Source organism: Cynocephalus volans, chromosome X, assembly GCF_027409185.1.
Source record: "Cynocephalus volans isolate mCynVol1 chromosome X, mCynVol1.pri, whole genome shotgun sequence".
NCBI classification, from domain to species: domain Eukaryota; kingdom Metazoa; phylum Chordata; class Mammalia; order Dermoptera; family Cynocephalidae; genus Cynocephalus; species Cynocephalus volans.
This window is the reverse complement of record NC_084478.1, coordinates 21,159,308-21,231,396: the sequence shown is the minus strand read 5'-3', so window position 1 is coordinate 21,231,396 and position 72,089 is coordinate 21,159,308. Positions and strand designations below refer to the sequence as shown.

Below are 72,089 nucleotides of genomic sequence, written 5' to 3'. Positions count from 1 at the left end.
GTATGTGTTGCTGTATTCTGTTTGCTAGTATTTTAGTGAGGATTTTTGCATCTATATTAATCAAGGATATCGGCCTGTAGTTTTCTTTTTTGGTTATATCTTTACCTGGTTTTGGTATCAGGATGATGTTTGCTTCATAGAATGAGTTTGGGAGATTTGCGTCCGTTTCAATCTTTTGGAATAGTTTGTAAAGAATCAGTGTCAATTCCTCTTTGAATGTTTGGTAAAATTCTGCTGTGAATCCATCTGGTCCTGGGCTTTTCTTTGTTGGGAGCCTTCTGATAACAGCTTCAATCTCCTTTATTGTTATTGTTCTGTTCAAATTTTCTACATCTTCCTGGTTCAGTTTTGGGAGCTTGTGTGTGTCCAGAAATTTATCCATTTCCTCCAGATTTTCAAATTTGTTGGCGTATAGTTGTTTATAGTAGTCTCGAATGATTCCTTGTATTTCAGATGAATCAGTTGTAATATCGCCTTTTTCATTTCTAATTTTTGTTATTTGAGTCTTCTCTCTTCTTTTTTTTTGTTAGCCATACTAATGGTTTGTCAATTTTATTTATCTTTTCAAAAAACCAACTTTTTGATTCGTTGATCTTTTGACTTGTTTTTTGGTTTTCAATTTCATTCAGTTCTGCTCTGATCTTAATCATTTCTTTCCGTCTGCTAACTTTAGGTTTGGATTGTTCTTGTTTTCTAGTTCTTTAAGGTGAAGTGTTAGGTTGTTCACTTGCCATCTTTCCATTCTTCTGAAGTGAGCGTTTAATGCAATAAATTTCCACCTAAGTACTGCTTTTGCAGTTTCCCACAGGTTTTGGTATGATGTATCATTGTTTTCATTAGTTTCAATAAATTTTTTGATTTCCTGCTTGATTTATTCTTGGACCCATATCTCATTAATTAGAATGCTGTTTAATTTCCATGTGTTTGTATAGTTTGCAGAGTTTCGTTTGTTATTAATTTCTAATTTCAATCCATTGTGGTCTGAGAAGATACATGGGATAAGTCCAATTTTTTTGAATTTATTGAGACTTGATTGGTGACCTAATATGTGATCTATCCTGGAGAATGATCCATGTGCTGATGAGAAGAATGAATATTCTGAGGTTGTTGGGTGGAATGTTCTGTAGATATCTGCCAATTCCAATTGGTCTAGAGTCTTGTTTAGATCTTGTGTTTCTCTACTGATTCTTTTCCTAGATGTTCTGTCTAATATTGACAGTCGGATGTTCAGGTCCCCTGCTATTATGGTATTAGTGTCTATTTCCTTCTTTAGGTCTAATAGAGTTTGTTTTATAAATCTGGCTGCTCCAACATTGGGTGCATACATATTCATGATTGTTATGTCTTCTTGATGCATCAGTCCTGTTATCATTAAGTAGTGTCCCTCATTGTCTCTTTTTATGGTTTTTAGTTTAAAGTCTATTTTGTCAGATATAAGAATAGCTACTCCAGCTCGTTTTTCTTTTCTGTTTGCATGGTAAATCTTTTTCCATCCTTTCACTCTTAGTCTGTGTGAATATTTATGGGTGACGTGTGTCTCTTCTAGGCAGCATATAGTTGGGTCCTCCTTTTTGATCCAGTCAGCCAGTCTGTGTCTTTTGATTGGGGAATTTAAGCCATTTACATTAAGAGTTGTTATTGAAAGGTGTTGATTTATTCCTAGCATTTTATTGGTTGTTTGGTTGTCTTAGGTGTCTTTTGTTCCTTGCTTTCTGATTTACTGTTTGGTTTCTGTGTTTGTTGGTTCCTTAGGTTGTAGATAGCATTTTTCTTTGCTTGTTTTCTCTTCCTGAATGCCATTTTTATTATACTAGTGGGCATTTATTTTTCTTGGGTTTTTACGGCAGTGGTAGTTATTTTTCAGGAACCAAACCCAGTACACCCTTGAGGATTTCTTGTAAGGGTGGTCCTGTGGTAGTGAACTCCCGTAGTTTTTGTTTGTCTGAGAAATATACTATTTGCCCTTCATTTCAGAAGGATAGCCTTTCAGGGTAGAGTATTCTTGGCTGGCAATCTTTGTCTTTTAGTAATTTGAAAATATCATCCCATTCCTTTCTAGCTTTTAGTGTTTGTGATGAAAAGTCTGATGTTAGCCTGATTGGGGCTCCCTTATAGGTGATTTGACGCTTCTCTCTTGCAGCTTTTAAGATTCTCTCTTTGTCTCTGAGTTTTACCAATTTGACTATGACATGTCTTGGAGAAGGCCTTTTTGGGTTGAATACGTTTGGAGATCGTTGAGCTTCCTGGATCTGAAGATCTGTGGTTTTTCCTATACCTGGGAAGTTTTCCGCCACTATTTTGTTGAATATGTTTTCAATGGAATCTCCATTTTCCTCCCCTTCTGGAATACCCATGACTCGGATATTTGAGCGCTTAAGGTTGTCTGATATCTCTCTCAGATTTTCTTCAATGTCCTTGATTCTTTTTTCTTTCTTTTTGTCTGCTTGTGTTATTTCAAACAGCCCATCTTCAAGTTCAGAGGTTCTCTCTTCAACTTCGACAAGCCTGCTGGTTAAACTCTCTGTTGTGTTTTTCATTTCGCTGAATAACTTCTTCAGTTCAGCAAGTTCTGCTACATTTTTTTTCAGGACATTGATTTCCTTGTACATATCCTCTTTCAGATCCTGTATACTTTTCCTCATTTTATCATGATGTCTAGCTGTGTTTTCTTGTATCTCATTCAGTTTCCTTAGAATTATCACTCAAAATTCCTTGTCAGTCATTTCAAGGGCTTCTTGTTCTATAAGATCTAGGGTTTGAGATTTATTAACTTTTGTTGGTGTACTTTCTTGATTTTTTGTATTTCTGGTATCTTTTTTTTGATACCTGGTAGACTTCCTCCGCCTCGCCCAGGAAGTCTACCAGGTTTCTTGTAGGCACAGACGACCGGTCGCTCTGGGTGCCTTTGTAGTACTGTGTAGATCTTTCTCGAGACTTGTTCACCTTTGTATCCCCCCGGTATAAACCGAGTCTAGCGCCCGCCTGCAGCCAGCTCTCCGGCAGGTTCAAGCGGATCTGGGAACTCTCCTACCACACTATTCCCAACCAGAAATTGGTTAGGCTTTTTTCCAAACTGGTGGCCGCAGTGATGGTATCTGCCTCCCAATAACAGGAAGTTTACCGGGGGCCGGAGTCCTGGGTTTGGTGGAGTGACAGTCGGCCCACCCGTACTTCCTTGCCCTCCCAACACTGGCCAGGGATGCTCCACGCCACCAACCTGCCAGAGAACCGTGGAGGGAGTGGGAGGGGAGGCCAGCCCACAGGCTCCGGAAAGCCGCGCCGGGCCAAGTAAGTGGGAAGGCTCAGTGACAGCCGAGCTGGGCGGAGCTGCTAGCACCTGGGAAAATGGATGCAGGCGGGAGCCAGGTGGGCGTCAGCCCCTGAAACAGGGCTGGTCCAGGGTTCACTCACAGGGTTGTGCCAGGTCCAGCGCTCACTCTCTGCCTCTGGTTTGCCGCCTTCCCCGTTCTTGGCTGCTGCCGCCTCGGGTTGTTCTGTCGCGGCACGGCTCGGGCGCTCCCAGGAATCTTCTTTAATGCCGGCCTGAAACCTCAGATTCTGAATAGGGCAGCTGGCCGCCTTCAGCACGGCCCTGGCCTCCAGGATCCTGTCTGCATCCATGGCAGCCCTGGCGCCGTGTTCCCTGTTTCGAGACTCACTGCAGCTAAGAAACAGTTCTTTTCCTGCTCCACACTTCAAAGCTGTTGCCTGTAAATGAGGCAGCCTCTCCTGCCGGGGGCAAAGTGGCAGTCAGCCCCCATGACCGGCCAGCAGCTGCGGTCCTCCCTTAAGAGATGGCAAGAAGAAGGTCCACAAGTTTCCCGGCTGCCTGAGGCCCAGTGGCTGCCTTTTCCACCTCAGCTACTCTGCGCCAACCGCTGCAGCCACTACCATCTTGAAACCTCTATAATCAAAGTTTTTTATTGAGCCCTTCTAATAGGTTTTCATTGGTATCTCATTGTCTATCTAAATTGCATGTATGTACGCAAGTCATACTTTTTTTTTTTTTTTTTGGTCACTCTCAGTAAATTGAGAAAATAGATCACCATGGGGAGGAGCCATTTGGGGTAAGGAAAGGGCACATTTGGGCTGAGAGTGGAGGTCTAGACTCTCAATTGGACCTTTCATGGTGTAGGTGAAGATGATGTTTGGCTACAGAAGAGTAGTTATTGTCTACAGGTTTTCTGTTTTGTTTGGCTGTGTCTTTCTTAGTTCTTTGTCTAGAGAGTGGGCTTTTGTTGGCTTCCATTTTTTGTTCTTGTTTTTGTTTATACCCTTTGGCATTTTGGGATTGCCTGATTCTTCAGGTCTGGATCTGGCATGTATGATGCAAAACAAAGCAAAACAAAACAAAAGGGAACTTACCATCCTATTGTTCCTTGGGTCCTGAGTTCCCTAGTAGTTTTGAATTCTCTCCACCTACAGTTTTACGTTTGTTTTATATATAATATCCAGATTTTTTAGTTGACCTTCGGGTAAAATATGGGGAGAAGACGTTGACTATATCTTCTCTGCCATAGATATCCAGCAATATGTTTTAGCTAAATTACCTTTAGAAGCAGCGGATCTTTTTTTGGGGGGGGAGCTTCATTTGTTTAATTCTCTTAATGTAATTATTTCATTCATCTTATTAATGTGACTTTAGTTTTAGACACATCCCAGGTATAGACAATGTGCTGGAATTATGTTATTGAGGAACAACCTAGTAAGAATATAGACATGTAAATGTGGGTATTATTATGGAGGATAAATTTTGTGCTAATTTATTACGCAGTAATACTAATTAAGATTTTACCTAACTTTTTGCATTAGATTCAGTGATTCAAGGATTAGCATTTGAATTATTTATTTTTCATGGTCCATGTAGAGTTAAATAGAATCACTTTTTAGAAATGTAACTTCATAATACTACAATTTCATATATTCACCCTTTCCTTTATGTTCTTCTTATATAATATTCATTTACAATAAGATTTATCATTGTGCTTTAAAGAATCAGTTGTCTTTCAAAAATATTCGAAATTTTGCCATTTTAAATTTATCCAAATGTTTTTCTTCAGGTATTCTCTCCCTTTAGCATAAAGAATTTTCCTTAGCATGACTGTTATTACTGGTCAGCCAGCTACATATTGTTTCAGATTCTGTTATGTATCTGTGCCTGATTTCCCTCTAAATTAGGAAGGATAATTTTGCTGAATATATAATATTGGTTGAAAGTTCTATCTTTTCTTTTGTCATTGGAGGGGTGCCTCCCCATTTACTTTTGTTTTCCATGAATTTTGTTGAGAAGACAGTCACCATTTAAATCATTTTTCCTGGGAATGTATTGTGTGCTTATTTCTTTTATTTATTTTTTGTTTGCTCTTATTTTATTAGTTTATATAACATTAAATGAAATAACTATAACGGATACACTTGTCCAAAGTAGATTTGGGAATGAAAAAAGGTTGGTCAGTATTCACCTTAAATCACAAAAGCAGGAGGGTATAATTATAAGAGAAACTAGCCTACCGGCCTACTAGAGTAAACAGCTAATTGTGAGAATTCTCCCTTCAAAAGCACTTTACTATTCCCCTCAAAAAAGTGCCAAGCACAGATGGATTTGAATTTTTTGGTGGATATACATTTGTTCAGTTCACTAATGTACTTTATATTTTATATAGATGTCCAATGTATAATTTATTATTAAATATTTCAAAAACATAACTAGTTATTTTACCACTGAAAATTATTCTATTTATATAAGAAAATAACCTAATCAAAAAGAGCAAAAAAAAAAATCGTAAGCAATAGTCTGCATGAAAAGCACCAAATAGAAAAAATGATTTCTTACTTAAATATGTAAGAATGCCTGCATAGATATATACCAATTAAACTAATTGAAGCACATTCACAAGCAAAATATCGAAAAAGTTTGTTGCTACAACTTATAATGTGATCATTAAGTATCCTGGACTTGATATTGTATGATAGCCAAAATATCCTGATAGTGATACTTATATTTACTACAGCAAATATTTTATGTCTAATAGAGTTATATAATATACAATACATTTTGCTTTGGCAAAATATGTTCTTTATGAAAAATTATTTATTTAAATATACTAAAATGTCACAATCAATTAAGGAACATGTGATACATAGAATATAAATGAACATAACAAGAGTTTATATATGGGTGTATATATACAATATATGTTATAAATACTCTTATGAATTAAGCACCTCTCTTCTCTCTCCCTTTCTGTCTCTCTCTCTATATATATAAAGAAGAAGATAGAGAGAAAAAAGGGAGGCTTAATTTATAGTTTGGATATTCAAGTAATTATGAAATAATAGACTTTAAAAAATAGAGTTAGTTGGGTGGGCCCAGTTAGCTCCTTTGGTTAAAGCATGGTGTTATAACACCAAAGTCATGAGTTCAAATGTGCATATTGGCCAGCTGCCAAAAAAAAATCAAACAGAATTAGTAAGTTGCATCCAAAGATTTAAGGAGAATAAATATAAATGGGCCATTAGTGTATTAAATATGTTGAATGCTTAGTGCAAAAATTTTAAGTAACAGGATACCCTTTTTATCTTGATAACAGATTACTGATAGAGTATAAAATGGTACTGGGTTTTGAAAAGTATTTTTTTGTTGTTGTTCAATTGTTAACTGACATATTAATTTTCCTTGAAGGACTCTCTGAGAAAGTTACACGCGTGCACAAAAACTACTACACATATATGGTACAAAAGGCTACTTACGCATATGCTACAAAAAGGCAAAAAAAATCACTGTATTCATCACTTTGTGTTGGTTAATTTAACTATGTAAATTTTACCTCAGTTTTGAAAAAGTAAAAAGAGCAAAACAGCCAAACTGCTATTTTAAAAATAACTTATCCTATGTCTATTCTATTAATACCGTGCAGCTTTTACACTCGTTTCGGTATTAAATGCTTACAGAATATATCTCCAAGACATGTTGCTAATAACAATAAAGCAAGTTGTAATTTACTTACAAACTTGAGTACAAAAATGTAAATATATGGTTTGTTTAAGTGCATGTGTATACTTGTGTACAAACTGCAGTGCTAATCATAACCACTTCTTTTTAAAATTTTCTTTTTTTATTTATTTCTATTTGCTATTGTACATACATGTGCAGTACAACGTTGATTTTCAATAATTGTGTAGAATGTGTGGTGGTTAGATCAGTATAGTTAGCTTATTCATTGTTACAATATGTGATAATTCTTTGTGTCTGTTGATCAATGAGAAATATTTGCAAAACGTGCATCTGACAAGGGATTAATATCCAGAATATACAAAGAGCAAAGACCACTTTACAGCAAAAAACAAATACCCAGTAAAAAAATGGGCAAAGAAACTGAATAGACAGTTCTCAGGGAAAGACATACAAATGACCAACAGGTATATGAAAAATGCTCAACATCACTATTCATCAGGGAAATGCAAATCAAAACCACTCTGAGATATCACCTTATAATCACTTCTTAAAAGGCGTCTGCATTAGCAATTTTTTGAAAATTTTACTTTCAGCATATGCCATATTTGTATGCAGTAAGAGATTTAAACAGTCACATGATGACTTCTTATTAATACCTTTTTTGAAAAACCTACACAGCTTTTATTTCAGAGTAGTACAGGATAGCTTAAGAAGGTAAGCCTATATAGAGATTTTTAACAACAGTTAAAAAGGAAAAATTTTAAGAAAAAAATAGAAAAACGATATGTGGAGAAATTAATTTAAATGAATAGTGAGCTATTGAAAAGAAGCTGAACTCTAGTTAGTTAGTGAAATCATTAAACAAGAAACTATAGGTAAAATTGTCACAAAAATTCTCTTTTATTATTTCACTTGTATTAAATTTCGAATGTATTGTAAATTATCTTAAAGATTAGAACCTCTGTTACCATAATGTCAGAAAATAATGATAATATTCAGGATTATAATAAACTCTCAAGTTTTATCTGATAAGTATATACAAAAAATATGGCATTATTATGTAGACTTTTTGTGCCATTTTTGGTAATGTGTAATAAAAGTTTTGTAAGGACTGATATTCTTAGAAAAATATGTTTGTGTTTAACTGAATGTAATCTAACAAATTCGATAAATTCTCTAAGAAATTTTAATATATGACCTACAGGTTCCTTTTAGTTTCCAAACACGATCATGCTCTTTTTTTTTTTCTTGCATTATTGCCCTGGCTAGGAACTCTATAAAATGTTGACTGAACTGGTGATAGTAGGGATCCTTTTATCACTCTTGATCTCCGGGGGAAGATTCTCAATATTTCACCACTAATCATGTTATTCTTAATTCTCCGAGTTGTTTTTTTAATAATAAGTGAGTGATAAGTTTTGTCAAATAGTTTTTCTATCTATTGTGATGTGACACATTTTTGTTCCTTTGGTTTTTTAAAGTTGTTTGATTTCTAAGTGTTAAATCTACAATAATTCAGTCTTGGATTAAACCCAGATTTCCCTGTCATATGAACAGTGCTGTAAGATACATGATATTTGATGTGTCTTGGGAATCCATTTCTCACAAAAAAGCTTTTTGTTTTTTATTTTCCTTTTTTCAGCTGCCCGATATGGGGATCCAAACCCTTGACCTCGGTTTTCTAACACTGTGCTCTAACCAACTGAGCTGACCAGCCAGCCCAGAAATAAGTTTTTTGTTGTTGTTGTTTGTTTGTTTATTTTAGCTTTTGTAAGTTAATGATAAATGTACAAATATCACAGTAATTTTTATGATTGCTGTTTTCCATCAGAGATAAGTTTATCCTTCCACATATTGTCCCTAGTAGATTGGTGTAAAGTTTATATAGGTCTCATAGAACATTTTGGGAAGTGCTTTTACTCTTTGTTTTCTGTAGAAGAACTCCTGCAAGACTGATTTTATTTCTTTCTCAATTGATTTTATGGAAATGTTTATGGCTTAGGGCACCAGGGCATGGAAATTATTTTTAGGAAGGATTTTGATTAGACAAAATTTACTTAGTTGATATCAAACTATTTATAGTTCCTAAAGTTTTTTCTTATATATTATGTGTGCTTGTCTGAATTTCATCATTTTGTGTCATTTCAAATGTATTAAAATGAATTTGCTTATAGTATTATGTTTATGTCTCCAGAATCTGTAGTTAACGATACTTTCTACATTTCTGGTATTGCTAACGGTAGCCTTCTTTTTTTTTCTTAACCAGTTGTGCCATGAGTTTACTTTTTTGAACTCTTACAAAAATGAAAACCAACTGTTGAATTAGTTTATCTTCTCTGTAATTTTGTTCAAAATTTCTTTTCTAGATCTTAATGTTACCGTTTTGTTTCTATTTTTTTTTGTTACTAAATTACTCTTTTTTTAAATTTCATCTTCTTGAGGCTGATTATCAGATCTTAAATTCTCTAGATTTCCTCTGCTGCTTTGAAATGGTGTATAAGTTCCTTTAGACATGTACTTTCGTATAATTTACATGCATTTTATAACAGATTCATGGAGATATAATTGACTTAAAATAATCCATATTTATTAAGCTAACAAGTATTGAATTTAACAAGTAAAAAGTTACTTTATTAGCAAGTATTAAATTAACAAGTATTGAAATGTGTGTATATTTGTAGAACCATATTCACGATTAAGAAAATGTAAATCTCTCTCTCACATGTCCAAGGTTTCTTCTGTATCTTTTCATTTCCCCCTTCTTATTTCTGCCTGTGTACCCACCCCTTTCCTTTGAAATAAACATTCTTGTGTCTTTGTATACATACATAATTTCATTCTTCCTGGATAAACTTCAATAAATGAAATTGTATAAAAAAAAAAAAAAAAAGAAATTGTATGATTGGTGTACCTTTAAGTTATTTTGGAAAATGTCAGTGTTTGGCAATATGCTTATACTATTGTACACCCAACCAGCAGTACATGAGACTTGTAGTTGCTGTACATCCTTGCAGCACTTGCAGTGGTCAGCACTATATTTTCCTTTATAAGTTTCATGTGTACAAAATGATGGTCAGTATTTTTAATTGTGGTTCTCTTAGTAGGTATGCAGTGGTATCTCACTGTCCCTCTAAAGTCATTGTCCTTTCTTTCCCAGGCATCCCAATAAATGGAGAAAATGGATCAAAGGCCTGATGCTAATTCTTTCCCTCTTATTCATATTTTGCATGTATGGTTCTTTTTAAATTGCAAACTGTATCACGTGTATGAAATATTATGAAAGTAATTTGAAGCCAGCGAGCATTTAATTTTGCTTCTGAGAGGCAGTTAACATGGAAGCAGTTTATCTCACAGCAGTCAGGAACTGAGAAGCTGAGTCTCAGGTTTTGTCAGGAATGATCTCTTTCGAGTTCATATCGACATTTAGGTCTTAGCCCCTCCAGGATGTCAAATGGACCTCTGGGTTGTTTTTGAGAACCTCTCTTCATTGGTGCACACTTAGGTGCAATCTGTGTCTTTTGGGATGGTAAAACTGCCGAAAGCCCTGGTCAGCTGCTTAGCTTCTCAGCTCCAGTTTACTTCTTAGCATCTCGACTTCTCAGTCATGTCCTTTGAGTTAGCAAAAGCCTTGGGAGTAAAAGGGTACCAGGTTTGGGTCTCACCACCTGGGATTCTCTTCTAATTGCGACCCTGTCTTTTGAAATATTTATTTCCTTGGCTTTAAGGTGCCTTTAAACATATGTTTTTGAAGTTTCCAGCTTTCCCAGTATTTCTCAGTAGCATGGTTGGGCTATAAAGTCTCTCTGCCATTATTAAAAGCTATGTCTCTACAAACACTTCAAGTTTTAGTACTTTGTGTAAGGTCGCTGAGGAAAGAGACACTAGACAGGTAAAGGAAGAAGAGAAGATTTTGTTAGCAAGCATCATGCAGACCTGCCTGCCTGAGCCGAGAAATGGCGTCAGCGCCGAGAGACAGCAGGGTGTCATTTTTCTAGGGATAAGATTGTCATCTGGCCTAGCCTAGGAAGACGGTCACAGTTTTCTACTCCGGATATAGCCTGCTTATGGGAGCAGACTTGGGGAGACAGAAACCTTAGGCTATCGGGGGAAGCAGTTACAGTACTACACTCCAGGGACAGCTTGCTCGGCCTGCTAGTTGAGGCAGAGAACTTGAAGAACGAAACTGTTTTATTTTAAATTGACAAATAATAATTGCATGTATTCATGGGGTACAATGTAATGTTTTGATACATGTATACGTTGTGGAATGACCAAATCAGACTCATTAACATCCATCACCTCATATACTTATTGCTTCTTTGTCGTAAGAACTTTTAAAATCTAAACATTTAAAATTTAAAAAGAGAAAAATGCTTTTATGTTAGACTGTATGATAGGGTCATAGTGAAGTGCAGAAAACCATGTAGGCGACATTAAAATCAGTGGACCTTTGAGCTTATTTTGAAAGTGAGGAATATAGTGAATAAAAAGATCCAGCTTTCAGAAATACTTTTTAAAAACACAATGCTTCATTTGTTTGTGATTACATACTGGAGAAATGAAAAAAATGATTAGTTGTGACCTGGGCCAGATTAGATCTCAATTACAACACTTAACGCAAATTCGAGAATCTGATTGTGATGATTTTGAATGTGTCTGCCTCTCATTTACAGGGAAGCACACTTGTCGATAAATGTCCACCCTTGGATAAGCATGCCATTTAAAAATCATCATAAAAATGAAAACCCTCTCCATGGTTTAAAAGATGCACTGTTGAATAATATGCTATAAAAAATTCTATATACAATCAAATTCATATATATTCATACATATTCAAATTCAGTATGTCATCATTTTTAAAAAAGTTTTCTAAATTAAAAAAAAAAAAAATAATGAAAATAAAAAGGAAAGAAAATCCAGTAGGTAGGTTATCAGATACCCAAATACTCTTAAGCAATGGAATCATATCAGCTCAGATATAATATAAAGTGTAAGTGTCACAAGCCGCCAGCCACCCTATCTTTAATTTCCAAGTAGAACATCTTCATCAACGGTCCATACAGTTCGTACTTGAACACCAGTTTCAGGAATCCGCAGTTTTCGGAACTGGCCTAATTAATCGTTTCCCAACATGTTACTCTACATTAGCCCATTTTTTAAATTAAAGTATTTACAAGACATGCTGAGTTACTGTTGGGATTTGACCTGGGTTTACATTGAATAGGATTGCGTATGCTTCAAAGTGGGAAGAATTGATTGCCTTAAAAAACCCAAATCTTCCATTAATAAATGTTGTTAACCATTCCAGTTATTCATATCTCCATGAATTCCCCTCAATAATTCCCTGTAGTTTGCTGTGTGATGATTTCGCCAAGCTTTCATTAAAATTTTACCTAAGAGTTCGAGAAATTTTGATGGAGTTGTAAATGGTAATTTTAATAAAATTAATTTAATTATTTGTTGCTGGTATTTGGAATTACAGTTACAATTTGTTTTGTAACCAGGTAATCAATAATCTTGCTATATTCACTGATTCATTCTAGTTGTGACATATAGATTGATGTTAGTGTAGAAATATACACATTCAATATGTGAATAAGGGCAGTTTCATTTCTTCTTTTCCAGTCCTTATGTATTTCTTTTTCTTGTTCTTGTATTATTGCCCTAAATACATATTGAGTGGAACTGGTGATAGTAGGAATCCTTTCCTCATTCCTGATCACAGAAGAAGATGTGAATATTTCATCACTGATTATGACACTTGCTGCAGCTTTATGGGTTTTTTACTAATCTTAAGTGGGAGATAAGTTGTGTCAATATTTTGCATCTATTGTAATAATCATAACATTATTATATATTCCTTTGTTTTATTGAAGTCATTTGATTTCAAAGTGTTAATCCAACAAGAATCAATTCTGGGATAAAACCCAAGGTTTTCATGGTGTATCAGACTTGATATGGGCCGAGCCCGTGGCGCACTTGGTAGAGTGCTGCGCTGGCAGCGCGGCGACGCTCCCGCCGCGGGTTCGGATCCTATATAGGACTGACCGGTGCACTCACTGGCTGAGTGCCGGTCACAAAAAAACGCCAAAAAAAAAAAAAAAAACACTTGATATAACTTTGGATTCAGTTTGTCAAACTAACTTTTTATTTCCATTTGGTCATTAAAGATATAACTCTATCATTTTCCTTTTATGTAGTCAGTTCAGTGTAAAGTTAAAAGATTTGGAGGCGATGCCTGCTGTTTCTATTCTCTGCATTGTCTTGTGTAAGATTAGTGTCATGTATTTCTCAACTGTAGAGGAAAATTCACCAATTCAATCACCAGAGCATGGGACTCACTTAGAGGAAGGTTTTCCATCATAAGTGTAATTATTTTACAAACTTAAGACTATGCAGACCTTCTCAGTTTTATTTTTCTTTAAGGTGGGTTTACTTGGACTTCTACATTTCAAAGAATTTCAAATTTATTGGCATGTAAATGCTTATATTTTGTCTGTTTCCAGATTCTGTACTGATATTTCTTATATAAATAATGTCTTTCTTCCATTTTTGATTAATGGATTCTTTAATCATAAGACAGTGTTCTCTACTTCTAGTTACCTTCCTTTCCGGAAAGTCTACTTTGTTTGGCATTACTCTACCAGTTCCGGTTGTCTTATGCTTAATTTTACGTGGTATGTTATCATCTGTACTGTTACTTTCAACCTTACTGTGCCTTTCCATGTAATTGCCTCTCATTTAGCATATAATTGGGACTTATTTCTTCCTAATCTGAAAAACTCTGCATTTTAATTGAAATGTTTAGACTTTTAAAAAATTCATGTTTATATTAATATTGTTTGATTTAAAGTTGGCCATTTTGCCAGTCTTTTTTATTGATTTTTTTTTATCACTTTTTATTTGTCTATTCCTCCTTCCGTGTCTACTTTTGGGATTATTGAAACTTTTTTATTTTTCAATTTAAATTCCTTCATTTTATTTTTATTTGAGGCAATTTAAAAATACACCCACCCGTTTTTTGCCACATCCTTCCTTCAAGAGTAGGGTTTATGGCCCCTTGTCTGGACTCTGGAGAAAGCTTAGTGCCTCTGGTCACCCATACAATGCGGGCAGTTGTGACATTACACAAATTCCTGGGCAGAAATTCTATCACCCGCCATTACCAACTGCCACCAGCGGAGGGCGCCGTCGTGGCCCTCGCGCCGGGTGCTCTTCACGGATTCCCGAGATTCTCAGTTCCCATCACGGGTCGCTTCCAGCAGCCAGAAGGACTTCATTTAACAACGCAAAGTACAGGGTGTCCCGCCACAGATTGTCTCAGGTTTGTTTATGTGGCCATGTCCTATTTAACTCTCAGTTTGAAAGGATAATGTTGCCTCATGTAGAATTCTGTGCTGACGGTTTTATTTTTTCTTTCAGCACTGGGAAGATTCTGCTCCGTTTTCTCCCGTTCTGCATGGATTCTCTCTCGAAGGAAGCCGTCTTTCCAATCGTCCCTCTGGGATAGGTAATGTATCTTTATTTCTCAGACGTTTTCACTTGGTATACATTTGCTCACTTCACTGATATTCTGTATATTTCATACAGATGCCTAACATATAGTTTAATAAAAAAAATTCAAAAATTCCAGCACCTATGGTGTCAATCTAAGGATTCCATTTATGTAAATGAAAAGAAAACATGTTTTGACTGACAATCACTACAAAACACAGCAAAAGCAAAGGAAAAGCTCCAATGGAGAAACATCTCATTTTTATTTAAATGGATAAATATCTACAAATTATATACAAAATAAAATAATTTAAGCACATTCCCAAGAAAAACCTAAAAGTTGTTTTTATGATTGCTCATGTGTTGCTGATATTGTCATGCATGAGAAAATATGTGGGAAGGAATGAAAACTTTTTATAAAGAATAATGAAGTGACACTTGTATTACCTATAGCAAAATATTTGCTTTGTCAAATCATATTTCGTGTATGAAATAGATTAAATATAGCACACATAGGAGTTGATTCACTAAGAGGCAAAAATACAGAACATAAGTGAAAGTGAGAAGAGTATACGCACAAGTTCAATATATAAAATTTTTGGTGTTTAAAATAATTTTGAATTATAAAGTGAAAATGTAATAATAAGAGACATCAAACAATTTACACAAAATAAGCATAAATTTTAATTAACTCTTAAAATATGCTTAATAATTAGTACAAATTAAATAAATTACAAGATGATTCTTTATCTTGATAACAGAATATCAGGGGAGTATAAAATAGTACTGGTGTTTTAGAAATTAATTTAGCATTAGCAAAGTATTTTTTTACCTACTTAAAAATAATACTGCCTTTTAGGACTAAACTAGTGATTGTTTTCTAAACAACTAACATTTGCTTTATTTTTCCTTTTAGTAGTACAGAATGTACTACAGAAACAGTTAAGAACTCAAGCTGAAATGCAGAACTAGAAAATAGAAACGAAAGAAATAAGAAAAAAAAAAAAAACAAGTTTAAGAAATAAGAAAAAAAGTGATTGTGATTCACTTTAAAGAAGCCGATGTCTAACTAGTCAGTGAGATCATTAAACAAAAGACTGTAGGAAAATTTGCACAAAGAATGATCTTTTTATTGTTGCCCTTGGATTAAATGTCAAGTGTTCTATAAATGTTTATTTTATATGTTAGTATCTCTGTTTTCATGATATCAGAAAAAATGATAGCAATCTTTAGAGTTATAGTGACTCAAATTTTATCTGATAAGCATATAGAAAAATCTTCAAAGTATAACCTTGTGCAGTGTGGTTATTCTGCTCTTTTTTATGATGTGTATGAAAAATGTTTTAAGAATTCCTATTCTCTGAAAAATGTGTCTTGTTTAACTGTACGGTATTCATCAATCTTGATAAATTCATTTATTAATTCTACTGCATTATCTAGAAGTTGCTTTTAGATTCTCTGCAGGGATAATTATGCAGTGGATAATGGCGGGGCTCATTTCATTGTTTCCAAACTTCATGCTTTTTTTCTTTCTTTTCTTGCATGATTTCCCTGACTAAATAGAACTGGTGGTAGTAGACATCCTTGTCTCTATTTTGATATGAAGGAGAAGTTTTTCAATATTTCACCACTTATTATATGTGCTGTAGTTTTCTAGGTTTGGGGGGGTTGTTTTAAGGAGAAAAAACCCTCATTTGTAGGAGATAAATTTTATCGAATGACTTTTCTGTATCTGCTGTCATAGTGACCTGATTTTGTTTGTTTGTCAAAGATGTTTGATTTGAAAGTGTGAAACCAACAAGAACAGCCTTCCTGTACTAAATCCAGCTTGTTCATGGTGCATTGTAGTTGTAGTGTCTTCGAATTCTGTTTGTTAAACGTAAAGTTTTAATTCCACTTAAATTTTTATGTTTATTCTGAGGAATACAGACCTTTGATTTTTTTCATATGATGTCTTTATCAGTTTGGTGTCAATTTTAAAGGGTCCTATAAAACATTTTGGGCGGTTTTTGCTGTTTCTCTCCTATTAAGAGGTTGTGAAATATTGGATGTTATTTAATTCTCAAATACGGGAAAAATCAGGAATTCTAGATGGAAGACTTGGAATTCATTTGTAGGAAAGTTTCCCTATAAAGATGCAGTTTACTGAATAAAGAATCCTTGAGATTTCCTAGTTTAACTATTTTGCTATTTTTTTTAATTTTATCATTTCATGAATTTCAAATTTATTGGCACAAATCTGCTCATAACGTAGTGCACATGTGTTCAGTATCCTAATGATGATTCCTTGTAAATTCCTGCTGTTGATAATGTGCGTCTTCTTTTTTATCACCTTGATCATTGTTGCCAGGGATTCATCACATTTTTATTCTTTCACCAAAAAAAAGAGAAAATTCGTGCATTTGTCTTTTTTTGTTTGTTTTCGGTTTCATTAATTGACGTTAACTTTAGTTTTTCATGCTAAAAATTTTGGTTTAAATTCCTGATTTATTTTTTAATTTTATGAAAAAATATTTTTAAATCTTAAATTTGCACGATTTCATCTGTTACATTAATGCCCTAAATTTTCCATTAGACATGTATTTTGGTATGTACCACACAATTATTAAGAGCTTAAATGAGGTGTAATTGATTTAAAATAAACTGCACAAATTAAAATAAACGCTATATATTTTGGTGTGTGTGAGAGAGAAACCATCACCACAGCTAAGATTATGAGCATATTTATCCCTCTCCCCAGATTTCCTAGTGTACTTTTGGACTTTCCTCTCGTAATTCCGCCCAAGCCCTCCCTCCTTTGCCATGCTATGCACATTCCTGTATGAGTCTGTTGATGGATCTGCAATTTCTTTTTTTCTTGGATCAACTTCAAGAAGTGGAATGGCTGAATCATATGAGAGGTGTTCTTTCAGAGATGTTTGTGGTCAGTGTTTTTAATTGTAGCTCCTCTAATAGGTGAGCAGTGATATCTCGCTGTCACTCTAAATTGTACAGGTATGCACGAGTCATTATTTTTTCTTTCATAGTTATCGCCAATAAATGGACTGAATGAATCACAATCGTGATGCTTATCCTTTCCCCACATTTAGGCTTTTGCATATATGTATATTTTTAATCATATGCTTTATTTTCTGTGTGAAATGCAATAGAAATGGTTAGAACGCTGAAATAATATTACTTCTTTTAGTGAGCATTTGCTTTTGCTTCTGAGAGGCAGTCAGCAGGCACAAAGTTCATCTCATAGTTCATCTCAGAGAATTAGTCCTTTTGAACTGGATGTCAGGTTTTGTGAGGTGTGTTCTATTTCTGGTTGGTATTGACATTTAGGGCATAATCCCTCAGGGATGCCAAATGAACCCTTGGGTGTCTTTCAGAACTTTTCTCTTTGGTTCACCATTAGCTCTGCCTGTGTCCCCTAAGCTGAGCTTTTGAGACTGCTGGAAGCTCTGCTCAGCTGTTTAGTTTCTAAACTACACCTTTTTGCTTAGCGTCTTGGCTTCGTAATCACCTCATTTGAGTTCTCATATATTTTGAGTAAAAAAGAGTTACCATACTTGGATGTCATGCCCTGGGCTTCTCTTCTGAGATCTTTTCTCTTCAAATGATTGCTTCCTTGGGTTTGTCGTGCCTTCAAATAATGTCTCTAATGTCTTCAAGTTTTCCTAGTTTTTTCTCAGCGAATGGTTAGCCTGGTAGACGTTTAGTTGTTTTTCCTCTGATACCAAGTTAACCTAATCTTTATAACAATAAGGTAAATTTACTTTAAAGGCAGGTAATCTTCTGAAGAGTGCATCTCTTCTGTCTTTTTCTGCTTAATGTACTGCACTTAAATGTTTTCATTGATTGCCTAAATGTTTCTCCAGTTGCCAACATGTGCCAGGTATGGATCATGTGGTGGGGGTACATTATTGAGGTATAGCATAGTGTAAGACAGACAAGTAAGTTTGGAATATATTATAGGATATAAGTTTTGTGGTAATTTTTAAGCTACATTAGTAACCAAAATGTTACCTATGTCTGTTTGTGTTGTGAGTTATGTTTACTGGTTGAAATAGAGTTTGGCAAATGAATCCTTTACTTATCTTGGTCTACATAGAATTAAGAAAATAGCAGTTTATATAAATGCAACCTCCTAACAGGGAAATTCCATTTATCCCCCTTTTCTTTGTGGTCTTTTTGTCCTATATTTTATTTAAATGTCTTGTGGAAATTTTCCATTATTTTTTTAAATGAGAAACTTGAATATTCAGTTAAATGTGTAGATCTTCATCTAACATTTCAATGAAGTTTATAAATCATATTTTATATTTAAAATATTACTTAACATTTTGCTTAGCAAAATTAGTTCTATTTTTAATGTTCTAACTTTTCATTTGAATTCTTTTTTGACATATTTTTTATGTTGTACAATGTGGTTTAATTTTTACGTGTTTAAAATTTTCCAAATTTCTGTCTGTTGTTGATTTGTAATTTCAGTGTGTTGTGCTAGAAAACATACTTTGTTGCATTTTGGTACTTTTACTCTGTTGAGGTTTTTTCTACGGCCTAGTATGAGGTCTGCACTGGAAATGTTCCATGTACACATGCAAAGGATGTTTATTCTGCAATTGTGGGATGGAGTATTATACAGGTGTCTTTTGGGCCTTCTTATTTTATGATGTTGTTCACATCTTGCATATAATTGTTGATTTTTTGCCTGATTTTGTGCCTACATATTCTGTTCTGCCACTCCAGCTTTCTCACAGTTGTTCCTTGTATGGTGCTTCTTCCATTCTTTTACTTTCAGCATATTTGCAACTTTGAATATAATGTGTCCCATGTAGACAGCATAGAGTTATATGTTTTTTTATCTAGTCTGACAATCTTTTCCTTTGCTGGTATTGCTTAATCCTTTCACATTTAATATTGTGCTTGATATGGTTGGATTTGTGTCTGACTTTATTTTGGTTTTGTTTTCTATATGACTTATGACTATTTTTTCCTTGTCTCCGCATTTACTTCCTTTTATTAAGTAGACTTTTTCTGTGTACCATTTTAATTTCTTTAATAATTTCCATCATGCTTTCAGGTTATTATCTTAATGTTTTCTCTGTGACTTACAGTATAAATTTTATCAGAATCTAGTTTGGATTTACACTATTTTTAAAATTTGAACATTTAGTTTTACATATTTGTGGGGTACGGTGTGTTGATTCAATACAGGCATATACTGCCCAATGATTCACTTAGGACAGAGAGCATAGTTTTGTACTCATTGGTCCACCACTTCTGAGATTTACACGAAATTAATCTATACATCCATCCAGTAGGATCCAGAATATTTACTACCATTAAACTCCCTCATTTTCATGCTGTTTTTTATTCATATGTTTTTGTATGTTACACACCCCAAAATACGTTTATGTTTATTGCTGTATACAATCTAATGTCCATTGAAGAAGGTAGAAGAAAGGAGAGTGAATTATATTTGTAGAGTTCATTTGGTTTTGTATTAAACTTATGTACTACTTCTGAATTTTTCATTTGTTTTCTGTGAATTTGTGTTACCATCTGGTCTTAATTTCTTACTCCTATGTAGTTTCATTCAAAAGCCCCTTTATCATGTGCTTATTGTCAAATATATTACATTGATATATGCTATATGACCAAAATACAATTTCTTTTATATTGTTTTGTGCGATTGTCCTTTAAGTCAGTTATGAGTAGAAAGGAACCTCAGTAAGTCACTATGCTTTGTTTAATCATTACCTACACAATTACTATTATTGGAGATCTTAATTTTTTTTCCATATAGATTCTACCTGCTGTCTACTATCACTCCTCTCCGGCTGAAGAACTTCATTTAACATTTCTTACATTGCAGGATATTAACAATAAATTCTTTGTTTTTATTTATCTGTGAAAGTTTTAATTTTTCCTTCATTTTGAAAGATGGCCTTGCTGGAAACAGGCATCTTGGTTGACAGTTTCTTTTTTCTTTCAGCACTTTGAATATGTCATGCCAGTGCATTCTGGCAGCGTTTCTGATGAAAAATAATCTGCTGGCCTTACCCATGAACACTTCTATGTGCTGATTTACTTCTCTCTTCCTGCTTTCAATATTTTCTCTTCATTTTTGGCTTTCAGCATATTGACTGTGATATCTCTTGAAGTGAATCTCTTTGCATTTAACTTCTTGGAAATTCATTGGGTTCTTAGGTGTGTAGATTAGTGTTTTTCATTGAATTCTGGGAGGTTTTTAGCTATTGTTTCTTTGAATATATGTTCTATCCTATTCTCTCTTGCCTCTTTCTGGTACTTAGTTATGTGTATATTGGTATTCTTGATTGTGTCCCGAATTTATCTGAGGCTCTTTTCATATTTCCTCATTCCTTTTCCCTTCTGTTTTTCCAATTGCATGATTTCTATTGATTTATGTTCAAGTTTGGTAATTTTTCTTTGTCATCTCAAATTTCCTTTTGTAGTCATCCAGTGAATTTTTAATTTTGTTAATCGTAGTTTTCTGCTTCAGAATTTCAATTTAGTACTTTCTCAAAATAAGAACTTCTAAGTGTTTATTAATATTCTGTATTTGATGTGTCATTGCTAATAGTATATCTCTTTAAATTTCAAAACATGGTTTTCTTTTGTTCTCTGAACATATTCATAATAGCTGTTGTAACATCTGTCTGCTAGTCCAACATCTGGGTTCCCTCAAAGGCAGTGTCTGATGTTTGCCTTTTGTCCTTTATATGTGTCACACATTCCTGTTTCTTTCAATGTCTCATAACTTTTTTTGTTGTTAAGAAGTGGACATGTTGCATAATATAAGATAAGAAACATGGACATTTATCCCCCAGCTGGCTTGGTGCTGCCATTTGTCTGGTGTTTGTTTGGTGACAAAACTGGACTAATTTTATGAAGTCTGTTTCTACTGCAGAGTACGGTTTCTGATATCCTTTCTCAGATATTTCCCCATGTTGTCATCTTCTAGCTTGGCTTTTTTGAGTTCTTCGTCTGGTCAGCGTAAGACACTGTTTTGTCACAGGTTTTATCTTTAAGCTTCTTACCAAAAAGGTATTCATCCTTTACCTTTGGTTATGTGTGTGGCTTGGGTACTGCTCTCATGGTTCTGGGTTTCAAATTTTACCTTGTTCCTCAGCATTGGAAAGATTGCATACCATTTTTCTTGTTCTCCGTGGATCCTGCTAAGAAGGCAGCTGTCATTTAAATCATTGTTCATGGGTGGGTAATCTATATCTATTTCTGTGAAGTATTTCGTGGGTATACATTAGCTTACTTCATTAATATTACTTATATTTCACATAGGTGCCAAATATACAGTTTACTAAGACTTCAAAAACTTCAATATATTTTATGTCAATGCAGGTTATTCCATATGTGTAAATAGAAGGTAATTTATTGGACAGTAACAATAAAACAAAGAAAAGCAGAACATATAGCTGGTATGAAAAATAAGAAAAGCCAAAAAGCAAACATTTAATTTTATCTTCAATACGTAAAGATATCTGCATGTGCACAACTTGAAATGAATTAAGCACATTTCCACATAAAATATCCAAATGGTTTGTTATTCTTATTTCTGATCTGGTATTACTTGTGACTTGGATGAGAAATTGAATGAGAAATGCCAAAACTCCTTGAGGGAGAATAAGGAATTGACACTTTTATTGCAAAATATTTTATATCTAAGGCTATTCTACAGCATTCAGTAACATTAAACTTTGGCAGAACCATATCAGAAGCGATTCATAGAAATGTAGCAAATATCAGAATCTGTGAGTACTAAGCAGAATCTATCAGCATGGACATGTACTTTCTGTGGACAGATAGAACAGAGGCCAATGATGAGAGGATATGCGTAACAATTCGATAGGCTTAATATGTAATAATTTTGGTATTTAAAATAATTATAATGATAGGTTAACAAATGGACTTAACATTGCATCTAAGTACTGATGTACACACAAGCTAAGTATAAATTGGCAATTACTCTCTTAAATATGCTTAATACTTAGTTCAAGTTATTCATAGCAAGACTCTATATAATATCTTGCTACGAGGTTGTCAAAGTGGTATAAAATAGAACTGGTTTTTTGAAAGTCATTTGGCTTTTTTTTTTACTTAAACTTCTATAATGTAATTCACCTCCTAATACCACATCTGACACAATTATTCACACATGTACATGAAATTATGGGTCCGAATATGGCAAAACTGCTATTTCTGAGTAAATTATTCTTTGTCTGTACCATGAATACTATGTAGCTTTTTCAACCAATTTAAAGCTAGACTTATGGAGAAAACTTCCAGGATATATTGCTAAAAAAGAAAGCAAATTATAATTTACTTTCCAATCTGTGCACAATTTGTAAATATACTATTTATGTGAATACATATGTGTGTGTAGATCTGTTAATACACACAGTTCGCTGCTAGTCATGGTTACTTGTGAAAGGAATGGAGATCTGCATTTTGGAGAGTGTTCAGTGAGCACACGATGTATGTGTAATTAATAAATGAAAAATCAAAGAAATAGACAAAAGGTGGCATATGCTTTTCTTCTTTTTTTTGAGTTATTGCAGAACAGGGAAAGAAGCTATGCTTAAAAACTACAGAATTGGAAGTTTCACTGACATTAAACGTCAAGTGTATTATATAGTTTCCTTTATATTAAGGGGCTTCTGTTACCGTGATATCGGAGAAAATTGACAGCAATGATCAGGGTTATGACGACTCTCAAAGTTTATCCAATAAGTATATAGAAAAAGCCTTAAAAACATATCCTTGTCCTCTAGGGTTTGTCTGCCATTTCTGATGATATGTATACAAAGTTCATTAAAGAACTGCTATTCTCTGACAAATGTGTTTATGTTTGACTCTTTAGTGTCCATCAATCTTGCTAACGCTTATTAATTCTAATACATTTGCTACAGATTGCTTTTAGATAGTCTGGAAACATAAACATGTAATGTTTTAATAATGATGTTTGCATATCTTCCTTTTAAATTTCAGGTCTTTTACATTTTCTCTTGCATTATTGCCCTGGCTAAGACTGCCATAAAATGTTGCGTAGAACTGGGGACAGGAGATATTGGTGTATCTTTTCTGATTTCAGGGGTAAATTTTCAATGTTTTTCCATTGAGTAGGATATTTGCTGCAGTGTTCTGAGTTTTAGTTTTTAATCTTAAGTGTGGCAAATTATGTCAAATGGTTATTCCCTTTGTAATAGTACATTTTTTTCTTGCTTTTTAAAAAGTGGTTTGATTTCAAAATGTTAAACCAACAAGAATTCGTTCTTGGATTAACCTCAATTTGAGCATTGTGTTTTATAATTAATGCATCCTTGATTTTTTATATCAAACATAAGTTGTAGTTTTCTGTGGTTTGGTCATGCAGGATATGAACGTTTGATTTACTTTCTTATAATATCCTCATGAATTTGATGTAAAGTTTACAAAGTTCTCCTATAACATTTGGGAGAGTGTTCTTCTATTCTGCAGAAGACTTTGAACAAGATTGGTGTTATTTCTTTCTCATTATACAGAAAAGTTCAGGAATTCTGGCACTAAGACATAGAATTCTTTTGTAAAAAAGGTTTTTTTTATAAACACTACTGATTTAATAATTGAAGGACTATTGAGATTTCCCACTTTTAAAATTTTTTGTCATTCCATACACTTTAAAATTTGTTAGCATAAAATTTATATAAATATCAATTTGTAGTATTATGTGTTTGTCTACAGGATTGGTAGTGGTGATTCAATCTACGTTTCTCGTACTGGTAATAGGTTTCTTTTATTTTTCTCCATAATTTGTGCAAGGGATCTGTCAATTTTATATTCAGTTCAATAAAAACTTTGGGATTCGTCAATCTTCTCTTTGCAATCATTAAAATTTCATTCACTGATCTTAATTTTATTGTTTCATGTCTTCAATTATTTTTATAGTAAATTACTCATTTTTCAATTGCTTGAGGTCAGCTGTCATATCTTAAATTGTCAGTATTTTCACTTGTGCAATTAATGCTATTTATTTTCATTTGCATATATTTTGGGGCAACTCATACATCGTAATAGCTTTATTGAGGTGTAATTGACTTAAAAAACTGCACAACTTTTAAATGAACAATATATGTTTTGAGATATTATATATTGTGAAACAGTCACCATAATCAAGATAATGTAACTATCCATCTCACATACTTTTCCAAGTTTTCTTGTGCATATATGTATCCCCTCTCTGCTGATTCTGCCCAAACACTCCACCTTTTCCCCATGCTATGCACATTCTTGTGTAAGTCTTTCTATGGACATATACTTTCATTTTCTTAAAAAAAATTAAACTTCCAGAAATGGATGACTGGATCGCATGATTAGTGTTTCTTTAAGTTATTATACAGTATGACAAAGTAGTTTGCAACATTATACCATTTTACAGCTTACCAGCAATATGAGTGTCACAGGTGCTCAACATCTTTGCCATTGTTTGTCATGGTCAGAACTTTTAACTGTAGCCCTTCTAATAGGTATGCATTGTTGCTTTATGTTGCAAGGTGTAACCAAGTCATAGTTCTTTGTGTTCCAAGCATTCCCAGTAAATGGAGAAAACAGATTAAAGGCCTGATGCGAATCCTTTCCATTCATGTTTTGCATGTATAGTTCTTTTTTATTGCATGCTGGCTTTTCTGCTTGATGTAGTGTAGAGATAATTGCAGGCTCTGGGTGATTATATCTTCCTCCAGGGACCATTTCTTTTGCTATTGAGAGGCAGTAACCTGGTGAAATGCCCTTTCTGACCTTGAGAACTTTTGAAGCTGGATTTCAAGTTATATTGTATTTCCTGTTCACATAGACATTTAGTGCATATCCCCTCTAGGATGTCAAAAGAACCTAAAATTTTAAAACACTAATTAGCCTTCTGCTTTGGTGGGCTCTGAGCTGAATTTGTGCTGCCTGTGATGGAGATAGTACTGGAAGACGGTCAGTTGCTTAGTTTCTCAGCCTCAATTTTGTGTTAGCATCTTGAGTGCTCATTCAGATCTTTCAATTAACAAATACTTTGTGGCGAAAATGATACCAAAGTTAGATCTCACCACTTGGGCTTTACTTTCTCCTGAGATTGTGAACCTTTAATTCTTGCCCCCTTAAACTTGTAATACCTCAAAGGGATATCTTTCATATATTTCCAGCTTTCCCAGTTTTTCTCAGCAGGATGCTTGGACTCGTTGATTATTACAGGAGGCAGGGTTTTTTTTTTTTTTTTCCCCTAAACCTATTATTTAAAATAAGTTTTAATTAATAGTTGTTTTCCTCCCATAGCCAATTAATCCCAATTTCTATATCAAGACTATGAACAAAATTAACTTTCTATTTTGAGGTAAGTGTACATTCATTTGCAGTTACAAGAATTAATATGAAGAGATCCATGTACCCTTTACTTACTTTTACCCAGGTTTAACATCTTGAAATCCATGGAGCACTATCTCAAGCAGGATATTTATATTTATACAGTCAAGATAGAGAACATTTCAATCGCCACAAGAATCCCTCTCGTTTCCCTGATATAGGCAGGCCCCTGTCGTTCGTCTCCCCATCCTTGACTTCTGGCAACTAATGATCTGTTCAGTAGTGTAATATTTAAAAAATTTATTAACATTATATTCATGGAATCATTCTGTATGTGACCTCTGGGACATTTTTTTTCTTTCTCAATATACTTATCCGGAGATTCATAAAGATTTTTGCGTGTATAAATAGGTTTTTAAAGTTTTTATTGCTGAGTAGAATTCCATGCTATGGATATACCACATTTTGTTTAACTATTTGAGGGACATCCGGGTGTTTTCAGTTTGGGGCTATTACAAATAAATCTGGGTCAAACATTTCTGTACATGTTTCCTTGGAAACATGCGTCTTTAGTTCTCTTTGCTAAATTCCAAAGAGTGCAATGCTATGTCATATGGTACTAGCATATTCAGCGATTTTTTTTTTTTCAGACTGCTGAAATTTGTAACAGTGGCTGCGCCATCTTCCATTCCAAGAAAGAGTGTCTGAGTTTGTCTGCATTTCATGGTGTCACTATTTTTTATTTTAGCCATTCGGATAGCTGTGTAGTGATATCGCATTGTGATTTTAATTTGCATTTACCAAATAATTATAATGTTAAACATGTTTCCATGTGATTATTTACTATTTGTATATCCTCTTTGGTGAAATCTCTATTTCTTTTGACCATTTTACAGTTGGATTTTCAAAATGTGTGTTATAAGATTACTTTCTATATTACAGATACTTGTTTTCTGTCACATATTCGGCTTATAGATATTTGTCGCAGTATGTAGCTTGTCTCTCTGTTTGCTTAATAGAAGATAAAGCTCTTAGCATAGTAAGTGTTTAATATTGACCAAGCCTAATTTCTCACTTTTCCCTTGTATGGATTGTATATTTGATGTGAAATCTGATTACTCTTTGTCTTGCCCGATGTCTGGAAGGTTTTTAATCTTATTTCATTTCTAAAAGTCTATTTTATAGATTTTTTTTTTAAATTTATGATACATTTTGATGTTATTTTTGTATGAGGCATCATGAAGTTTGATCGAGGTCAACTTATGGACCTATGAATGTCCAATTGCTATTGCATAATTTTTGAATATACTCTTTCTCAATAGAATTGTTTTGTAGCTTTATCAAAAATTAATTGGCCATGCTGTGTAGGGTTATTTCTGGGTTCTTTTTCTGTTTCTTTCATCTGTGTGTCTATCTCAGTATTAATACCACACTGTCTTGATTACTATAGCTGTATAATACATCTTGAAATTAAGTGGAGTGAGTTGTCCCACATAATTTGTTATTTCAAAATGTTAAGTATTCTAGTTCATTTTCCCGTTTATATCAATTTTAGGACAGTATTCTGAATATTTCCAAATAGTATTGTTGGAATTTACTTAGAAATTGTATTAAGCCTTTACATCACTTAGGTGACAATTTAAATCTTAACCATGGTTAGCCCTCAATCCATGTGCAGAGTATGTCTGTCCATTTGTTTGATTTGTCTTTCCATAATCTTTGATTTCTCTCATGTGTGTTATGTAACTTTTAGCTTAGAATGCCAGTAGATGCTTTGTTACATTTAACACTGAGTATTTAACTTTTGAAGCAATTGTAAATTCTGTTGTATTTTTTATTTCCGTGTCCATATGTCTATCATGAGTATATAGAAATACAGCGGGATTTATATGTTCCTCTTGCGTCTCATAACCTTGCCAGTGTTGCTTCTTATTTCTAAAGGTTTTTTTTTTTTTTTTTTTTGTAGTTTCGTTGAGATTGTCTCTGTACACATCATGACACCTGCAAGTATAGGTAGTTTTTTTTTTTTTTTTCTTCCTTTCAGGGTTATATGCCTTTTATTTCCATCTCTTGTTTTGTTGCCCTCACTCACCATCCAGCACTCTTTTGAATAAAGAGTGGTGAAATTGGGCATATTTGCCTTATTCCTGAACCTACCAGTGAAGCATTCATTTTTCCACCATTATATATACTGAATGTTGTAGGCATTTTCAGCTGCTCCGTCAAGTTTAGGAAACCCCCATGTATTCATGTTTTTCTGAGAGTTTTTATCACAAATGGGTATTCAATTTGTTTAATTGCTTTTGCTTCATCAATTACTGTGTTCATGTTATTTTCATTTCTTAGCACGTTAATATGGTAGATTACATTAATTGTGTTTTTTAGTTATTGTATATATTTAAGGTGTACAACATGATTTTTTGATATACACGGACATAGCAAACTGATTGCTATAGTCAAACTAATTTACATACCCATCACATTCCACGGTTACCTTTTTGTGTGTATCCCTGGAATTATGTGCTTGTTTGTGGTGCATAAACTTTTAATATATTGCTGAGTTCTATTTGCTGCCATTATCTTAAGGATTTTGTGGTTTTATGTCTGTAGATTGTGTTTTTTGTGATGGATTTTTGTCTGATTTTGATATAATGATAATAGTAGCTTTATAAATTGAACTGAGAAGTGTTTCCGCCTCTTTAGCTTGCTATTTTTCTATTTCTGTTTTCTACTTTAAATGTTGATTTATTTTATTTTATATGTATTTCAGTGAGTTTTTTAAAAATAAATTTTATTTGACCCATGGATTATTTGCAAGTGAATATTTTTGTTTGCAAATTTTGGAGGTTTTCCTGTTATGTTTCTGTTATTGATTTCCCATTTGATTTTATTAAGGTCACAGAACACATTCTTGTGATTTCAGTCCTTTTCAATTTTTTGAGGTTTATTTTATGCTTGACAATATGATTTGTCTTGGTGTATGTTCCATGGACAATGGCAACAAATTTGTCTCCTGCTGTTGTTGGGCGCAGTGTTCTGTAATTGTGGAACACATCCTGTTGATTGATGGTGGTGTTGATTTCTTCAGAAATTTTGCTGAATCTATATAATTTTTCTGTCAACTGTTGAGAGACAGTGATTGTTGTCTCTAGCTATAATTGTGAATTCAACTATTTATTCTTTCAACTGTATCAGTTTTGCTTCTCATACTTTATAGCTCTGTTTTGGGGTAAATACATATTCAGGATTTCTAGATCTTTTTGTTAAACTGGCCATTTGTTATTTTATAATATAATGTCCATCTTTGTCTCTGTTAATTTTCTTTGCTCTGAATTCTGCTTCATGTAATACTCTTATTGCCATTCCTGCTTTATTTGAAAATTTTTGGTATATCTTTCCATATCCTTTACTTTCAGTCTGCTTATGTCGTTATATTTAAAGCAAGTTTGTTATAGACAGAAAATAGTTGAGTCATTTTTTTGTTAATTCACTCAGCCGGTATTTATCTTTCAGTTGTTATACAATTGTATACGTCATTTTCATTTAATGTTATTATCTGTATGTTAGGATTTAAGTGCACTATAACTTTTTTTCTGTTTGTTTTCTCTGTTTCTATTTCTTCATTTTCCTTTGTCTGCCTTCCTGAGGGTATTTTAAAAATTTTTTGTAATTTGATTTTTTATTTTTATTTATGTATAGTGTATTTAAGTGTGTTTTTCTGCATTACTATTTTACTGATTACTATTAACTTTATATATATATCTATATCTCAATATATATATATACACAAATATATGTATATGTATACTTATCACAATCTGGTGTCATTATTTCACAACTTTTAGTGATGTGTTAAAAACCTTATCTCATATTACATCTCTTTACCCGCCCACTATTTTTAATATAATTGTTTTAAATTCTTCCTCTTCATACTTTGATGTCCACATAAGAAAATGTTACAATTTTTACTTCTAATGAAAAACCTTATTTAGAAAACTAAAGAAGAGAAACTTGGTTTATTGTATTCACCTGGCTTTTGCTCACCTTGTCCTTCCTTCTTCTTGGATATTCCACGATTTCTGATTTTTAAATTTCTTTCTGTTTAGAGAACTTCCTTTAGCTATTATTTTAAGGTAGTTGTGCTGACAATAAATTCTCTTAGTTTTCTTTCATCTGAAAATGTCTTGGTTTTCACTTGATTCCTGAGGATCTTTTCAGGGGTTTAGAATTTCACATTTCTTTTCTTTCAGCACTTGAAAAATGTGGCACTTTCGTCTAGCTTCCCTGGTTTTTGATGATAAATTCAACATAATTTGAATGTTGTCATATTTTTTTCTCTATTGGTATGATGCCATTTCTCTCTTGGTGCTTTCAATAATTATTTATATATATATTTTTTTTGTCTTTAGTTTTCAGAATTTTGGTCATGATGTATCTTGGTCTGGAATTCTTCAGGTTTATCCTGAGAGAATTTTGTTAAGGCCGTGTACGTATAGATTTTGTTTGACAAATTGGGAAGCTTTCAGGCATTATTTATAAAAGTATTCGCAGTACTATACTCTGTCCACTCCTTATGGGATTCTCATGACAGGAATGTTAGAACCTTTGTTATTGACCCACAGGTCTCTGAGACTTTGTTCTCCTACCCACCCCCTTATTCATATTTCCTTTCTGTTTCCTGACTGGGTAATTACTCTTTTTCTGCCTTCAGGATCAATGATTATTTCCTTTGCACCACATCAGCAGGGGGAAAGTGAAGGCACGGCCTCTGTTGCCAGGTGATTGTAGAAGTCCAGATTCAACCCTTGGCCTCCATTGACTCCTGAGTGGGGGATGTTCCTCATTAATCCTGGGTAGGGTTGGAAGTTCTGTCCCCAAACTAGGCTTCCACTGAGAGTGGCAGGTCACAGCTCCTCATGTGCATACTACTCACACCATATAGAGTGACTTCTTTAGCATGGGCTGTGGTGAAAACTGTTACTCTTCTCTGAGCTTCCTCTTACGGCACTTCAGCAAGAACGGGAGCAGTATATCATTAATTCCCAGAGAGTAGAAGTCCAAACTTTCTACCTGCTCTCCATTAACACTGTGGTGTGGTGGAGGGTGCACTCTTTAGTAATAGCAAGTATGAACGTACCATCTTCCAACTGCACCGCTATGGATGCCATGTGATGGTGATTTGAGTTAACTAGGTACATACAGCGTGGTCTGGGTGGACCTTTGATAACGTAGTTGAAGATGGGAACTCTATTTTGTTGTGATGTTTTGCTTGAACAGAGTAGTTAGCTCTACTCAGTTATGAATTAAATAATCGTAAATAATCGTGTATTTATTCACATATTTTACTTAATCAGAGCTTTGCACTTCTTCCTGCGGTTCTTAGTTTGCACCAGGAGAGATAACTCTACCCTCACCCTGAATGACTTCCTTTAGCGTTACTTCATTTACAGTTTTCCCAGTGGTAAATTGTCTCAAGCTTGGTTGTTTCTTATTTCACTCTCAGTGAAAGCATAATTTTTCTACGTATGGAATTCTCAATTGACAGTTTTACTTTTCCCTTCACCATTGGAAAGATGGTGCTATATTTCTCCTGTTCTCCACTATAACCACTGATTTTATTTTCTTATCTTTCTTATATTATTGATTTTGTGTAAAGTTTATACCAGTCTCATAATATAATTGAGAAGCATTTCTTTTATCTGGAAAATATTGTGCAAGATTGGGGTTCTTTTTCATTAAATGGAAAACAGCAAGTCTTCAGGCACCAGGGTGTAGAATAGAATCACTGGTAGGAAATATTTCATTACAGATGCAATTTGTCAAATAGATGTAAGATTATTGAGATTTCTTAATTTTTCTCTAATTTCATTTTTTTAAAGAATTTACTGAATTAATGTAACTTCAATTTTATCAGCGTAAGTTTGCTTAAAATATTATGTGTATGTCTCAAGGATCTGGACAGATAATTCTCCATTCCTGGTAATAATGTCTGGTTTTTGTGTTGATAAATGTCTCAAGGGCTCATCATTTTTAAACCTATTACAGAAAAGAAAAACAACAAAAGTAACATCTAAAAACAACTTTTGGATTTGTTGATTCTGCTTTTTATAACTGAAAAAATTTCATCCATTGATCTTAATTTTGTTTTTCATTTTTTTTTAGATTAAGATTACTGGGTAATTTTACAAATACTTGAGCTTGATTATCAGATTTACAGATTTTAGTACTTCCTGTTTTAAATTTAATGATCTGAAATTTCTTTGCGACACATATTTGGTGCATACTGCACATTTGGAGCAATTCTTTGAGGTATAATTGATTTAAAATAAAGCACACAATTTTAAAGCCATCAAAAAAGTTTAAAGACTTTCATGTGTTAATGAAACTGTCATCACAATCAAGATAACATAAATATCCTCTCCTCTTCCACCTAGGTTCCTTATGAACCTCATATTGTTCCCTTCTCATCTTGCCAAAGCCCTCCATCCTTTCCTGTGTTATGGATATTCTTGAAGGTGTCTTTGTATGGATGTAAATTTTTATTTATTTATTTATTTATTTTTTAATTTCATGGAACCGAATGGCTAGATCACATGATAGTTGTGCCTTTCAGATTCTTTAGAATTTGTGTAAATATTCTGCAGTGAACATATTGTGTTAAACCCTAGCAGCAGTGTAAAAGAGTCACCTTTGATTAAGTACTTGTCAGCACTTATTATGGTTATTATTTTTCATTGTTTCTCATTTAGCAGGTTTGTAGTGGTATCTCACTGTTGCTGTAAATTGTGTGGGAATCACCAAGTCTTAGTTCTTTCTGTTCCAGGCAACTTCATTATATGGAGAAAATGGATCCCAATCCTGATGCTAGTCCTTTCCCACCCCATTCGCTTTCTGCATGTGTGGGTACTTTTGATTGCAGGCTGGATTTTCTGTATGAAATAGTGTAGACGTAACTGGAGTTTCTGGGTGATTTTATCATTCTCTGGCATACGTTTGCAGTTGACCAGCAGTTAGGGTGGGGACAGTTAATCACACTGCAGTCAGAAATTGAGTCCTTTTAAAGCTGGATCTCGAGCTTTGTGTGGAGTTTTCTATTTTAGGTTTATATTGACCTTAGGACATATCCCCTTGGGGATGCCAAATGAACCCTTGATTTGTTTTCTGTGATTCGTTTCGTCTGTGAACTGTCAGGTTGAACCTGTGTCCTCTTGGTTGGGTGAGACCGCCAGAAGTCATTCTCAGGTGCTTAGCTGCTCAGCTCCAACTTTCTGCTGAAGCCTCCTGGATCGTCACTCACATCCTTGGAATCAGCAAAAGCCTTCAAGGGAGAAGCGGTAACAAATGTGAGTGGTTCTCATGACAAAGCCTTCTCTCCTAATTGAGATTCTGTCTTTTTGAATGCTTTCTTCCTTTGATTTGTGGTGCCTTCCAACAACATCTTTAATATCTTCCAGCTTTCCTAGTTTTTCTCAGTAGGATGGTTGAGCTGAAAAGGCTGGTGTGCTATTAGAGCAAGTTTTTTTTATCTCTACAAATACTAGTTATTGAAATAGTTTTGAATCTGTACATTTTATTTCTTTTATAGAAAGTTAATTCAGTCTTTATGTCCATAAGATAAAGAATTGCTGTTAAGGCAAATGATCTTCCTAAAGAGTGCATTTCTTTATTATCATTATACCTAGTTATTTTAAGTTAAATTTTTTATAGATTCAATAAATTTTCCTTTAGTTTTTAGCATTCACAAGGTATGAGTCCTATGATGCAAGTACTTTCATTGAAGTACAGTCTGTTAGGAAACAAATACAGTAAATAATGAGTATACTAAAAAGCTAAGTTTGGGGGATTGAATTATACAGCCACAGTAACCAGATTACTACCTACTCCGGGACGAATGGTTGCTCTAGGGATTGGCATGTCAACCTTTATCTTGCCCTGGTGTACTTCGAGTTATGTTTGTACCACTCCATGTAAATATACCCTCATGACTTAGTCCTTTCTTTTAATCCCTTTTACTTTGTGGTCTTGTTGTCATATATTTTAAGTATATGATACTGTTTTTATCAGTTTTTGCTTTATACATTGAAATGCATGTTAAAAACAGTAGAAAAATTGTCTTGTATTTCCCCATACATTTTATTTTATTTATGAGTAGTAGACTTTACTTTATAGCAGTTTTAGGTTTGCAGAAAAATCGAGCAGAAAATACCACCCTACACACATACAGACTTTATCCTATTATTAATATCCAGCATTGCTGGTACAGTTATGAACCAATATTGATACACTATTATTAAGTGAAATTTACATTAGGATTCCCTCTCTGTGTTTTATAGTTCTATGGGTTTTGCTAACTGCATAATGTCATGTATTCACTATTACAGTATCATACAGAATAGTTTCACTTCCCTAAGAAGCCTCTGTTCTCCACCTATTCATCGGTGCATCTCTCTCTCTCCTTGATACGCTGGTAACCACTGGTATTTTTTTGCCTGTTATCTCAAACATTTATTGTTTCTTTGTGTTGGGTGCATTCAAGATCCTCTTTTCCAGCTGATTGAATGTATACAATAAATTGTTGTTAATTGCAGTCACCCTGCAGTGCCATAGAACACTAAATCCTATTTTTCCTACCTAGCTCTTATATTGTATTTGTTAATCAACTCTCACTATCCCCTACCACTTTATCCTTCTGCTAAAAACTTGTTGCTTTGGCCCCGGATTTGTCACCCCACTTCCCCTGAGTGATGGAGCCACAAAGGATTACTCAAAGCCCATCTCTTCTGTGCAGTGAGAAGCGCCGAAGTGGTTAACTTCCCCAGAACCCACAAGCGAGAGGCATCCCTTCCTTAGGAAATCTACCCCGAATTGGGTTTCTCTTCATGCATTTATCTTCCAGAGCAGGAAGTTACAGGAAGAGAACAAAGGTGGGGATATAATTTAACAATATAGGCTGGTAACTTTCAGTGAAACAAATCAGATGACATGCGCTTAGACAATTAAGTGATCCATGACGAAAAGCTTGATCTTAGCAAACATTCCTTCTCTTTCCAGAAAATTTCCAGTGTCTTCACATAACAATCAGTAATCCTCCTGTCCTTGAGCCAGCAGCCTTGCTGTTCCACAAATCTTTATCTTACAGCAAAGACTTTATAGCCTGAGAAAAATGTCCAGTCCTCTGCAAGGTCAATATTTGAAACTGCACGGCTTTAGAAAACCAGGACCTCTGAAGAGCATTTGCTTTAAGAATCCTCTGCAAAAGTTCCACATGGTAATCTCTGGTAAGCACCATTCTTATCTCTACTTTCCCATGATCAACTTTCTTTGCTTCCAGATATGAGTGGGAACATGTAGTGTTCCTCTTTCTGCTCCTGGCTTATTTCATTTAACATAATATCCACCAAGCTCACACATGTGCCCATGTCAGGATTACATTCTTTTTAATGGCTAAGTAGTATTGTGTGTTTACATACCTCATTTTCTTTATCCATTCATCTGGGAATAGATACTTAGGTTGATTCCATGTTTTTGTGATTATAAATAGTGCTGCAATAAAAATGAGTGTGCACACATCTCTTTGATATACTGATTTCCTTTCCTTTGTTTAAACGTATATCCAGTAGTGGGGCTGTTGGATCACATTTTAATTGTACTATTACCTTTTTGAGAAAGCTCCATCTTGTTTTCCATAATGGCTGTATTAATTTGCATTCCCACCAACAGTGTGTAAGAATTCAACTTTCCGTGCATCCTCGTCTGCCTTTGGTATTTTCCGTCTTTTAATGTTAGCCATTCTACCTGGAATGACATGATATTGCATTGTAGTTTTGATTTGCATTTCCCTGAAGATTACTGATGTTGAGCATTGTTTCCTATACCTCTTGGCCATTTATATGTCTTCTTCTGAAGCATGTCTATTCAGCTCATGTGCCCATATTTTAATTGGATTATTAGTTTGCTTGTTTTTTGCTGTTAAGTTGTTTGAGTTCTTTTTATATTCTGGATATTAATCCTTTGTCAGATGCATAGCTTGCAAATACTTTCTCCCATTCTGCAGGTTGTCTCTGTTGATTGCTTTTCTGTGCAGTGCAGAAGCTGTTTAGTTTGATGTAATCTCATTTGTCTGTTTCTTGGTTTTTGTTTTTTTTTTCTTTTGTTGACTGTACATTTCAGGTCTTGTTCATAAAGTCTTTTCCCAGACCAATATTCTGAAGCATTTCCTCTATGTTTTCTACAAGTAGTTTCATAGTCTTGGGTCTTACATTTAAGCCTTTCATTCATTTTGAGGTTATTTTGCATATAGTGAGAGATAGGGTCTAATTTCATTCTCATGCATATGGGTATCTAGTTTTCCCAGCACCATTTATTGAAGTGACTGTCCTTTCCCTAATGGATATTCTTAGGGTTTTGTCCGAAATCAGTTTTGATTTGATCATCACACACCGTACACAAATACTGGTATTCAACTCTGAACCCCATAAATATGTAAAAATGCAAATAATAATAAGAAGAAATCATTTCTGGGACATATATAATTTGTGATGTGAAACAGAAAAAAAATTACTGAAGATTAAAAAAAATATCAATAAATTATTTTATAATCTGAAAAAAGAAGAGAAGAAACCAGTTGGCTGTAAATATGTGGTTTTATTTCTGGGTTCTCGATTCTGTTCTATTAGTTTCTAGGCTTTTTTTATGCCAGTATCATGACGTTTTGGTTTCTACAGTTTTGCAATATATTTTGAAGTCAGGTACTGTGGTGCTTCCAGCTTTGTTCCCTTTGTTCAGGTGTAATTTGGCTATTAGGGTTTTTTTGTGGTTTCAAACAAATTACAGTATTGTTTTTTCTATTTTGTGTGAAGAATGTCACTGGCACTTTGATAGGGATTGAGTTGAATCTATAGGCAGCTTTTGGTAGTGTGGTATTTTTCACATTATTGATTCTTCCAATCCGTGAAAGTGGAATGTCCACGTCTGACCATTTCTTCATGTCTTCAATTTCTCTCATCAGTGTTTTTTAGTTTTTCTTCTGCAGATCTGTCATTCCCTTGGTAAAATTTATATTTTAGTAGTTTCTGTTTTTTGTAGCTGCTGTAAATGGGATTGCTTTCGTGATTACTTATTCAGGTTGCTCATTATTGGTGTTCAGAAACTACTGATTTTTGTATTTTCATTTGTATCCTGCAACTATACTGAATTCATTTATCAGTTTTAAGAGTTTTGGCTGAAACTTTTAGGATTTTCTACATATAAAATCATGTCATCTGCAGACAGGGACAATTTGACTTCCTCCTTTACAATTTGCATGACCTTTATTTCTTTCTCTTGCCTAATTGCTCCAGTACTGTGTTATGAGTGGTGAAAGTGGGCATCGTTCTTAGAGAAAAAACTTTCATCTTTTCCACATTTGTGTGATATTAACTGTGGGCGTGTCATATGTAGCCTTGATGGTGTTGAAGTATGTTCTTTCTATACCCAGTTTGTTGGGCTTTTTGTCAGAATGGGATATTGAATTTTATAAAATACATTTTATGCATTAGTTGAGATGATCGTTTGGTTTTTGTCCATCATACTGTTGCTGTGATATATCAAGTTTGTTGATTTCCATTTGGTTAACCACCCTTTTGTTTTTTAACTGAAGCATAATTGATTATACATATTTTGGGGGTACAATCCCTCTTCTGGGAATATACCCAAAGAATGAAAATCATGTTGAACGGATACCTATGCTCCCATGTTCATCACAGCTTTATTTATACGCTGGACAAAATACATAACCAACCTAAATGTTGAACCATTCTTGCATCCCTGGGATCAATCCTAAAACAGACAAGAACAAAAACAGGAAAAGAAAACTATAGGCCAATATCCCGATGAAAAAAGGTGCAAAAATTTTCAACAAAACACTAGCAAACTGAATCAAGTAGCCCTTTAAAAAGATCCCTCGCCACGTATTTTCACATCTTCTTTTTTGTGTGTGTGCTCTTCATTTTATTCCTTAATTTTTAATTTGCATGAAGTGTTGTTTCACTATAGTCTGAAGAACTTGTTACAGTATTACTTGCCTTACAGGTTATCCAGCAGCAAATTGTCTCAGGTTTAATTGTGTGGAGGTTTCTTATGTCATTCTCAGTTTGGAAGGATAGTTTTGCTGGATACAGAATTCTGAGTTGACAATCTTATTTTTTCTTTAGCATTGGAAAGATGCTGGTCCGTTTTTCTCCCGCTCTCTGTGGATACTCTTGAGAAAGCAGCCATTGTTTACATCATTATTCCCAGATAGGAAGGCAATTAATTTGTATTTCTCTGGCACATTTAATTTTATTATTTGTCTTTTAGCTGTTTAAGTATGATGTACCACATGCATATCTATTTTGATTTTTGGTTCCACTAATCTTGGATCTGTAATTAGAATATATTTTTCAAAAGTTGGGAATTTTTGACCTCTTTTCTATAATCATATGTTTTTTTCCCTGATCCATTACTCTTCCTACTCATATTGGACTCTGATTAAAGCATATGTTTGATGACTGAATATTATCTAACAGATTGCTACAGGTTGCTGTACTTTCCCACAGTCAATGGGCACTGCAAGACCTCTGTTATTTCCATTCCTCTCTTAGCCTCACAGCCACTGCCTGCTATGCCTTGATGAGTCTTGTGCACATGTTCAGCCCAGGCCCTGACCAAGGACCTATTGTAAACTTCCACACAGACTTCTGCCTTGGTCCTGTGAACAGCTCCCTCATCTAGAGTGTCGTACCAGGTAAATATCAGCTGCACAGCAGCCTCGACTTTTAATCTCTGTTTCATCAGCTTAACAACTCTGCCATGCTCTACCTGTTTCAAACTCCCTGCCATAGGTGAAATTGCCTCATCCAGAGAGCCTGGGCAAACATAAATCTCACACCTTGGCAATAGCTTGTATCAGTGAGGAACTCTCATACATAGTTTGTGGAAAGAGAAATTAGAGCCAGGACTCTAGCACAATTTTGGCAGATTCTATTAAGCTGAATAGATACATACAATATGACTCAGTAATTCTACTCTAACTTACATAGTTATCCTAAGAATGCACGTCTGTGCCAAAAACGTGTATAGAAACACTAATACTTAGTAGCTGGACAAAATCTAAAAGTTCACCATTTCTAAGAATGGGTTAAATACGGTATATCACACAATATACTGCCACTCACCAATGAATATGAACAGACTTCTTCTGCATACAAACTGTTGTTGAGACGTGATCCCTGCCAGCGCATCCTGCCATGCACTGAATGGAGCAGGGTCTCAGGTCAAGGTGGGAAGGCTAACACATTCCTTGGCTATTTATTGTCATCAGTATTGCCAATAACACCCCTCTTTCTGATTCTAATTGGCTGGTCCAGCGATTTGGGCAGAATTCTTCTTGGGTCCAGGGGAGAAAGGAGCCTGTATGGGCCAAAATAGGTTGTTATGCTGGGTTTTGAGAAATACCAGGTCTAGGTCACCTTCTTTTGTAGGGTGGGTGGTCATCAAATGCCTGCTGCTCTGTTATTCCTACACTTTGCCTCCACTTAGAAGCCTGCCCTCTTCTTACCACTGTTCAGAGTTTCTTTCTACTTGTGTTTTGTATTATTTCCAGAGTTTTTGGCTATATCTAGTGGAAAGGAGCAAGGAGAGACAAGTATACACTATTTGGGGCAAGGAATAACTTCAGCCTAATTTTTGGAGTTTTACAAGCTTCAGAATGACGAGTATTTCAGGTTTCTTAATGGCAAATATACTCCATCATATGGGTCTATCACATTCTGTTTGTTCATTCATCAGTTGACAGACATTTGGGTTGTTTTTACTTTTTGCTGTTATAAATAATGGTTCTATGAACAATCGGATATAATTTTTGTATGGACATATGTTTTCAGTTATCTGGAGTGGACAGGTAAGGTTGGAAATTCTTGGTTATATACTAACTGTCTAACTTTTTGAAGAATGACCAAACTGTAGAGCTATATATGAGGGTTTCAATTTCTCCTCACCAATACTTATTATCTGTCTTTTTGCTTAAACTAATACTTTTGAATATGAAGTAGTATACCATTGTGGGCTTGATTTGCATTTCCCTAAGGACTAATGATGTTTGACGTCTTTTCATGTGATTATTGACCATTTATATATCTTCTTTGGAGAAACGCCTATTGGAATTCTTTGCCAACTTTTAAAAAATTGTATTGTCGTTTTCTTATTGAGAAAGTTCTTTTCATATTCTGTATACAGATCCCTTATCAGGCATATGATTTTTAAAGATTTTTTCTTATTCTGTAAATTGTCTTTTCATTTCCTTAATGATGTTCTTTGAAACAAAAACATGTTCAATTTTGATGAATTACAACTTATCAGTCTTCTATTTTATTGCTTATGCTTTGCTGTCATAATTAAGAAACGATTGCTTAACCTAAGGTAACACATGTTAATTCCTGTACTTTCTTCCAAGAGCCTTTTTGCTGTAACCCTTACATTTAGTTCTATGATCCACTTCAGTTTTGTTTTCTATCTGATGTGAGGTAAGGGTCCTACTTCTTTCGTTTGCATGTAGATGTCCAGTTGTCCCAGTACCACATGTTGAAAATATTCTTTTCCCATTGGTGTATTTCCATCATAAAAATATTTATACTTGCAATCTATAAATATGGTTATTTCTCATTTGTTTAAATCTTTAAACATTTCTTTCTACATTGTTATGGGATTTTTGATCTGTAAGTCTTGCATTTGTTTAATTGGATATATTACTAAGTAATTAATATCTTGTGATGTAAACAATTATTTTTCTTAATTTCAGTTTTGGCTTATTCATTGACTGTATAGAAATACAATGGATTTTGTGTATTTCCTCGTATTCTGCAACCTTGATGAAATTGAACATTGTTCTAATTTTTAGTGGATTTCTTAGAATTTTTTATATACAGTTTAATGTCATCTGCAAGTGGAGTAGTTTTACTTCTTTCTTTCTAATCTGTATACCTTATGTGTCTGTTTCTTGCTAACGCATATTGAATAAAGTTGGTCAGAGTGGACATATTTATCTTGTTCTTGATATTAGGTGGAAAACATACAGTCTCTCATTAAGTGTGATATTAGCTGTAGGTTTTTCGTTGATGCATTTTGTCAGGTTAAGGAAGTTCTCTTTTATTCCTAGTTTGTTGTCTTGTTAGGTAAGTGTGTTGGATACTGTCACGTGTTTTCTCTGCATATCTTGAAATGATGGTATGATTTTTGTTTTTCTGTTAATATGGTGTTTATAATGATTGATCTTTGGATATTGAAGCTATCTTGTATTCTTAACATAAATTCTATTTGGTCATAGTGCATAATCCTTTCATATGTTGCTGGATTTAGTTTGCTGGTATACTGTCAAGGATTTTTGCACCTGTATTCATAAGAGATACTGGTCTATACTTTTCTTGTGATGTCTTTGTCTGGTTTTGTTATCAGGGTAAAACTGGCAATATAGAATGAGTAGGGGAGTGTTCTCTCCTCTTAAATTTTCTGGAACATTTTGTGAAGAATCGCTGTTAGTTATTGTTTAAGTGTTCTGTAAAATTTTCCAGTGAAGCCATTTGGGTACGGGCTCTACTTCATGGGAAGAAATTAATTTCAAATTACTAATTTAATATCTTCACTTGTTGTAACTCTATTTAATTTCTGTTTTTTTTTGTTTGTTTGTTTTTGTTTGTTTGTTTTTGCGCAGGTAATTAGTTCTTGCCATTCTAGGAATTGGTCCATTTTATGTAAGTTATCTAATTTTTAGCATGTAGTTGTTTATATTAATCTCTTATTAGCCTTTGTTTTTGTTTGTGCAAATTTGAGAGTGATGTCCTTTGTTTAATCCCTGATCTTAGATATTTTAGCTTTTGGGGATTTTTTTCAGCATTTTTTCTTTTTATTTAATCTGGGAACTTTTCTTTCGATGTATGCTGAGGCTCATTCCACACATTTGAAAATGGACTAATTGAAGTATAATTGACATACAAAAAAAAGTGCAGTTTTTAAATGTGCAATATGATGCAGTTTATAATATGCCTACACTCATGAAATTATCAGCATAATCAAGATAATAAACATAACTGTTATCTGCCAAATTTCTGTATGGAGTTGTGTAATCACCCCTCCTGACCCTCTCTTTTTAAATTCATTGTTATTGTTAATATAGTTAGTTTTAAAGTTACACATCTTGCCATTTGTTTTCTGTTTTTCCCATCACTTTTTATTGTTCTGTTCTTCTTTTTATACCTACTTTTATGGTTGTTAAATTTTTAAATTATTTGATTTGAATTTCTCTTTTGGATTGTTACCTGTGGTGGTTTAAAAATATGCCCACACATTCACTGACATACATTCCACCAAGAGATGGGGTTTGGAGATGGCCATTAGCTCAGTTGGTTAGAGTTGAGCCCTATAACACCAAGGTCATGGGGCCAGATCGCAGTACCCACAAAAACCAAACCAAACCAACCAACCAAACAAACAAACAAGCGAAAGTCATGAAAAGAGAAAGGAGATGGAGCTATGGCCCCTGCTTGGATTCTGGACCAAGCTTAGTGACTCTCTCAAGACCAGTAATACAGTGCAGCAGTTGTGATGCTACATAAATTCTTAGACTGAAGTTCCAGCCCACTGCCATTACTAACTTCTGTCAGTAGAGGGCGCAATCTCAGTCTTTCTGCCCAGGGCTTTTCTGGCCTATGGGATATTCTCGGTTTTCATCACGTGCCACTTCCTGTAGCCTGTAGAACGTCCTGTAGCAACAGAAATTACTGACAATTCCATGACAAACTGTCTCAGGTTTGTGTATGTGGATATGTCTTATTTCTTAGTTTGGAAAGAAAATTTTGCTGGATATAGAATTCTGTGGACTGTTTCATTTGTTCTTTCAGCACTGGAAATATTGTGCTCATTATTTCTGGTACTCCATGGATTCTGTTGTGAAGGCAGCCATCTTTAAATCGTCATTCCTGGACAGGTGATGTATCTTTAGTTCTCAGAGAGTTTCCTTTTGAATTGAATTGCTTTCACCCTTCCTGACCTGCTCCTTCTAATGTCAATGTTACTATTAATATAGTTTGTTTTAGAATTGACCATCTTGCTGTTTGTTTTCTATTTTTCCCCTCACTTTTTTCCTGTCCCTCTTTTTGTACCTACTTTTGTGTTTATTGGATTTTTTTATTATTATATTTAAGTTGTTCTTTTAGATTTTTATCTGGCAGCTTAAATTTTTCAAATATTATTGCTATTTTCAATAGCAATTCAATTCAAATTTTCCCATTTGTGTAATAAAAGGATAATTTATTTGATTGTAAATAGCAACAAAACAAAAGCTAATAAAACCCCACGTATAGAAAAAAACAAAAGCCAAACATCCCATCTTTTAATTTCTCACTAAAAAACATTAAAAATCTGCATCGATTATATGTACACACATTAAATGAATGTAAGCACATTTACAAGCATATATTAAAGTCAATCGTTATAATTGTTGATCTGATGTTAATGTTGAATAGTGTGAGAAACTGTAAGATGACACACTTGTGTTACCCTTAGCAAAATAATTTAAATTACTTTATATAATATATAATAACTTTATGCTTTGGAAAACATGTTCTATTAGTGAAATGATTTATGTAAACAGAGTGCATATCAGAACCAATTCAGTAACAAGGAATTTACAGAATGTAAGTGAAAGTAACAATTTATGCATATATTTATGTACATAATATGTAATAATTTTCGTATGTAAATAATAATAAAATGACACTCTAATAAATGATATTAGTAAAATTCATATATGAAATACACAATAATAAGTATTAGTTGGCTATTAGTATCAAAATACTTATTAATTAGTGTAAATGAAATATCAAGATATCACATTGTTATCCATTGATACCAGATTCTGGAGAGCACATAAATAATACTCTTTTGGAAATCAGTATGATATTTTTACACAATATTTTAAATTCACCTGTCCTATTCCACAGTAGTTGCCTTTCTATGACTGTATTTGACAGAACTCTTCTTGAAAAGTGCATAAAAATATGGATATCAAAAGGCAAAACTGCTATTTTTAATAAAATAAGATGAGTTGATACCATAAGTACTATGCAGATTTTACACCCAATCAGGTAAATCTTTAATAATTATAGAAGATATCTTCATTATATAGTGTTATTGAAAAAACAAGCAAACTCTAATTTTTCCACGTGTTCCCATGTACATAAATGTATTATTTATGTATGTATATAGTGATATGTATATGTGTTAAATTATGCACTTCACTGCTAATCATGATTGGTCCTGTGAAAGATTATGAGTCTGTATTTTTTGGAAATTTGACATTGGGTGAACATTTTATTTGTAATTAATAAAGGAAAATAAAATGTTTACGTGACAGCATATTACTAATGATTCTTTTGGGCGATCTTTTTTTTTTTTCTTTTAATGACTACATTACAGTACAGGTAAGAAGTTATGCTTAAAGCCAGAGTTGGAACAGAGGTATAAAGGAAAAAAAACAATAAGAGAAATATCGAAAATTTACGTGGAGAAATAATTTAATTTAGTTGTGATTGATTTATAAGAAGCTGACCTCTAATTAGTCATTAAAATCATTAAAGTGGAGGCCATAAGAGAAATTGTCACAAAGAATGATCTGTTTGTTGTTCTGCTAGGATTAAATGTCAAGTGTAAGCTAGAATTTACCTAATATTCATGAGCCACTGTTGTCATGATATCAGAATAATTGACAACAATAATTAGGGTTAAAATCTTCTCAATTTTTATCTAATTAGTATATGAAAAAAGACTTAAAATATAGCCTTGTTGTGCAGGGTTTTCATGCCATTTCTTATGATATCTGTAAAATAGCGAGAATTGTTGTTCTCAGAAAAGTGTGTTTAGATTTAACTGTATGAAATCCAGCAATTTTGCCGGATGCAGTTATTAATTCTAATTTATTATTTGTAAATGGCTTTTAGATATGCTAGAAACATAAACATAAAATCTGTGAACAAAAGTGGGTTCATTTCTTCCTTTCCAGTCATTACGCATTTTTTTTCCTGCATTTTTGCCCTGGCTATGACCTCTGTAAAATGTTCAATGGATGGAAATAGTAGACACCCTTGTCTCAATCCTGATCTCAGGGTGAGGTTTTCAACATTGCATCACTAATTATGATATTTGCTGCAGTATGCTGAGTTTTTTCTTTTCACCATAACTAGATGGTAAATTTATCAAATGGTTTCTGTGTATTTGTTGTGATCATGACATGATTTTGTCCTTTGTTTTGTTAAAGAGATTCAGTGTGTTAAACCAATACCAGTCCCTTGGATTAAACCCAGTTCGTACGTGGGGTATTATAATTGAAAGTGTCTTTGGATTCCATTTGTCAAACATATGATTTTTTAACAAATTTTGTCATGATGCATATTAGCTGTTGATTTTCTTTTATACTAGTGTCCTTATTAGTTAAGTGTAAAGTTGATAATTATCTTACTAACATTCTGTGGAGTGTTTTTACTGTTTTTATTCTGCGGAGATTTTGTGCGTGTTTGGTATTCTTTCTTTCTTAACTGTATGGCACAGTTCACAAAATCAGGCATTAGGCTGTGGAAACTTTGTAGGAAGGATTTTCACTATGGGCTTCAATTAATACACATAAGTATCATTGAGATTTTCTGAATTTCGTATTTTGTTAAGATGTATTTTTTTTTTTTTGGAATTTTGTCATTTCGTATAATTTCATTTATTATATAAGCATCACCAGCATCTTTAATGATGATCTACTCTACATTTCTGGAATTGATAATGTATGTCTTCCTTTCTTTTTTTTTTTTTTTTTTCCCAATCAGTCTTGTCAGGATTTATAATTTTTGAACCTTTTCAAAAAGAAAGCAATTAAAAATAAACTGACTTTTGGATTTGTTGATTTTACCTTTTTCCTCTGAGTTTCATTAACTGATTCTAATTTTATTATTTTATTTCAATTATCTTTTGGTTTACATCGACTCTATTGTTCACAAGTTTTGAGGTGGCTGTCAGACCTTAAATTTTCAGGATTTGTTCTATTGCTTTTAATGCTGAAATGTTTCTTTAGACTCATATTATGATGGGTACTACACATTTTTAGCAACTTTATTTTGTTATAGTTGACATAAAATTAACTACAGAACTTTGTAATAATATAACGTTTTGAGATATGTACATATTTGTGAAACCATCATCGTAATTAATAGAATGAACATATTCATTCTTCACCCAGGTTTCCAGGTGCACCTTTGGATTTACCCCTTCTGGTCCAGCCCGGGCCCTTCCCCATTTTCATTCTCTGAAAATTTTAATACAATCTTGATGTGCACAGACACTTTCATTTTTCTTGGAAAAGCATCAAGGAATAGAATGGCTGGGTCCCATGATATTTGTATGTTTAAGATATTTTAGAAAATGTCAACCGTTTATAAACAGTAATTTTCCTTCTAGGACTACAGTCAACATAGCTACTTAGCAATGTTCATAAAAGTTTGTTAAAAAATGACCAAAGACCTATTTTTAAGTTAATTATATTGTGTTCAATGCATGACTATTACGGTTTACAGCCTTTACATCTTAGCAACCAATCAGGTAGTTCTTATATATTTGCAGAAGATATGTCCAAGTTATACTACTAATGAAAAAAGAAAGTAAGTTGTAGTTTGATTCACACGTGTGTGCATGTATATAACTATATCCTATGTGCAAGTGAATGTGTATGTGTATATCTGTTCATATAAAAACTTCACTGCTGATCACTGTTACCTCCGTGAAGAGATATGATCTGCAATTTTGGAAATTTTACACCGAGCACCTGCTAAATTTTTAATTCATAAAAGGAAATCAAAGAAATAGTCACATGAAGGGATATCACTAATGATGTAATTTTCTCCCTTTTAAAGTTGTACAGAATAGATGAGAAGTTATGCTTAAAGACAAACCTAAATGTGAGACAGAGCAAATATTTAATTAGTAAATGAGATCAATATACTGGAGGCCATAAGTAAACTTCTCAAAAAGAATGCTTTTTCATTTCCCTTGGATTAAACACCAAGTGTATTATCAAGTTCATTTTACATTCTGGGGCATCTATTCACATGGATTCAGAAAATACGACAACAATAATCAGGGTTATAATGACTCTCAAATATTATCTAATAAGCATATTGAAAAAACATTTAAATATAACCTTGTTGTGTAGGTTTTTGTGCCATTTCAAAAAATGTGTATAAAAAAGAAAGAATTGCTATTCTCAGAGAAATGTGTTTATGCCTTTTCCCCCTCTTTGTGTTGCATTATTGCCCTGGCTATGACATCCAGAAAATGTTGAATAGATCTGGTGACAGTAGGCATTCTTCTGTCTTCTGATCTCAGGGGGAGGTTTTCCATATTTCTCCAATAGTTACAATATTTGCTGCAGCTTTCTAAGTTTTTAAAAATCATAAATTATTAGTAAATTGTGTCCAAAGGTTTTCTTAATCTTTAGTTGTGATAGTGATAAGATTTTACTCCTTTGTTTGCCGATGTAGTTTGAGTTCAAAATGATAAGACAACAAAAATCTTCTCTTGGATGAAACACATTTTTTGAATAGGGTATTTTTCTTGATCTCTTTGTAAAACGAAAGCTTTACATTTTATTTATTTATTTTTGTTTGTTTTTTTGACATGAGGCATAAAAACCTTTGTAGATTCCCTGTGTATAATGTCTATATCAGCCTTGTCCAAAGTTAATAGGGGTCTCATAAAACATTTTGGGAGTGTTTTGACATTATTTTTCTGTGGAAGAGGTTGTGCAAGATTGGTGGTTACATCTTTCTCAGTTACATGGAGAAGATAGGGATTCAGGCATCAGGACATGGAATTCATTTGTAAGAAGGTTCTCAGTACAGATGCATTTTATCTAATAAATACAGAATTACTGACATTTCCTAGTTTATCTGTTTTATGAGTGGTGTTTTTATTTTTATTGTTTTTTTTGATATTACATGAAATTAAAATTTACTGGCATAAATTTGATTGTAATATAATTATTGTGTCTCCAGAATCTATAGTGATGATCCCTTCTGTATGTCTGTTGGTGATGCTGGTGGTGCAGGTGGTGGTGTTCTTTTTTGCTCAGTCTTGCCAGGGTTTATGTAACATATTTAACCTTTGGGAAAAATCCATTGAGTATTGTTGATTATTTAATATTTTTTAGTTTGATTAATTGATCATACTTTTAAGTTTTTATTTCAAGTTTTGATTTATATTCCTCATTTATTTTCTAATTTTGTGTTTTATCAAGTCTTAAATTTTCAGTACATCCTCTTTTGCAATAATGGCATGAATTTTCCTTTATGCCCATGTGTTGATGCATCTACACAGTTTTTGATAACTTATTGAGCTATAATTGATTTAAATTAAACTGTACAACTTTAAAAGAAACAGTACAAGTTCTAATATTTATATATTTATGAAATCCCTACCACAAGCAAAATAATGTAAATGTCCATCCGCCCTCATCAAGTTTCTTTGTTGTCCATTATATATTTCTCCTTCCTGTTTCTGCTCAAGCCCTTTCACCAGTCACATGCTATTAAAGTCTTCTTGCACAGAACTTCGTATTAACATATGCTTTGGGTATTTCTGCTTGTTTGTTTGTTTCGTATTGTCTTGGAAAAACATGAAGGAAAGAAATGACTGGATTACATGAGAGTTGTATATTTAATTTTTTCTAGAACATGTCAAAGTGTCTTGGGTTGTGAGTGTACTATTTTCCATCCTACCAGCAGTAAGAGTTGCGGTTGCTCTACCTCCTTGCCAGCAGTTGTTATAGTTAGTTCTTTTGATTGTAGCTTTCTTGTCGGTGTGCAGTTGTATCTCACCGTGACTGTAAATTACCAGGTCGTCGTATGTCTTTCTGTCTCAGGTACCCCCAGCAAATGAAGAAAATAGATCGTTGGCCTGAAACTAACCCTTTCTCATTACATTTTGCATGTATACTTATGTTTTATTGCGTGCTGAATTTTCTGTATGAAATACTTTAAAGATAATTATATGCTCTGGATCATTTTATTTTTATCCTGGGAGTATTTTGTTTTTGCTTTCAGAGGTGGGGTGGGGTAGTTCATCTCATCTCAATCAGTGATTGAGTCCTTTGGAAGCTGGATGTCATGATTTGGAAAGAGTTTTCATTTTTAGTTTAAATCACCACTAAGTAAATATAGCCTATGACGGATGTTGTGTCAATCTTTGGGTTGTTTTCCAGATCTTCTCTGCCATGGTGATCCCTGAACTCAATGTGCGTCCCCTGATTAGGTGAGGCTGCTGAAAGCCCTGGTCAGGTGCTTAACTTCTCATCTAAAACTTCTTACATAGCATCCTGGCTTCTCAGTCACCTCTTTTGAATTAGTATAAGCCTTGAGGGAAAATGAATATCACATTTGGGTCTTACCATCTGGGCTTCTCTTCCAACTGAGATCCAGTCTCCTCCAATGCTTGCTTCCTTGGGTTTATGGTGCTTTCATACAATGTGTTTAATATCTACCCACTCTCTTGGTTTTTCAGGGCAAAAAGGGTGGACGGAAATGTCTGGTTTGCCATTTAATGAAAGCAGACAATACTACACATACTCTTTTTGAAATATGTTTTTGGTTTTAGATGTTTCTCCTTCTATGGACAATTAATAATATTTGTATTAATAATATAAAAATATTTTATGGCAATAACCTACCCAAGCCGTGGAGCTTTTCTGTCATAATTTGTTTAATGTACTCCAGTTAAATTTTTTCCTTTGATACTCTACATATTTCCCTAGTTCCCATCATGTACCAGGTATGGATTATGTGGTAGAAGTATAATCTATTAAAATCTAAGAAGTAAGAATGGAATATATTGTAGACAGTGTGTTTTTTGGTGATTTGTTATTATGCAGGCATAGCAACCAGAATATTACTTATACCACTTTGTATTATGTTCAGTCATTGCTGAAGGGGCTAGCATATGATTCCTTTACTTATCTTGGTTTATTTAAAGTTAGGATCATATCACTTTGTGTAAAAAGTTGTATAACCACAACAGTGCAATTACTTTTGGTAAAGGATTTAAAACCCATTAAGTTAAATACACAAATCTTAACCTTATAATTTGATGAATTTTCACATATTTTCCCTCTACGTTTCTACTCACATTTTTGTTTCAAGTGTTATTTGTCTTTTAATGAAATAATAGAAATAAAACACTCTTTAATATTTGTTCAGTTTTTTCTTTGGAAAAACATATTTTACATGAGAAGTGATTTATATGTAGTATATATAAAAATCAATTAAGTAACATGAAATATATAAACATAAGTGGAAGTAACAAAATTTTAGGTGTATACATGGGCTTACTATTTAATTGTTTTGGTATTCAAGTAATTATGAAATGATAGTCTCTTTAACAAGTGGAATTAATAAAATGCACTAAGGATATACACAAAAATAATCATGAATTGGCAATTAGTGTATAAAATATGCTGAATACTTAATGGAAATTAAATAACCAGATGCCCTATTTTTTTATTGATACAAGATTATGGAAGATGTATAAAATGGTCTTGGATATTTAAAATTAATTTGGTATATTTAGCAAAGTTTTAAATTTGCCTAGTCCTTTATATGGTAATTGCCTTTTTACCACTGTGTCTGGCAGACCTTGTTAAATGTGTGCATAAAAGTGTGGATACAAAAAGGCAAAACAAATATTTTTTAAATAACATATACTGTATTAATACAATGAATACTATGTAACTTTTACAACCAGTCAGGTAGATCTAATATACTTGCAAAAGCAATCACAAGGAAATAAAAAGGGAAGCAATCTACTTTATTTCACTCATGTGCACGAGAGTATAAATGTATTACATATGTAAATATTTTTGTATGTATCTTGTTTAAAAACACTCCCCACTGCAAATCATGGTTCCTTCTGTGAAGGAATATACAGTTACATTATTTTTTTTTAAATTTTACATTGAGTACATGACAGGTTGATAATTACTAAGAGAAAAATCAAAGAAATAGTGATATAAAGGCACATCACTGGTGATAATTTTGGAGGATCTACTGTTTTCCTTTTTTTCATTTTTTTTTTTTTCCTGGTAAGATAGTACAGAACAGGTAAGACACTAACATTTAAAGCCAGAAACAGTAAAGTGTTAAAAAAAAGAAATAATAAAATACATAAAGAATTTATGTAGAAAAAGAATATAATTTAATAGTGAAACATTTAGAAGCAGCTGATCTCTAATTACTCAGCAAGATCATTAACCTAGTGGCCAAAGGTAAAATTGTCACAATGAGTGCCCTTTTATTTGTTCCACTAGGATTAAATATTAAGTATGCTTTTGTGCAGTTTATCATACATTTAGAGGCATCTGTTCCCATGATAATAGAAAAAAATGGTAACAGGAATCAGGGTTAGAATGACTTTTGAATTTTGGCTGATGAATACCTAGAAAAAAATGTTTAAATTAAGAACTTGTATGATTTTTGTGCCATTTCTTATGATGTGTGTTAAAAAATTTAAATAAGAATTGCTATTCCTAGAAAAATATGTTCAGGTTTAACTCTGTGAATTTCAGCTTTTTTGCTAATTTCACTTCAAAATTCTACTGTATTTACCTATAGACCACTTTTTAATAGCCTGCGAACATAATCATTCAATCTGTGAGTAAAGGGGGTTTCATTTTGTTCTTTCCAATGTTTATGCATTTTGTTATTTTTCTTGCATTATTGTCCTGGCTATGTAACCTACCTAAAATTTTGTATGGAACTGGTTATAGTAGGCATTCTTATCTCTATAATCTCAGGGGGAAGGTTTTCAATGTTTCACCACTAATTACGATATTTACTTAAGTTTAGTAAGTTTTTTAAAAAATTATAACAGAATGGTATATTTGTCATATGGTTTCTCTGTATCTATTATGATGGTGATGTAACTCTCTCCTTTGCTTTATTAAAGTAGTTTCTTTCCAAAATGCTAATCCAGCAATAATTCGTGCTTGCATTCTACCCAGTTTATTCATGACCTTATATCGTGGAAGCTTTTGTTTCTGTTTGTCAAACATAAGTCGTTTCTGTTTTTTTTTTTTTGGGGGGGGGGCTGGAGGAGATGTTGGTTGGGCAGTGTGGTTTCGTGAGGAATATAAATATTTGATTTTATTTTCTTCTAATGTACTTGTCATTGTGGCATAAAATTTATAAAGGTCACATGAAATATCTGGGCAGTGTTTCTACAGTTTTTATTATGTGGAAGAGTTTCTAAAAGATTGTTCTTATTTTTTTTTTTCATCATATAGAAAATTTATGATTTCAGGCATAGAATTCATTTGTATTTCATTTGTTAAAAGTATTTTTCAATATAGTGGCAATTTTTTTATGAGCTGCAGGGCAATTGAGATTTCCTAGTTTTGTGATTTGTCGAGCTCTGTTTTTCTTGGAACTTTTTCATTGTGTGAAATATCAAATTTATTAGTATAAATGTTCCTATATAATTATGTGTGTACCTCCAGGATGTTGTGTGAGGATTTCCTTTACATTGCTGATATAAATTATTCAGATTTTTTTCTTTGATCAGTCTTGCTAGGGACTTATCAATTTTTTTAATCCTTTAAGAAAATAAAATCTTTTAGATGACTTGTTCTTTTTAATTTGAAATTAATATCTCTTACTAATCTTATATTGTTTTATTTGCCTTTGCTTCTGTCTTAGGTTTCCCATCCGTCTGCTTACATTACCCATCTGCTCTTGCTTGTTGTCCACTTTTTCCATTGGAACCCTTAACGTATTAGTTATGGTTATTTAAAATTTCCAGTCTGAGCATTCCAAAATATCTGCCATATCTGGATCTTATTTTGATGCTTTTGATGCTGACTCTTCAAACTATTATTTTATTTTATTTCTGACCTTTTAGTGTGCCTTGTAATGTTTAGTTGAAAGCCCAACATAAGGTATTGGGTATAAGGAACTGAGGTAAATAAGTCTTTAGTGTAAGGTGTTATGTTTTTATCTGGCTGAGTGTTAGACTGCATCTACTGTTAGTTGTAGCTGTAGGTGTCATAGGTCAAAAATTTTTCCAGGGTCCTTGTTTGGACTCCCTGTTGTCTTTTAGTTTCCCTAGAGACTTAAATAAGGTTTGAGATGTGCAGTTCTTTGCATTGTAATACCCTTGGTACTAGCTGCAGCGGTGGCCTTCTGCTCCTGGGCTTTTGCTTCAGCAAGCTGTGACTCTGTGTTTTCCTCTCTTCAGTATTTGGGGCAGCGTTTCACACTGTAACATCATCAGTTGTGTAATGGATTAAGAAGAGTTAATTTCCAGTTTGTTCAGCTCTTTTCTTGTTGTGAGGATGAGAGTGACACCTTCCAAGCACCTTACATGTCTCCTAGGAACTAGAGGTCTTTGTCTCATTTCTGCCAGTTTTTAGTATTAAATTACTGCTTTTTGTTCAATACCTTGAGATATATTATCAGATCATAAATATCCAGGATTTCCATTTTGCATTTATTGCTATAGATGTCCCTTTAGGGCATATACTGGTTCATCTTACACTTTATAACAGATTCATTGGAATATAATTGTATTTCAATAAAATCTTCAACTTCAAATAATACAAGCTTCATATGTGTGTATGCAAGCGTACTTCAAAAAGTTCGTGAAAAGTACAATGAAGAGATTACAGGAATCTTTTCATGAACTTTTTGAAGTACTCTCTCATGTATAAATCAGTATGTAGATATGTACACACATACATATGTACATTTATTTGTGAAACCATCAATAAAAGCCAGGCCATGTGTGTATTCATCCCTCCACTTCAGTTTCATTGTGCAATTTTATATTTCCTGCTCCTCCTCCTGCCATAACCCTGTCCTTCTCATATAAGGTGTACACTGTTTACAAGTGTTCGTATGATGGATGTTTTTATTTTATTGTGTAAACATGAAGACATGATATGGCTATGTTAGAAAATTTTAATGTTTTTGCCTATTTTTGAGTATTTTATACCCTACATAGATTACTAGCAGTGTATGAGATTTACATTTGTTCTCTATTCTTGTTACCACTTGTTATGGTCATTATTTTAAAATGCAGATAGGTGTTCAGTGCTATATCGTGTCACCCTACTTAGTATCTTGGGTCTTCAATATCCTCCTTTGAGTTAGGATACTATGGGGACGGAGGGGTATTAAATTTGGAAAATGTCACTGGGACTTTTCATCTTGTGATAATCCTAGATTCACTTGCAAATGTAGAACTGATACAGAGACGTCCCAAGAATCCTTTATCCACTTCCAGCCAGTTTTATCATCTTACAGTACCATAGTGCAATATTCCGACCAGGGTATTAAAACTGATCCAGCCAGGTTGAAGTATGTTTGAGTCGTCTGAAGCATCTTCGTGTTGCACTTTACAAATCCACCCACATCCCACCACTCCAGCCCCCACCTCCCTTTCATCCCTGATTTCCAGCAACCAATAATCTGTTCATCATATATGTATGTGTGTGTGCATGTGTATACATGAATGATTCATTTCAGCAATGCTGTATAATAGAATAATACTGTATGTCAGCTTGGTATTTCTTTTAGTTCACTGCGTGATTTGCTGGAGATTTACGCAGGATTTTGCATGTATCAGTAGATTGTTCCTACTTCTTGCTAAATAGTACTTCCTGATATGGCTGTACCACATTTAGTTTAACCATTTACACTTCTATGGACTTCAGATTGTTTCACGTTTAGGCAATACAGATAAATCTACTATGCAATTAAGAAAAAGAAATAACAAAGAGAAGAAAAAAAGAGATAAATAGAGAATAGAATAGTGATTACCAAAGCCCGGGAAAGTGAGTGGACGGGGGACCCGGGGAAAGGTTGGTAGGCCAGTAGAAAGTTACAAAGTTACAGTTACATAGAAGAATAAGTTCTGGTGCTCTAGGGTGACAATAGTTAACAATATTGTATTGTATATCTCAAGATAGCCAGAAAAGAGGATCTTGAATGTAATATCCACAAAGAAGTGATAACTGTTTAGATAATAGATATTCTAAGTATTCTGATTAGACATTATAGAATATATGCATGTATTGAAACAAAAAAAACTGTAACCCATAAATGTATACAATGAAAACAATAAACTTAAAAAAATTAAAAATTAAAAAAAATTGCGATGAACATTTGTGTGCAAGTTTCCAAGTGAACAAAAGTCTTCATTTCTCTTGGATAAATGCCCTAGACTGCAATTGCTGTATTGTATGATATTTGCAATTTTAGTTTCTTTATTTTTAAAGAACCTGACTGTTTTCCATAATGAGACATTTTACATTCCCACAGCAATGTGTGAGTGATCTGGACTGCCTACAGCCTTCTCAGTCTTTGGTGAGGTCACTATTTGAAAAAAATATATAGTAATTCTGATATACGTGTAATGATAGCTCACTGTGGTTTTCATTTGCATTTATCTGGTGGTTGTGATGTTGAGCATCCTTTCATTTTCTATTTCTTTTTACATTTTTTTCTTACCACGTTATTGTATTGGTTATGATTATTCATGAGATACAGAGCTGATTGTCACCACTTGTGCCCAAGATGCGATGGCCAGTAGCATCCTTTCATTTTCATTTGCAATCTGTACATCCTCTTTAGTGAAGTTACTGTTTATGTCTTTTTCTCATTTTCAAATTGGATTGTTCCTTTTATACTGTGGAGTTTTGAGAGTTCTTTATATATTCTAGATCGAAGTCTGTTTGGGGCATATGGCATGAAAATATTTTCTTCCAGTCTGCAGTTGGTCTTTTCATGTTTTTAGCACAGGATAAAACTGTTTGAATAGCAAAAGTCTTCAGTTTTTTGGAGCCTAATTTCTCAGTGTTTCCCTTTATGGATCATGCTTTTGGTATCAAGCCTAAGGATTCTTTCTTTTGCAGTATTCCAGAGATTTCCTTTTCTTATTTAATTACGTTTTACAGTTAAATCTATGATCCATTATGAGTGAATTTCTGTATGAGCTGTGAGGTTTAGATCAAGGTTCATGTGTTTGCTTCTGGATATCATATTGTTCCAGAACTATTTGTTGAAAGATTATGCTTTCCTCTTTTGATTTGCCTTTCCAGCTTGATTGGAAATCAGCTGGCCTTGCTGTGGGGCCATTTTAGGTTGTCCTTCCATTCTATTGATCTGTATGTTTATCCATTCACCAGTACCTCACTTTCTTGATTGCTGTAGCTATACAATACATTTTGAAATCAAGTGCTGTGATTCCTCTAACTTTATTTTTAATTCGAAATTTATCTATTCTCATTTCTTTGCATTTGCATTTTTATTGGAACTACCCTATATGCATGTAAAAAGAAAAATCTTATTATGATTTTGTTACGAATTTACTAAACCAATATATCAATATGAGGAGAATTGTAACGTTACTGTGTTCAGTCTTCTCATCAACAAACATGGTTCGTCTCTGCATTTGTTTAGATCTACTTTGATTTTTTTTTATCAGCATCATGAAGTTATCAACATGTAAGGCCTACACATGTTTCATCTGATTTATACCAATGTGCTTTATTTTTTCAGCAATCATAAATTTTATTGTATTTTAATATCAGTGTATATATGTTCATTGCTTGTATACATAAATAGAGTTGATTTTGTAAGCTTGTCTTGACCTGTGCCCTTGATGAATTGAGTCATTACTTCTATGAGGTTTTTTTTAGATTCCTTATGATTTTCTATGTAGACATCATGCCCTCTGCAAATAGGGCCAATTGTATGTATGCCTATTAAATCTTTTTTTTCCTTTAACACCCTAACTTACCTTCCATCACTGTATTGCATGAGAATAGAGAGAGTACATGTACCCTCCCTGTTTCCTGAGGGAAAGCATTCAGTTTTCACAATTATGTATAATGTTAGCTATAGGTTTTTCTAGATGCTCTTTGTAAAGTATGAAGTTTTTCTCTGCTCCTGTTTTTGTGAGGGTATTTTAAAAAATTATAAATGGGTTTTGATTTTTTGTTAATTGTTTTTCTTCATCAGTTGATACAATCAAATTCACTTGCTTAGAGGGTGATGTTATAGCACCAAGGTTAAGGGTTCGAATCCCCATGCTGGCCAGCCGCAGAAAAATAAATAAATTAATAAATTTAATACAAAAATTCGGTAAACAAGGACAGAATTGTGCACATATTATATTCTGGCTTTTTCACAAATAAAATATTAGATTTAGATTCCCTAATGAAACAATACATTTCCTTTAAATGGCTTACTGGTTTGCTGTGTTGCTTAAAACATGACATTCTAACACCAAGGTCAAGGGTTTGTATCCCTGTAACAGCCAGTTGCCAAAAACACACACACATATATATATGTGCGTGTGTGTGTGTGTGTGTGTGTGTGTGTGTGTGTGTGTGTGTGTATATATATATACTATCATGTGATTTTTATTTTTCTTTAGCCCATTATTATGGTAGATTACACTCATTGTTTTTCAAATATGGACTCAACCTGGTGTCACTGGAATTAATGCTGATTGGTCATAGTTTATAATATTTTTATATATGGCCGAATTCTATTTGCTAATATTTCATTAAGGATTTTGTGTCTATATTCAAGGGATATTGGTCGTGTTTCTGGTGTGGATTATGTGCTGCATTTTTATTATTGAGAGAGCCCTGTGGGAAAGCAAACAATTAAATGTGGAATATATAATAGCAGATAAATTTTGTGGTAATTTTTTATGTAGTAATAGTAACTAGTATAGTAATGTATATTTTTGTGTTACTTTTAGTGGTTTCTCAAGGGATTGATGTTTGAATTATTTACTTTTTATTTTCTACCTAGAGTTACGTAGTATTGCTTCTTGTAGTATACAGTACTGTTGTGCTTTGGCAAAATTTGTTTTAAGTGTAAAATTATTTACATAAATAGAATACAAAAGTATTTGGTACAATGCAATATATAGAACATAAGTAAAAGCAATGATGGTTTATGAATGTATGTAATACTATCTATATATGACTCATATGTGTGTATATATATAAATGTATATAGACTTCATATATAATAATTTCGGTAATCAAATAATTATGAACTGATAGAGTTCTTAAAAGTGGGATTAGTATTATCCTTCAAAGGATATACAAAAATAAATTTAAATGGGCAACTGCCTATTAGTTAGGCTCTATACTTAGTATAAATTACCTTAGTATAAATTAACCTTCAGTAATACATAGTAATTCACCTTCCAGAACTATATGTGACACAGCTATTAAGCAAGAGTTTATCTCTACAAATACTAGTTATTGAAATACTTTTGAATCTGTACATTTTATTTCTTTTATAGAAAGTTAATTCAGTCTATATTTCCATAAGATAAACAATTGCTGTTAAGGCAAATGATCTTCCTGAAAAGTGCTTTTTCTCTGTTTCATTATACATAATTATTTCAAGTTAAATATTTCATAGATTTAATAAATTATTCTTTAGTTTTTAACATGCACAGGGTATGAGCCATATGATGCAAGTACTTTTATTGAGGTACAGTTTGTTAGGAAACAAAAACAGTAAATAATGAGTGTACTAAACAGATTAGTTTGGGGGAATGAATTATACAGACACAGTCACCAGATTACTATCTACACCATGTCGAATTTTTGCTCTAGGGAGTGGCATATCAACCTTTATCTTGCCCTGGTGTACTGAGAGTTATGTTTGTACCACTCCATGTAAATGTACCCTCATGACATGGGACTTTGTGGTCTTGGTGTCATATATTTTCCATATACGATATTATTTTTTTCATTTTTTGCTTTATACATTGAAATGCATTTTAAAAACAATAGAAAAATTTTCTTATATTTCCCCATACATTTTATTATTTTTTTTGAGTAGTAGACTTTAGTTTATAGCAGTTTTAGGTTTGCAGGAAAATCAAGCAGAAAATACCCCCCTACACACACACAGTTTATCCTATTATTAATATCCTGCGTTGCTGTGGTACATTTGTTACTGTTATGAACTAATATTGATAAACTATTATAAAGTAAAGTTTACATTAGGATTCCCTCTCTGTGTTGTATAGTTCTATGGGTTTTGCTAGATGTGTAATGTCATGTATTCACTATTACAGTATCATACACAATAGTTTCACTGCCCCAGGAAACCTCTGTTCTCCACCTGTTCATCTGTGTATCTCTCTCTCTCCCTGAGAACTTGGTAACCACTGGTATTTTTTTCCTGTTACTTCAAACATTTATTGTTTCTTTGTGTCAAGTGCATTCAAGATCCTCTTTGCCATCTGATTGAATTTATACAATAAATTGTTGTTAATTACAGTCACCCTACAGTGCTATAGAACACTCAATCCTATTCCTCCTACTTAGCTGTAATTTTGTGTTTGATAATCAACTCTCACTATCCCCTACCCCTTTATCCTTCTGGTAACAATTCAGCATGGTAATCTCTGGTAACCACCATTCTATTCTCTACTTACACGTGATAAAAATTCTTTGCTTCCACATATGGGTGAGAATATGTGGTATTTCTCTTTCTGCTCCAGGCTTATTTCACTTAATGCAATGTCCTCCAAGCTCATACGTGTTGCCACAGATGGCAGGATTTCATTGTTTTTAATCGCTAAATAGTATCGCCTGTACACATACCACATTTTCTTTATCCATTCAACTGTGGATAGATACTTAGGTTGATTCCATATCTTTGTGATTATAAACAGTGGTGCAATAAACATGAGCGTGCGCACATCCTTTCGATATGCTGATTCCCTTTCCTTTGTTTATATATATAAATCCAGTAGTGGGACTGACTGCTGGATCACATGGTAGTTCTATTATTAGTTTTTTGAGAAACTTCTGTCCTGCCTTCCATAATGGCTATATTAATTTGCATGCCCACCAACAGTATGTAAGAATTCCTGTTTTATGCTTCCTTGCCTGCCTTTGGTATTTTGTCTTTTTAATATTAGCCATTCTAACTGGAATGTCGTAATATTGCATTGTAGGTTTGATTTGCATTTCCCTGATGATTAGTGATGTTGAGCTTTGTTTCATATACCTGTTGCCCATTTACATGTCGTCTTTTGGAACATGTCTATTCAGCTTATTTGCCCATATTTTAAGTGGATTTTTCATTTGCTGTTTTTTTCTTTTGAGTTTTTTGAATTTTTCTTTTATTCTGGATATTAATCCTCTGTTAGATGCATAGTTTGCAAATATTCTCTCCCATTCTGTAGGTTGTCTCCGTTGATGTTTTTCTCTGCTGTGCAGAAGCTGTTTAGTTTGATGTAATCCCATTTGTCTGTTTTTTTGTTTGTTTGTTTGTTTGTTTGTTTTTTGCTTTTAGTGCCTGTACATTTGAGGTCTTCTTCATAAAGTCGGTTCCCAGACCAATGTTCTGAAGCATTTCCTCTATGTTTTCTACTAGTAGTTTCATAGTTTTGGGTCTTACATTTCAACCTTTAATTCATTTTGAGTTTATTTTCTATATGGTGAGAGGTAGGGTCTAACTTCATTCTTCTGCATATGGGTATCCAGTTTCCCCAGCACCATTTATTGAAGAGACTGTCCTTTCCCTAATGAATATTCTTAGTGTTTTTGTCCATAATCAGTTTTGTTTTGATCATCACACACCATACGCAAATACTGATAATCAACTATGAACCCCCTAAATATGTATAAATATATAAATAAAAATAAGAAGAAAAAATCATTTCTATGACATATATAATTTGTGATGTGCAACAGAAAAAAGAATTACTCAAGATTTAACTAAAGTTATCAACTAATCATTTTATAGTCTGAAGAAAGAGAAAATAAAACCAGTTGGCTGTAAATATGTGGCTTTATTTCTGGGTTCTCTATTCTGTTCTATTAGTTTCTAGTCTTTTTTTATGCCACTATCATTCTGTTTGGGTTTACTATAGCTTTGCATATATTTTGAAGTCACGTACTGTGGTGCTTCCAGCTTTGTTCCTTTTGCTCAGGATTAATTTGGCTATTAGGGTTTTTGTGTGGTTTCAAACAAATAGGATTGTTATTCTATTTTGTGTGAAGAATGTCATTGGCATTTTGATAGGGATTGAGTTGGATCTATAGACATCTTTTGGTAGTGTGGTATTTTTCACATTATTGATTCTTCCAGTCTGTGAATGTGGAATGTGTATGTGTTACCATTTCTTTGTGTCTTCAGTTTCTTTCATCACTGTTTTGTAGTTTTTCTTGTACAGATCTGTCATGCTTTTGGTAAAATTTATTTTTAGGTAGTTTATCTTTTTTTGTACCTTTTGAGAATGGAATTGCTTTCTTAATTTCTTTTTCAGCTTGCTCGTTATTGGTTTATAGAAACTCTACTGATTTTTGTATGTTCATTTTGTATCCTGCAACTTTACTGAATTCATTATTCACTTCTAAGAGTTTTTGGTGGAGCTTTTAGGATTTTCTATATGTAAGATCATGTCATCTGCAAACAGAGACAGTTTGACTTCCTCCTTTACAATTTGCATACCCCTTATTTCTTTCTCTTGCCTAATTGCTATGAGTAAAACTTCCAGTACTGTGTTAAGTATGAGTGGTGAGAGTGGGCATCCTTGTGTCATTCCTGTTCTTAGAGTAAAACCTTTCAGCTTTTCCACATTGGTATGATATTAGCTGTGAGTTTGTCATATGTGGCCTTTATTGTGTTGAAGTATGTTCTCTCTATACCAAGTTTGTTGGTGTTTTTGTCATAATGGGATATTGAATTTTATAAAATACATTTTCTGTGTTAGTTGTGATGATCATTTGCTTTTTGTCCTTCATTTTGCTGCTGTGATGTATCAGTTTGTTGATTTGCATTTGTTGAACCACTCTTGTTTTTTAACTGAAGCATAATTGATTGTACATGTTTTGGGGGTACAATCCCACTTCTAGGAATATATGCAAAAGAATGGTAACCATCATGTGGAAGGTTACCTGCACTCCCATGTTCATCACATCTGTACTTAAAATAGCCAAAATGCAGAACCAACCTAAATGTCAAACTATTCTTGCATCCCTGGGATAATTCCTTAAACAGACAAGAACAAAAACAGAAAAAGAAAATGATAGACCAATATCCCCATGAAGAAAGATGCAAAAAATTTCAACAAAATACTATCAAACTGAATCAAGCAGCCCTTGAAAAAGATCACTCACCACATATTTTCCTATTTTCTTTTTTGTGTGTGCTCTTCATTTTTTCCTGTAATTTTTAATTTCCATGAAGTGTTGCTTCACTTTAGTCTGAAGAACTTACTGTAGTATTAATTGCATTACAGGTTATCCAGCAGCCAATTGTCTAAGGTTTGATTATGTGGAGGTTTCTTATGTCATTCTCAGTTTGGAAGGATAATTTTGCTGGATATAGAATTCTGAGTTGACAATCTTATTTTTTCTTTAGCATTGGAAAGATGCTGGTCCATTTTTCTCCAGCTCTCCGTGTATTTCCATCATAAAAATATTTATTCTTGCTCGGGCCGAACCCGTGGTGTACTCGGGAGAATGCAGCGCTGGGAGCACAGCAGTGCTCCCGCCGCGGGTTCGGATCCTATATAAGGATGGCCGGTCCACTCACTGGCTGGGTGCGGTACGGCCGGTCACAAAAAGACAAAAAAAAAAAAAAAAAACTGTTTATTCTTGCTATCTATAAATATGATTGTTTCTCATTTATTTAAATCTTTAATCATTTCTTTCTACATTGTTTTGTGCTTTTAGATCTGTAAGTCTTGCATTTGTTTAATTGAATATATTACTAAGTAATTAATATCTTGTGATGTAAACAATTGTTTTCCTTATTTCAGTTTTGGCCTATTCATTGACTGTATAAAAATACAATGGATTTTGTGTATTTCCTCGTATTCTGCATCCTTGGTGAAATTGATTTATTATTCCTAATTTTTAGTGGATTTCTTAGAATTTTCATATAGTTTAATGTTATCTGCCAATGGAGATAGTTTTACTTCTTTCTTTCCAATCTGTATACCTTATGTCTGTTTCTGGGAAACATATTGAAAAAAATGGTCAGAGTAGACATATTTATCTTGTTCTTGATATTAGGTGGAAAACATACCCTCTCTCACTGAGTGCAATGTTAGCTGTAGGTTTTTTGTTGATGCATTTTTTCAGGTTAAGGAAGTTCTCTTTTATTCCTAGTTTGTTTTCTTTTATGAAAGTGTGTTGGATACTGTCATGTGTTTCTCTGAATATCTTGAAATGATAATATGATTTTAGTTTTTTAATCTGTTGAGGTGGTGTTTTACAGTGATTGATTTTTAGATATTGAAACTATCTTGTATTCCTAGCATAAATCCTACTTGGTCATAATGTTTAATCTTTCATATGTTGCTGGATTTAGTTTGCTGATATACTGTCAAGGATTTTTGCATCTGTATTCATAAGAGATAATGGTCTATACTTTTCTTGTGATGTGTTTGTCTGGTTTGGGTAGCAGGGTAGTACTGGCAATATAGAATGAGTTGGGAAGTGTTCTCTCCTCTTAAATTTTCTGGAACATTTTGTGAAGAATCACTGTTATTTATTGTTTAAGTGTTCTTTAAAATTTTCCAGTGAAGCCATTTGGGTATGGGCTCTTCTTCATGGGAAGATATTACTTTGAAGTTACTAATTCAGTATCTTTACTTGTTATATTTCTATCCAGAAGTTCTGGTTTTTTGTTTTGTTTTGTTTTGTTTTGTTTTTTTCTTTTTTGAAAGAGTTGATTAGTTCATGCCGTTCTAGGAATTGGTCAATTTTGTGTAAGTTATCTAATTTTTAGCATGTAGTTGTTTATAGTAAACTCTTATAAGCCTTTTATTTATTTGTGCAAATTTGAGAGTGATTTCCTCTGTTTAATCCCTGATCTTAGTTATTTTAGCTTTTTTTTTTTTTTTTTTTTTTTGTCAGTCTACCTAAACATTTATCAATTGTGTTGGTATATTTAAAGAATCAACTTTTGCTCTCATTGATGTTTTTATTTTTTTATATTGTCCGTTTATTTCTTCTACAATCTTTATTTATTTCTACCCTCGGCTTTTATTAGTTTTAATTTACTTTTCTTTTTCTCGTTATGGTAAAGTCATTTATCTGAGATCTTTTTCACTATGTGAATATAGATGCTCACAGCTATAAATTTTCCTCTAATTGTTTATTCAGCTTCATCCCCTAATTTGCTGTGATGTTTTGTTTGCACTTTCATTCATCTCAAAGATTTTCAAATTTTCTATGTGATTTATTCTTTGTCCCACTGTGTCTTTCATGGTGTGGTTCAATATCTACTTATTAGTAAATTTCTCTATTTTCCTTCTGTTGTTTTCCAATTTAAGTCCGTTGTGGTCAGAGAACATACTTTGCTTTATTACAATTCCTTTGAATTAATTTGGCTTTGCTTTAGGCCTAATGTATCGTCTATTCTTGACAATGTTTTATGTGTACTTGCAAAGAATGAGATCAGAGTGTTCTCCCTATTACCCTTTCTTTCTAATGATTTCTTTTCCTTTTTTTCTAATGAAAGTCTCTCCCTAAGTCTGGATTTGTTTTTACTTGATATTCACTATTTGATTAGTCATTGTTATCACATTTTCCTTAAGTCTTTAAACGTAGTTTTATTTAGTACTTTGAACTTATTTATCAAAGCTGATTTTTTCATTTAATGATCTTAAAGAATATGTAAAACTTACTCTTCAGTTAAACACACTTAATCTCTCTACTTACTTGAAGCTGATATACATATATCTTTCATTATGGTAAAAATGTATATAACATAATGTTTGTCATTTTAAGCAGTTTTAAACATACAATTCATGAAATTAATTACAATTACAGTGCTGTGTGACCATCACCTCTATTTCCAAATCTTTCTTGTCATTGTAAACATAAACTCTGGATCCATTAAACAATAACTCCCCATGTAATAGCTGTTATGAACTATTTTTCTGCTAGTCCAACATATGGTTTCCCCTAAAGGCATTGACTATTGTTTGCCTGTTGTTTTGTATATGTATCACACTTTCCTATTTCTTTGCATGTCTTCAGGTTTTTTTGTTGTTGTTGTTAAAAACTGGACATATTAGTAATATTTTAAATCTGGATACTATTCTCCAAACAGGCTTATTGTTTGTTGAGTGACTTGACTGGAAGTCTGTTTCTACTTCATAGTGCAGCTTCTGATATCCTTGCTCAGATTTTCTCTCTGTTTTTATCTTTTTAGCCTGCCTTCCTAGGGATCCTCCCTTTATCGGCAGAAAACACTTGTTGGTGAAAAGTTGTACTTGAGCCCCTAAAGTGGAAAAATGTTCATCCTTTACTTTTGGATCTATTTGCTGCTTGGAGACTGCTTTCATCATTCCAGGTTCAAAGTTTTATCTTTTAGCATCAGAAAGAACAGACTGAATATAATTTTATTTTTCAGCTTGGCTTTATAGGAATCCCCCGGGTTCAGAATAGCTTATTTTTCAGCCCCTGATTAGTCAGATTATGTTTAAGCAACTTGAGCCTTTGAGGTTTTTACCTTTGGCTGATTGACCTGTTTGTAATTTGGGAATGCTTTAAAGTCTTCCTCCACCTCCTACTCCAATAACTTCTCAGTGGATGCAGCCTCAAACATGCAAACATCCTTCTGGACCCCCAAGCATAAGTGTGATCACAAATAGGCCCTTCCTGGCTTTCTCTATCTCTGGTTCTCTCTGTTAATTTTCTAGCTGCTCTCCAACTTCCCTGTTGCTACTACTTCCATGGAGCCAGCAGCCCCTTAATATTTTCTCACCAATGTCTCCATTGCTTTTGAAGCCCGTGAGTATGAACTGTCCACATTCTGTCCCATACAAAGTCAGTACCCTTAGGCAGAGCTGCAGATATACTAGTCCGTACAGCCTACTTCTTCCCGTAGGCAAAACCTCACTACTACTAAGTCTCTTAGTTAGGGTACGGGATAGAGATCCACTTCTGCCAGAGTGACATCTCTGCTGTAAGAATGGGCACTGGTGGGGGAAGGAGATAGCACCTGGCCTTTTTCGCTTGCCTTCTCCAAAACTCAACTTCTGCCCAACAAGACACACAGGAGAGGGAAATTACCTCCTGGGGCAGAGCCCTTGCCCTACAAGTGGGAGCTAGGTCAGAAAAATGTACCCCAGTCATCTTGACCGTGCTTTCCTGGAATAGAGCTTCTTCAGCAGAGGGCTTGTAGGGGAGGTGGTGAATGAGAGACATAGCCTGTCCTCCCAAAGTGAAATTGGAGCTCTACATTGTATGCTGTGAGAGGAGGGAGTGATTGTCTTCTTGGCTTCACTTCCTGCAGTAGAGATTCTGTAACAGAGCTGGAAGGAGGGTGCATGAGAGCAGATCATAACTCAAATGTCACAGTCATAGACTCTTACTGTTCTTACCAAGATTTAGTAGATTTTATTGAATGTTTCTTTTTCTATTTGCTATGTGCCATTAACTTCCAGAAACTTCAAATGTTTTTGATATAATATTCACCAGTTCAATGATTGTTTTACAGGGATTAGTATTCACCCAGATCCTCGCACATCTCTCCTGAAGTCTGCCCTTCTAGGTTTATTTAGAATAAACAAGCTAGACAAGTTACGCTCTGGTAAGACAGTGATAACTATTAGCATGTTTACAAAGAGTTATTACCAATGTCATTAGCACTTTTATAAGGAGGTCATTTCCTCCCACCTGGCTTTCCAGGTAGAGAAGAAATAGTTACAGGATTTCTTTTATTCCTTTGCTCTACAACATGCAAAATCCGTCTAAAATGTTAGGAGGCAGGGCAGTGATTAGCTATGGAGAAAAGGGAAGGCATTGTGATGGGAGGTGGTAAAGGGAATTATCTCTCTTTCTTCTTCTGGAAGTCTGACAATGTTTCATTCTCCACCCGAGTGGTGTTTATAAGCTGTGTTCTCTTTTCTTAAGTACATGGATCTAGTTATTTGGTATTTTTTCACTCTTCTCTGTTTATATTATGTTATGAAAGACAAATACATAGGACATATAAATACAATAAATATTACCTAGAAAACCAAGGAAATATCATCACTAAATGTTTGGTGTGTGTGTGTGTGTATGTGTGTTTGTATGTTTGTGTATGTTTTTCTAGGAGGCAGAGTGGTAAAATTTTGGAAGTGTATATATGGGGTTCCAAAGACATTGGTAATGTTCTCTTTCTGGTAGGTATACATGCGTTCACTTCATTAATTATTTCTGTATTTCATGTGTATGCCACATATATAGTTTGCTAATAAAACATTTTAAAGAGATAACTTCTTTTAACTGGACACATAATATGTACTTTCTGTATCCAGCTTCTTTTTCTAAGAGTAATATCTTTGTAGTCGTTTGTAGGATCAGTTTCCATTTGCTTTTTGTGTGTAGTATTCTATTGCCTGAATGTTCCATCACATGGATATTTGTCCATTCTGTTGTTGCCTGACATTTGAATTTATCCTGTCTGTGGCTACTTTGGATAAGGGTGTATGCACATTGTGGTACATTTGTCCTGGTGAAAATAAGCACTTATTTTTCATGGGTACATGCTAGGAGCAGAGTTGTTGAGTTTCAGGGTAGACAGAGAAGATATAATTTTAAATAAATATTTGAGTTTTTACCATTATTATGTGTACTTCAATATTTTACTTACTAAAATGAGTCTATTTTTTTTTTTTTTTTGGATACCAAAGTGGCCAGAAGATAATTTTTTCTATCAGTGAATGAAAAACTTGTGGACATACTTAGATTTTATCCATGGGGTGCACAGTTTAGACAGTGAACAAATTTAAATAGGCAGTGGAAGGCCCAGGGAATACATTTTTTTGTGTCCCAGATTCAGTACTGGTTATTCAATAGAATGGTTACATTTCCACACAGAAGAGAAAAAACAATGGTGCCTTGGAATTAATTTACTTCACATAATGTAATAACAGAGTAAGAATTGGTGCTGAAATTTCCTTACAACTTTTCTCTCAATTATTCACTTTTGCGAGCCGGTTGTCTAATGTACTCTTTGTGTGATACCATTTTCTGCATTCCCCTTAGCTTTGTAAAAGGGTGGTTTTACTGTAACCTGTTGTTTCATTATTGGTGCCAGGTACTGCCATTTATAGGAGCAATAAAAGGAAAATGGGTGCAGTCACAGAAAGCATATTTATCAAAAGAATATCCTATTTTGTTCCATTAGGAGATAAACATGACTTGATCTCAGCTTCAAAGGGCACTTATAATTCATCAAGGAACAATTATGTGATCAAAGCCCAAATAGCTACAGGCTTATGAAAATGTTCACTGTGTTTTAGCATTGCTTAAGTGGACATGCAAATTAACCAATGACACCAAAATGCCTAAGCAACAGCAATACTGTGTTAAAGGGAAGGATATGACTTACAGAGGAATGGAACCAGTGGTAATGAGAGGCCCTGATTTCTGAGTGCCTACTGTGCGTCAGGTGTCGCACGTAGAACTTGCAGTGTGTTATTTACTTTAATTTTTACAGACATTAACAGATCGATATTATGTGTTTGATGACGTTACTGGGGTTTAAGGGGTACGTAATCTGGCCATGGAAACTGATGCAGCTGAGAATTAAGTCTTGACACAATGAACTCCAGAAGTTGCTCTTTTTGCACTTTCATTGTAAAGGCAAGTCACAGATGGAGTTTTTGTTCTTAGGAACAGAAATTTTGGTAAGGACATTGTGGCTTCATAATATCCTGATAATTGTGTAGGATTTTATTCTCCCTTTTCTTCTTTCCTCTCCCACTCCTTTTCTTCCCTTTGCTTTTTTCTTGCTCCTCCTTTATCTTTATAGCCATCATCATAATCAGTATATATGAGTGGTAAAGCATGATTATTCTCTACAATATGCGATTCGCCTGCCTAAATTTTAAAAATGGCAATAATTAAAAACTGAATTAAAATTAGTTGTTTGCTGTGCTATTATGTGAGCTGTAGCTTGGTTCTCTCTGACTGCTTTTTGGTGAGAATTGAAGACTCTTAGAGAGGGTGTAACCCGAAATAAATATAGAGTTTTATTTGGGAAAAAAGTCAACATTTGTCTTTAAGTTTGAAGAAAGGAAAGCATAAAATATTTTATGAAGAGAAGCAGAAAAAGTTTCTTTTTATGATTATTATTTTTTAAATGCAGATATATTAAAATTCGAGGTACCTTGTCTAAATTTGATGAATAAAGTATATATACATGGTGTATTATATGAATATATTAATATACTACTCTAATGCTATATATTAGATTATGTAGTAGCATTTATAAAATGTATGTGTGTGTGTGTCGTTATATAGTAGTAATTTTGAAAGTGTCCGTGAGAAAAATTATAATGAAAAAGAAATGCCCACATCATCATCGGGAAATAACTAGAAATATATACTGGATACAAATGTGGTCATTGCATATACTAACTAGATTATATTATTGCAGAGAAAACTCTTATGACAGGTGAAATATTATAGTCTTTTATTGTTTAAAATATCATTTTACCACTGTTTGGTGAAAATGTCTGCTGAGTGTATACGTTTTCCTACATTCTTATTTGCTGTACACCTCCCATCTCATTTACGGAACATCTACTCTTTGCCAGATACTGTTTTATAAGGAAAAATAAGGCATAACTTTTTCTCTTGAGTTCACCATTTAGTGAGAGAGATGGAGAAGCAAACAAACAGTGTTCATAGAGTAGGAAATGATATCAAGTAGTGAGAAAAGGCCACACAGGATCCTTTGGGAGCACAGAGAACAAGCTCAGTGGTCAGGACGCCCGTGAATCTACGGTACGTTCTTGACACACAACAGCGGCACCAAGGTCGAGTGAGGGCACCTGCAGAGAGACGCGGCCTGATCCATTAGAGTCCAGGAAGAAAGTCAATAGCACATGTTCTTTAGAAATAATGAGAAAACAAAAACCTCGTTAAATAATTTGAGATTTAAAATTATATAAAATAAAAACTCTCACTGTTTTCAAAGTTATACTTCTGTTATATTTCACATAGTAGCATTATTTGATAATATTTTCTTTTCCAGTATAAAATACTTATAAAATGCCTATATTAAAATTCCTTAAGTTCAGTATACAATGTTAAAATTAATCTAATCTATGCACATTTTCGGATAAAATTACAATTTAATTCTCTGATTATTAATTGCCTAAATGTTGATATAAGTGTTCACTAAGGCCAAATCTGACAGACCCCTGGAAGCCAAAGTGATAAACACTTCAATAAGGAATGCTTTGTTAGTGGCAAAGCTACTCATTGCGGCTACATAATAGATTGTTTTTTACACCCAAACCAGAATCCTTCTGTTTTATACACGCATGTGTGTGAGAGAGAGAGAAATATATCACTTACACGTATGCTGAAAACATACTTATGTTAGGTATTAGGGCAGGTTCTTCGAAGGCAGTCTTTCTCCCACCTTTTCTATTTCTTCTCCATTTCTTTTTCTCCTTAGTCTCTAAAAACGCCCTGTCAGTCACAAAATCAACAAACGATCACAAAAATAGAAAGAACTAACCATTTACTTGATCCCTAGCAGATCCCAGGCTCATACTGTCCATTTATCTCCCTGTGGCCAACAAAAGTGCAAAATAGCTTCTCAGGTGGTCATTTAAGGATGAGTAAATGCCACCAGACCACAACTATCCCAATGTACAATGTAGTGGGCTTCTTTCTTTTTTTTCTCACGTCATAAATCTGTGCCTGAGAATTCTTCATCATCTTGCTGCCTCTTTGATACATTTCAAACCTCTCCACAGAACAGCCCCTACCCACCAAACTCCCCTGCCCAGCACTGCCACACACACACATACTCACAGAATAGTTTTCCTCACGTTTTCTCTGGCAAGACCTAACATTTACAAACTATCGTGTTGAAAAGTCCACGAATAATCAGACCGCTTTCTGTACCTCGCTTTTTCATTCGCTCTAATCTAACTGGTCATGAATTCCTCAGGATTCCCTTGTTTTGCACCTTTATTTCTTCTTCTACACACGCACTACTGTGACCTCAGGTTTTGACTCTAGGAACATCTGTCATTCATGTCCTCATCACCTCTGCTGACCTCACGAATGATCTCAGTATTAGAAATTATTTGAATGGAACAAGCTTCCTTCCCCTTCTCCTGTTCTGCATATGTTATATTTTTCTTCTGTTTGGAATATTCTTACCCTTTGTCTCACTTGTAAACATATACTCCATCTTCAATTGTCAAACCCGTTATCTCTGAGGTCTTTCCTGATCCGTACTCCCCATAGCTATTGTTTCGTGGCTTAAAAGGATGCCTGTTTGTTGTCTCTAACATCCTTCTGCTAAAATCATCCGTGGGGACTCCATATGCTCTGGAAGACCCAGCTCGACTTTGACCTCATTACAAGTGTCCCCCATTAGTGTAAGTCAGTGATTCTCACATTGTGACCCCAAACAGGCAGCATAAGTACCTGGGAAAATGATAGAAATGTAAATTCTCAAGCCACACAACAAAATTACTGAATCAGAAACTCTTGAGGTTTATGTTTTAACAAGAGCCTGAAGTCATTGTGGTGCAGCCTAAGTTTGAGAAACATGAATGGACAATATTTTTCTCATTCTCTGTGCTTTTACACCAACTTCCACACATCTTCAATGGAAGCAATAACCATATTATATTGTAATTATTTCTATTATTTTCTGAACCATTTTCCTCTTCCTTTCATAGGTGGTGAACACAAAGGGAGATTCAACCCGTACTAGTAATCTTCACAACCCCTTTGCATTCACCGCCCTCAGCACCTGCTGAGCAGTGGCCACAGCTGGCCGGCGTTCATGTGCTTCATCAGACCTAAGAAGGACGGGCAGTCTCCAGAGTCATTGTAATGTTGATTCCAGTTTTCCTCATAGGTCATGAGGAACTTCGTGGGTGTGAGTCTGAATCCTTTCTGCTCACAACACGCGATGAACTCTCCTGTATGCCTGCTTCGTGCCTCTCAGCTTGGTGACAGTGAAGGTGCCAGGTATACACTACGTTGGATTGTTCTTCCCAAGATTCATTCACACTGTCTCCAAATCCTTCACGGCCTGCTCAGCGACAGCTACAACTCGCCGTGGACCCGCGTACTTCACCAAACCCGCGGAGAATGGCTGATCTGTCATTTCATGGTATTGCTGCTCCTAGTAATCGTCCGGCAGAGATGAGGTTCAAGAAG

General features: G+C 33.9%; 1 long non-coding RNA gene across 1 annotated transcript; it reads left to right on the top strand.

The window, feature by feature from the left end:
• Positions 1 to 14,197: 14,197 nt before the first annotated feature.
• Positions 14,198 to 71,743, top strand: LOC134366964 (uncharacterized). The gene is made up of 3 exons (XR_010022378.1): positions 14,198 to 14,279; positions 14,378 to 14,465; positions 71,603 to 71,743. It is a non-coding gene; the product is annotated as an uncharacterized LOC134366964 (long non-coding RNA).
• The last annotated feature ends 346 nt before the right edge of the window (positions 71,744 to 72,089 follow it).